This window comes from Sebastes fasciatus, chromosome 16, assembly GCF_043250625.1.
Source record: "Sebastes fasciatus isolate fSebFas1 chromosome 16, fSebFas1.pri, whole genome shotgun sequence".
Lineage (NCBI taxonomy): Eukaryota > Metazoa > Chordata > Actinopteri > Perciformes > Sebastidae > Sebastes > Sebastes fasciatus.
Window position 1 is genome coordinate 30246852 of NC_133810.1, and position 63482 is coordinate 30310333.

A 63482-nucleotide genomic window follows, 5' to 3' on the forward strand; every position below is an offset into this window, starting at 1 on the left:
ACATCATCACATATCCATTGCACCATGAAAAAAACAGGAAGAGAAGAAAAATACATGTCAAACAAAGAACATCAAACATACATCACTATTGAAGGAAAACAATAATAATCTCATAAATTATCACATGGCATGATCATAAGTATATAAAGTTACACATTAAAAACACTGCTTGGTCAATTTACTAACAGCAGCTCAAACAAGATCAAAATGCCAAGCCATCATCATTAGAGTTAAGTAGAAGTTCTATATTTCACAGACATACACTCAAATCTGTCACGAAAATAAATCCATGGTGTATTACATGTGACCTCTGGTTGTTAAAAGTCGGAGCTTTTTTGAGGAGCACTTGAAGGCAGCACGGCTGCGTCGTCGTTTCCATGGTTACGTTGTTGTGAGGAAGCTGCTGACTGAAAACAGGTGAGTTACCTGAGCTCTTTACTCTCTGAATGCTTCATTAACACGACACATTCAGAGCTACATGTTGTCACTGTGAGTAGAAGAAGAGCAGTGGATGCTTTTAGGTACGTGTTTGAACTGAAATGTCTTGTTTTTAATGCTAACAGGTTATACAGCCTGCTGTATTCCCACAGGTGTGTATGGGGAAGAGAAAGCTGCTGTAATGAGTAACTATTCCTTTAAAACAATCATGCTATTTTACCTTTTTTAGACATTTTGACTTGTCAAACTCACTTGTAGCCCAATTAATACCATTAATGATGGCTGCAATCAATTTAAGTGTCAGTTCCAGGTTTATTATTTTTACTTTTCTGTCTATCACAAAGTCTGCCACAATAATATTCAGATTTGATTCAATATTAATACAATATCATATGTCCATTTAACATCTACTCACAAAAAGCAACTAAAATATGATTTGACAATTTTATTACTGAGCTCTTCCAGACATTTAAATGAAAAACAATCTATTCTTTTCAATACAAAATAATAAATATTAAGTGTGATAAATAAATATATGTGTCAATATTTTCACTTTGCATCAATGGTATTTTCATTGTTGATGATCGATGTATCGATCCAGATCAATGTATCTAAGAACAATTACAGGTAATATATTTCAAAATGTGTTCTAGCAAAATACAAAAAAGTGAAATGGGATCAACATGAATTCAACCTTTTAACATGTGGTTTTGAATACTGTTGTAAATAGTATATATTATTATTAAGCTATGTAATATTGATATTGTATTGTTGGGATAATTATACTTTACAATACTGATTTTGTCCATATTGTCCAACCTTTTAAGATATATTGTCTTTGCTTATAAAGTATCAATCAGAATTTTCAGTCATAAATGATCATTGTTGGAAGTTTATCACAATTTCAACATTAATGTCATTCTACATCCTACAATATTATAACAGTGCACTTTCTTGCTGTTCATCTTGTACAATTATCTGTTTATGTTTGTTGGTTGCAGAGTTTGTAAGTTTCCATCCTGCTGCAACCGTCTCCACTTCAATTCTGACAACCACACAGATGATCAGATCTTCATGAAGCAGACTGTCCACCTGCAACATAAAACATGGATAAAGGACTCAGACGTGAAAAGACGTCTCAAGTGTTGAAGACAGAGCATCTTTCTCCGAGACGAGCAGCTCTGGACCACCGGTGGGACTCTGTGGAGTCTGACACAGAGAGTTTGGCCCACGAGAGAGTTTACCAGCAGCAGCTACAAATGCGTATCGGCCGCCACGACCAAAACAAACCCACACTGCCTCAGAAGGAGAATGCTGACAGCTTGCAGCAGAGAGATGGAGAGGATGGAGATGTAACTGATGAAGAAATTGAAGATCATCAGATTTATGATAGTCTTGATGTAGCAGCACACCCCCATGGCAAAAGGAAGCCCATCCTGTTACAGACACAATATTTGGATGTACAAATGGATGACAGAGAAGGAACAAGGTAAGTTACTCAATTTCTGTATGTCAGGCAACTCATTTGGCGTTACAATTATGATATTCAGAGTAATATCAGGGCATACAGACCCAGCATCAGACAGTTCTCTTAACAAGTGTGTTCTGTTGCACATGAAAAAGCACCTAATAATGACATCAGGCTGTCATGAACACTAGGGCACTTGTGTAGGTGTTTTTCTTATTGTAAACAAACTTCATTAATGACCAAAACCAACAATATGTTAGTACAACTCTCAATACATTTGACCCATTTGGTTAAAAATGTAGTATATGGCTTCAAACGCAGCACAGACAGTGACATCTGGTGGTGTGTAAAACTCCCAGCAGCCCTTCAAGTCTGAGGTTGAAACACTACAACACCTCACTGATTTGAATGGCCTTAGTCTCATATGTGCAATTAAAGTCCCAGAAGCAAGCAGGTCTGTAATACTTTTGTTCAGAAGCACTGCATTAAATCTAGATGTACAATATGTTACAGTAAAATAATAAATGCTTTGTCCTAAAAGCCTCGATATAGCATATTTTTGCTGACACTAATAAATGTATCTTATTGGTGTAATTGAGGTGTCCACTGTGGGCTCATGTGTTTTAACTTCATGGTTGATATTTATGTAACATTTCTGGTTCCCTATTATAACACACCAAATCTGCTCTTCAGACATTTTTAATATATACTGCACCAAATTAAATGAGAACATTTGAGTTAATATGAAAGTCTAATCTCTCATTGAAGTGTCGAAAATTAATTTCTAGCAAGTTCTTAATGTTTTTTTATTGTTTAATTTGTCAAAATCTGCTAGTATGCATCAAACCAGTGTACCTCGCCTACTGTATCCCACAATGCAAAGCACTTAAACGGTACAGGCTATGGTCACAGCAGTGGCCAAAAACAGCTCGTTTCTTATTTTTTTGTAGCTATTTCATCACTAAATTCTCTTCTGCGAATTTTTTGGGCGATAAATGAACTGTGTAGATTTTGAATATTGACAATTTAACAAAAAATTTAAGGTGAATTGAAAATGTGCTCCAACCAGCAGCGTAACATAGTTGTGATTGGCCCCGGTGCAAATTTTTTTCTTGGGCCCTTTCCCCAAACACAAGTGCACGCTTGTGCACACGCAACCACTCCAAATTGCAAAGCAGACAATTGCTATGCCACCACGGAGAGGCTCACCATGCAACTCCCATCCTGCAAACCAGCCTCTGATGAGCAGCACGTCCATACAACCTACATCCATGGTCATGTACTCGTTGGCGCTTTCAGTCCAAAATGGCGACAGTGCTACCGCAACTAGCAGTTTCTTGATGTTTTTCCTCTTTGCTTCTTTACTCTTTGCTTCGAACTAGACAGGCCGGGAGGAGTGCATCTGGTCCGAACTCCGAAGGCCATCAGTTTTTGTAAAACTGCCGATATTCAAAATCTACACAGTTGAATTTTCAACTCAAAAAATTCCAGAAGTGACTTTAATGATGAAAAACATACCATTGTTCAGACCAGGTAGCCTATACCTTCGGACTGCACAATCCCGGGCCTTTCTAGTTCGAAGCTCAAGTTAGCATCATACCTACCTTTAGCCTTTAGAAGCCAGTAGCCAATCAGAGGCAGAGTATAGGGTCGGTTCTTCCCGTAAGTCATACCCTCGTGGGGGCACGCTCATGTGATTGGCTGAAAAGAAAACATCTGATTGGCTACAGATGATTCCCTGTTGTGGAGAGAGTAATTTATATATATAAATCACAATATACATTTGTGAATCCTTCTGTGTGCATTCATTAATATTGGGACTGATCTGACTCCATACAGTCGCACTGTTGTGGTTCAATAATGATCGAGGGTCACTTATGTTTATATATTTTTTCCCATTTAATTATTGTTCTTTTTGGACCAAATCTATTTCAAATGTAAATGATACATTTGGTGTCTGAATTATGCTGTTTTTTATCTATATTAAAATAGTAATTATTGAAAGAAAGAAGAGAAACATCTCTATAACAGGTGATTCCAAACATAATTTGATTCACACAGAATACTAGTTGGTTTTGGCCTTTGACAGAATTAGTTGAAGGATAAAAGAAATAAAGAATATCACCCAGTTTATCTCCAGAATACATGTGACCATAGCGTTATGAAGTTTGGCCAGTAGATGGCAGTAATGTATATTAGTAATTGCTAAAGGACTGAAGGTAATATTTCTTGGTGAAAAAATATAAAAATATTTTTTTGTTATGTTTTGATTACATTATTGGCTGTGTAGCCTTGTGCATCAAAATAATTCTATAAACATGTGGCATTATATAAGCTATTCACCGTGATGAGATTTGTGCCCGACCTTGTTCAATTTGCCTATTGAACTAGACTGTCACTTTCACTGTCTCTGACAAATTAATTGAAATTAAGCAGATAATAGTGCTGCTTAGATGGAATACAGCATGGAGAATGGCAGCAGCAATCAAACCTTTTACTTTTAAACAGTACACGGATGATAAAAGATAAATAGCCCTCATTCATCACTTAACAATGAAGTGGTGTCAGTTATTTAATGAGATGCAGGCGCCCATGGTACATTGTAGTGAAAATGGCCTAATTCAGGTGCTTTCAGAATGACCGCTTTCATTTGAGGTAAATTAGATTTTTGTTTTGTTTGGGTGGATCACAATAAGTGGTCACTCGTGGTCCATTAACAAGGATCATTGTTGCTGAAAGGGAGATCTCTCTTTCTCTCTTTTGAAGGAGCAGAGGCAGGATCTATGGCGAGAACAACACCACATCTGTTTTTGTGCTCTTGTCGACTCGTACCGTTGTTTCCCCCCTTCTCTCTCCAGCAGACACAGCCTGATAGTCATTTCCCTCCAAAATAGAAAAGGGGCATTCTCCATTTTCCCGTCATTAACCCGCGCAAATTGATGCCCACCAAGTGTGGGTCCGCTTCCAAAGTACATTGTTTCAGAGGAAAATGACCATGACATATTCTCACAAAAGGCTCCATTTCATAGAGCCAAGGCAGTGGACACAGTCCCATTCCCATCATCATGTTCTCATAGTCCTCGCCGCTGCCTCCTCAAAGCGGATAAGCCTTTTCACACATTGCCATTGCATAGTTTGCAAACCCAATGGGCATTCCTCATTCAAGCAAAAGATTCCTATTTAGGCAACTCCATTCATTCCTCTTAACTATGTTTTACACCTACCGCGCTCAAAACGTTGCAAAAGGATATTTGAGTATGGTCCGTTTTTTCATCTTCCCATTCAGCGTTTGTCACAATATTTCACAGGCTTTTGTATTTAGGTGTCTGTATCTTGGGCAAGAAATATTAGGCTGCGGTGTTTTGCCAGTGTTGGGAGGCATCACGTTGAGCTGCATGTTGTCTATAATGCATTCTCCAACTTGTTTGAGTCTGAGTCATTAGAGAGACATCCCTTACCCTTTTGGCCTCATCGAAGTGAAGGGCCCTACACCTAGGCAACCCCCCCCCGACGCACAACATAACGGTAGGAGAATTAGGCTCCCCTCGTCCTCCCAGTAAGCACAACAAAGAGGCTCTCTGCTATTTATTTTAATGAGATCTTTTCATCACCATCAGAAAGAGCATTTTAGCCTGCAATTTTCAAGCCATTTCATAAGCTGAAAATTGCCGTTTGTGAACCATTCCCCCGCTAGTAGCTCTCAAATATACTCTCATTAGTGAGCCTGGAGGTGAAAATACGAAAATTATCTGTAAATACAGGCACATAATCCCCCTCATCTGTTTCAATTTCAGGAGCCTCTGATAAGGCCTAGCGCTCTTTGTTTGAGCACATCATCATTCTAATAATGGTCTAATGCCTCTTGTTCCTTTAACCTCTAAGTAAGGCCTATGTGACATTGAGATGTCTGTAAAACTTCCTCTGGATATGGAAATGTCATTATAAAGCTGCTACCTGCAATGAAATCAATTAGCAATAATATGATTGAGACTATATGAATATATTCTTTGATCATTTAGTTTCTTATCTCCCATTTGCCTAATGGATTGAGTTTAGCCATTATAAAGCTATAACTTAGTGATACTGCTAGTTGTAATGAACATATTATCATTATTGTCTTTCTTTAACTTCGCAGCCAGCTGCTCACTGACGATGCCTACGATGACCTCCGCTATGACCCCAACTGGAGGACCAACCTGAGGGGAGCTGGCAGCTTCATCGAGAGTCCACAGGTTTATTATTACCAAGTCCCTAAAGAGAAATCCAGTGCGTCATGTGATGACAGACAAGGACTCGTAATAAAAGGAGGATACAGATACATCGTCGACACAAGTCCAGCTGTTGTGGTGACTCCTCATGTGGCCGGCGAGGAGTCTGACCAGCCGTACCGCCTACACTCACAAGAGGGTCAGACCAGCTCAATAACATCTCGCCACTGTCACAGCCACGCTTTACAGCTTAGATCACCTGAGGCTGAGTCATCCTGCATGTTCAATGAAAATGAAAGTGACAAAAGTTTACTGAAAAGATCCAGAAAGAAGCGTAAAGATAGTTGTGACAGTGCAGGGGAACATATCAGCAGGCCTCCTGAGCTGACCACCGATATACACGCTATGTACATCCAAGAATGTAAGACCGACTACCTGCAAGAACTGAGACGCACGCAAAGAGGACAAATGAGCACATCCACACCTCCCAAGGTTTTAGTCAACAAAAAGCTAGAAAGACCGACAGAGGACATAGTGGAACGCAACAAAATAACCCTGGGGCGCAACGCATGCAAGTATGGCTCCTATGCAAGCGTGCATGCACTTAAGCAGGAGACGCCTCATAATGTCAATAAGGTGTGTATATGATTTTCAGTTTTCTCAAACAGTAACATCTGCTTATGGTTAGAATCGCAGGCTGAAACAGGTTGCAATTACAGAAACAGACACCAGGAGCTGCACTAACATTGATAATGATTCTGGGGGCTGCCGAGCTTTTGTTACACTTACAGACTTAAGATTCGGTTTCACTGGGGACACACTGATGGAAATATTGGAATGAAATATAAAATATATTTGTTTTAAATTCCAGTTTGAACTGTGACGGTTTACAGTTTTTGAGTTCTGTCCCATGGCCTTGTTTGGTGATGGACAGATTAACTATATCTATTACTGGCCTTTTTGAGTGACCTTTTTTTATTCTAAAATTGAGGTTGTTTGTTTTGGAGCTGAACAAAGCAGATTCTGGTTGTCGTTATGGTTGAGATATAAGGCACTAACAGCAAGTCTGTTGTGTATTTAGGCAGCAAGTATAACTTTTGTACTATTAACAAATGAACATGATAGTGATGCGGTATGTTTTTGCAACATTCACTAACAGTATTAAGATGTTTTAAACTCAGAGGTCAGGTCTGGGGCTTGTTAGTGCACATGCACATGCTGTTGTGTCTTTATATATTTCAGAGATCTGTATTTACGGTGCACTCAGGTGATAAGAAAAGTAGCCAAGTGTCGGTATATTTACTCTTGAAAGCGTATTCTGATGTCGGAGACATTATTAATGGGCAGTTGCTTGAATGCAGCTTTTCCCCTGAGCAGAATATTGGCCTTGATTGTTTGCTTCTTTATTTTTCCTTCTGCATGAGCCGAGCTTATATTAGTAATATTATTGCTATCTATATGTCTTTTATTGTCATCTCAGACAACTAAGAGAAATATCCTATGATGTTTGCCCTGACCCAGTCTGGGAAATTAATTTGGCAGAGGAGCCATAGCTGTTTTCATCTGCCTTCTTCTCCACCATATGAAAAGAGCCATGTCTGGCTATGCAGTGCTTATTATGAGTTGATGTGTACAACAAGAACATCAGAGACGCATGGTTACCAATAGGCTCTTAGACATCCCTGCACCTGGCACAGTGGCATAATTGGTCGGGATGGCCCGCATTCCCTATTTGTTGGGCCACAAGACTGTTTGCTGGCTATAATACCCCCCCAACCATCTGAGCCCCAGCCCTCCACAATGTCTCATATCATCACCATTTACATAGTCAAGAGCCGTTAGCTTTGTGCAATGGTAAACAGAGCCAGAGCCTTTCCCTCTCCCGAACCCTTGTGTTTTGTCATTTCCCTCTGAATTCGCTTATTAGTTTTCCATAGCCCGGTCTCCCCAAAGACGTGTCTTACTTAATGGGGGACATAGGGCACAAAAGAAGGGGCACCAATTTGCATGTAGTCTATTTCCTGTTTCCTATTTCATCATAAGATTAATCTATGAATTGGGTGTGTTACGGCAACAATACAGTGTATCAACAAAGCGGATCAGAAACAGGCTTAAATCAAAGCCTTTTTTTAAAACCATATTTTAGAAACAGACTCGCCAAAATAAAATAATATCTATGTAAAAACTGCATTTCATTGGGATTAACATGCTGACAGGGACAATGAACTTGGACAGTTTTATTTTCACACACACTAAATGAAATATTGAAGATCAAAGAAGTAACACGTGATCGTTTTGTTATCTTCTACCTTCAGTATTAGATTTTGGGAAATGTAATATTAAAGGTCAGAGAGAGAAACTTTTCATAATTAGGATAACCACACATCTTATATCACAAAGCTTGCCGTGCTTCCTCCCGCTCTTCCTTATCTGTAGCTCCTTGCAAAAGATAGCAACACTCAACATGTACAAATCACATCAGTTTCACAAATCAATATGTGTCCAGACAAGCCAGTTGCTCCGAGGCCCCTTTTAAAATACCCCCATTTGGTCTTTTGAAGAGTGCGGCCATCTGAAGGCAACTTGTGATAATTAGACGTGTTATTAAATGTACACAATTCCCTAATGCAGCAAGTGTTTAGCTCGGCCAAGTGGCATAGTGGCAATGATTGGCTTCATCGGGGCTCGGGTCCTCCTTTGATAAAGACAGAAGTAGCAGATCAATCTTCTGCTATTGCACTCACCCCTTAGAGTCCCTACTCCTCTCGCAGGCCCTCACTTCAAAGCCAGGGCCACATAATGTACAATCTTTTAATAGCTTTAGACCAAAGCTCTGGGGAGCTCTCTGCCACTGTATACCCTGCCTCAGTCTAAACACCTAATCAAGATTACCTGGGCCGGCCACAATAGCAGCTAAATGCAATTCAAGATCCACAGCCCCCTTTGAAGTCTTCATTGCGAAAAGCAGATGTTTCCCGGGTACAGGAGGTAATACAACTCGCAGCAATTGCCAGACTTTGTTGTGACATCGTCTCGCAGAGAAGCAATTACGAGCCTCCCAATTTAGTAAAAAAGATATTACACAGCTTACCGGGCTCAAAATGCAATACAGGCTTGGTCATTTGCTCCAACTGATTGGGATGTTTATAATGGGTGACAAAAGGCAATGGCAGGGGGAATGGGTAAAGGTGAGAGGCGCAAAGTGTGTACACTGCTGGATACCCAGTAGTCACTGACACCTGCTCTTGATCTTAAAACGACTTCTCTATCCTCACTGATCATCTGTAATGGCACCCAAATGTCTAAAAGTCTCTCTGTCGTTTCAAAAAGATCCCCCTATTTGGTTGGTTAGCTCATGTATGGCTCAGTTAATTACCAAAAAATGGACTCAAAAGCTAGAGACAGAGGAGCATGCAGCTCACACATAGAAACAGAATAAAGTCTAGGTGGTGCCATGAATTCTTCTTAGCATAATAGTAGCATCTCAGCCTATTACTGTAGATGCAATCACATCTTATTGATGGATATGTTACAACTGGATCCACTCATTCCATGTGACCTTCACCTATTCAAGCTCCCAGAATCGGTGGCATTCAGTGGAAAAGTCTTCAGCGTGTCAATACCATCGATCCACTCAGATGGTCCTCTGCCACTGAGGGGAGTCCCGAAGTTGACTAAATGATTTTCATTACAGCATTAACAGAACATATTTCCACGCCACAAACGGGTACATTAGGAACAACTGCAACCGTAAATTGATGTAATACGACGTGGTCAAATAACGACAGACATTGATAGCAATGGATGCAGTATTGATACCTCTGAGTAGATGTAGTTGTGTAGGTTGGTCCCAGTGTATAGACGTAGTTCAACATTGTTCAGTATCAGCATGTTGCTTTCTCTTTGTGTTCTGTCTGAAGGTGCATGCAGCTCTTAAGGAGACGGCCAGTGCAGAAAGTCAAGAGGACAGTTCAGACCCCGAGCTGAAAACACAACAGTTGAGGGTAGGACTTTTCACTTGGTTGACATGTCAGCTCAAACAGTAGGGAGACTAGCACCGTGGCTTTTAATTTCCTAAAGGGAATGTGGACACAATGACTGATGCTGGTGTTGCACTGGGGTTTGCCAGGGATGATTTAAAAAAATAAATAAATAAAAAAAGAGGAGTCGGAGTGAAAATAGAGAGGATTGGAGAAGCATTATCATTTTGAGCACTTGAGCAGCCACCTTGACGCTGCCAAGCAGATGAGAATACATATTTTCCCACTGGAATGGGCAAAGCTGATGTTTGCTAAATCAGCGGCATTAGATGCATGATGTTATGTTTCTCTATCTGAGCAGGGACGATGCTCACTCGCTCACAGACTAAATAATTTGGTGAGATCATGCACAGAAGAGCTCCAGCTCTTCTCACACTTGGGAATGAATTGCGCCTAGCTCATGTTTGTCCGTTGTTGTTGTTTTTGTGGTGTGAATTGGTAGATTTAGAGGTGATGCTTTGTGCTCCACACCACCTTCAGAAATAGGCCAAGCTATACTGTGCATGTTAGCATATCTCACAGAAATGCAGAGGATTTAAAAAGTCAACATTCGCAGCAGCGGTGTTTGCATATGATGATGACAAAATTAGATCTGTAATTAGAGTTTGTTTGCTGGTATTAAAACACAGTTTTTGGGGTTTGGTTTGTAGCTTTTTGTAGAAAAACACGTTATATGCTGGGGTTTTGCCATATGTTGGGGTTTTATGAATTAACACCCCTGTGCACTGAAGTCACTAAATCCTTTAAATCAATCCTGTCTATTTCAGAACCCTTTTATTGCTCTGACTTTCTACATCAATGAAACATTTTTTATCCTCCAACTGTTAATCCTACTCTAACCCCAGGTCACCCAGATCAGAGACGGGAAGAAAGCCCAGCGGAAAGAATACCCCAACCCCCCCGAACAGGAGCAGCAGCAGCAGCAGCCCCCTGCTCTGGAGGTCAAAGCTGAGTGGGGAGACTGTCTGAGCTCCCTATTTGCAAGACCGGCCGCCGTTGCTCAGCCAAACCCCCAGAAGACAACTTCATCGCAGGCTTTGCTCCCCACCATCCACCTCAGCATCAACCTCAACCCTTCATCCCACGTCCTTCCATTAATCCAGCAGAGGCGCCGGGATGACATCATCCATTTAGCATCTCCTCCTGGTTGTCCTCATTGGAGCCCGGCGTCTGAAGTTCAACTTCGCTTGTCCCCCGGATGTCAACAAACAAATTCAGGAAAGTCCTCCCAGACGTCTCAGAAAGGGGTAGACGCACATCTTCACCATCAGAACCTGGAGAGTAGCCCCGAACGCCCCGAACGCTGGCAAAGGTGAACCATTCATACTGTTTTTTTTTTTACCAAAGATGAGAAAGATATTAAATTTTAAGGATCTCATTGGGAAAATTGGATCACTGCAGCACCAAATAATAGAATTCAGATACAAAAAATAGAGCAAATAAGGTTAAAAAACAACCAACAAAATACTGGACAATAGGGTTGTGTATTGGCAAGAATCTGGTGATACGATACGTATCATGATACAGGGGTTACGATTCAACGCAGTCAGGTGATATATTGCGATTTTTTAAATCTAATTTTAGGAAAACTGTCTCAGTATAAAGAACACTTCACCATATGCATAAAATCGGAGTAAAAAACAAGTCGAATTTGTGTATGCAATCAGAACAGTGTGATCTGCATTTATCACAGACCTTGTAAAATCCAACATCATAGCACTACTTTGAGAGGACACATACACTGAGAGGATGCATCTCTTTGCAACTGAAATAAAGTATTGACTAACCTGTAAACTATAAGTTACGATATTCATAATATTGCGATATTTGATTTATTGATATTTTCTTACACCCCCTGGGCAATAGTGAAATAATATCACAAATGACAGCATACTTGTGATTTATGTAAAATGACTAGTACTGAGGCAAAGGAAATTAGTCTGATACACCATATGAAAATGAATAAGAATATATAATATATGAAATGTCTATTATCATGGGACTCCTCAGTATTTATCCACCAATAACTTTGTGTTTTCAGGGCATTAAAGTGGCCATTATCCTGTGAAGGGGACGACCACCAGAAGTGTCCAAATGAGGTTCACACTAACAAATTTACACAAAACCTCCCCAGGTCACCCACCAGCACGTCGTCACTGGGCTCGGGCTCCTACACAGTCGTGCCGCCTATAGGAAAGTCACTGACAGGAAAGGAGCCTGAGCCGAGCCCCGGTGTGATCACAGACTGCCCCGTCCAGAGCGGCAGCAGCTCGGACGGATACCTGGCTCAGATGGAGAAACAGAAGCAGCTGAGGGCGAACGTCACTTACAAGGTTGGTGTGTCCTAAACGGAGGGATAGGTGTTTCATCGACTGTAGAACAGTTATATTTGTGTTTCATCAGTGTCTGTATGTCTGTAATCTAATCTGGGATGTCACACAGATACAAATGTTTGTTTCTGTGGCTAAACAGGGCTCAAGGGCTACAAAACTCACTACTTAATAATTTCAGTTAGAAAAAATAAGAACTCATTATGCAGTTTCACCTAACAAAAGTGACACGTGAATTCTTCAATTGAGTGGCATTCCCCTTTAATCCCCACGTACACGAGAGGTTACACAAATAAATGCCCCTTTGAAGTCCCTGAATAATCCCCTCAGCTGTCTCCATGCAGGGACAGCTTAATCCAGCAGGAGTGTTCTGGTGACTAAGGGCACAAAACATCAGGTTAATTGTCTAGCTCCACTAAGCTACACTTAATTGCTATAAGATGATGACTATATAAACCACAGGGCTGCAGGCTCTGAAAAGCCATTTAAAGATGTGTTAGAGGATAAGGTGATTAGAAGGGAGAGTCTGTGAGGTGCGGGGCCACTAAAGATGCCCATTTGCATTTAATGATTTGGCTGTTATTGTTTTTTTTTCCCCTCTCCTTTGGTTTGCCAGGCTGAGATGGGTCCTGAAGTGACTCAGCCATGTGCAGGGTATATTTAAATACAGGTGATTATCGCACAAATACTTTTTGCTGCACTAGTTAAATCTCACTCGGGAAACTAACCCCAGCATTGACGCAAACTGACTTTGGTCGCTATAGTGCATGAGACAGGTAATCTGAAAAAAATCATGTGCCTCTGTGTCCTCCGGTGCTCCTAACGGCATCTGCAAGGTTTCACAGACTGGAGGAAAACAACCAATTAGAGATGATCTGGAGTCTGTCGTCTATGAGAGCCACGAGTCAATCACTCGTAAACTCTTACCAAACGGTCAAACTAGGCAGCGCTGATCAAATATGAATCAATATTCTGTTACTATAATGCCTATTTCTCTCCTCAGATGTTTTTTAGAAACATCTTGTAGTGTACTGTTTAGCTGTAAAATGAGAAAGTTTGTGACCCGGCAACCATGTTGAGATCAAGTTGAGGAAATACCAAGCTCCGCCAACCAGCCAATAGGAACGCTCTCTCTCTCTGAAATGACCTGTGATTGGCCAAAGTCTCCCGTATTACGGCGACAGAGCCATGAGGAGGTGCAGAAGTCACTTGAATTTCAATATGCTGAAAGGTTAAAATGGCATTTTTGCCTAATGATGCCAAATAAAAGGTTGCCTACTGAAGCTTGCACGGCAGCTGGATTTTCGCGATATCGCAGGATCACAAGATCACACAAAAATCTATCTGTAATGCGTCAGGTTAGCTTTGAGTGCCGTAATACAAGCAGGTCTAGACCGTACTCTACAGTTTAGAGACCCAACCAGAGATCCCCCATGAGCATGCATTCTTATGTATAGTGGTATCATATTTATTGTTACATCAACTAACAATCATACTTTCTAGCCTTTCTTGGGTCTACCTAACTCAATTAAGTGCTTAGAGTTGTATCCACCCTGCAGTCTTCACATATTCCTCCCCTGGTGCCCAACGCTCCTCCACCCCCCTGACCTCCCGTCTCTCCCACCATGTTAGCCATCATGTCTGACGAGATTACAGGCTCAATTTGTAAAGCAGTCTTGCTGCAGAGCCTGGGCATGAAAGCAGATGAGCGTGACTTAGGAGTTGGAGAGAGAGAGGGGAGAGGGCTCGGAAAGAAAGGTACCCTGTTGTGTCCGCGGCCAATCCTACTTCCGAAAAGCAGCCAGTAAAATCTGGAATGATTAGCTCCCTTTTGTCTGGGGCAGCTTGTGGATTGCATGTACCAATTCACACATGGTCCCACACACACACACACACACACACACACCATCATCACCATCACCATCACAAGGAATGGATATACAGTACATATTTGTGTCTTGCCAGTATCCCTTCAACTTCAGCTCACCATCAATGTCCCTGAGGGAAAGTACTTCAGTATCATATCGAAGCCTAAGAAGGAAACACTGCATGTGATGTAAATACTTTAAAAGCTCACACACTGTACTCGTTATACGTTTTGTGTCATGTTATTTAACTTTGGTCTTCCATACAACCACTGGTAGACACAAACTGATGTAAAGTAAAGTAATGTTTCTGTCATTCACTGTCCTGGTCATCTACCGCTTCATTTTGTGTTGTTGCCACAAATCAACAAGTTGGTCGGAGCTCCATCTTACTACTACTTTTATGTTTTTCAAATCATGCTAAAATCATATATATCTTACTATCATAAAACCCTGTGGTTGGTTTGTTTGCTGGTTGTTGTTTCACACCACAAGGAACCGCACCAGAGTCGGCTTGGAAGCGGACTGAGATCACCTTGTCATGCAGTCTCGGTTCAGTCGTTTGGCCGGCGGCCCAAATGAACCGTACTGTGGCAGCCGCCCGTTCTCTGGTGTTTGCTGTCGTTTCCCTTTTCCCGGGTGTTTTTTTTTTTGGGTTGAATTGCTGAGTGATTGGAGGGTTATTCAGTTCACCTGTTGCAGGGTGTGGGGGACTGGCTCTTAATTGATAGTTGAGAGCAGCTTGGTGCGTTCCCCTCTCGGCCAATCAGGGTGTGACGACGCCCTTTCTGTAGGGCTTAAGAGAGGTGGGAAATTGCACACTCAGTGTCATTCTGATCTCTCCTTCACTAACTGCAACATATATTATCAGCCAAGCCAGAAACTCTGGTCTGTTTTAGGCCCTTTTGAGATTCCTGTGCTCGTTTGTGTTTTGCTGACTGAGAGAGTGTCGACCATCCTAGTTGGGGAAACACAAAATAAACACCCTTCAATGAGGTTACCTGCATTAGGACGATTAGGTGCTATTCGTGCAAGGATCTTGCTTTGCCTCATGATCGCCTAGCGCCTGCAGACTTTATTTTGTTATTCTATTCATTTGTTGATTTTCACTGAAACCCCTTTATACCCATTTATTTTGGTCATTTGGGGAAACTTTAAAGGAGGATAAAAGGAAAAATAAAAAACAATATTTTAGTTTTCTTATTTGTTTTTTATCGAAGAGGCATTTGTTCATTATTATAATTATTATTATTAAGGAGGCGTTTTATTTTGTATTTTTATGTGGATGGGAACTGGTTCTCAAACTTCTGCCTGATCAACTGAAGTCTGGGGGAATGAGTACCGCCACAGTACTAACTGGGCAAACGGACCTGAGTTTGTTTTAACCGAACCAAGCAGGTTCAGTGTGAAAGCAGTATTAAATTTCACGGCAATTCATCCAATAGTTAGATATTTCAGTCTGGATCGGAGTGGCGGACCGACCGACATTGCCATCCCTGGAACCACGTCACTAGAGTCGCTGGGTGTGAAGCATGAAACTGAATCAGGCTTTATCATGTCAAGAACCCCCCAAATACACATGATGCACATGAGGTCACCTTGCACCCATTTGATCAGATTGTTTCCATACATCTCTATACAGCAGTGTACCTCATCCATGTGCAGTATATCAGCAGTTGTGAAAATTCTCCTCAAATTGCTGAGCCCTTTCTGGAACCTTCTTATAGTGCATTTATCAGAGTTTCTGTTTGTTTCTGCAAGCTGCTAGAGACACGGTCAAACAAGAAGGACGGAGTGTTACTAAATGTTTGGTGAAGACAGTGTCACTCACATTGAGGCGCTGTCTCGCCGTGTTGTCTGCTATAGGCGTGTATCTATCATTTGGTGTATTATTAGGCATTTGAACCCAATGAGAGACAACAAAAATTGATCAAAATTGCAGTCGGGAATTTATTGTTTATGCCGCGGTGCCATTTTGACAGCAATCAAAACAAATAGAGTTCAGTTCAACAAAAGGTCAGCTTCAAATTAAGGAATCAAAAATGTCACTTGATGTTTGATAGCACATCATCAACATCTCTCTCTCTCTCTCTCTCTCTCTCTCTCTCTCTCTCTCTCTCTCTCTCTCTCTCTCAGGCGTATGGTCTTAAAGACTACAAGCAGCTGAAGCCAGATATAAATCTTGGAGGCCTGGGTGCTGACTACACAGCCATTGAAAAGACAGTAAGTACTGACCTTTAACATCAGTCAGTGTCATATCAGCAGACATTGATGGCAGTCACTGCCCCACCAGTTTGTGTTATAGGTTGGTTAATTAAACAGAAACTGCACACAAATAGATTAAGATATAGCTGGATTATGTATGAGCCTGAAATAATCAACATGGCTGTGAATGTTTTGGGGTATTGGTGAATATTATTTGGTCATATACTGCTCTTGGGGTTTTGGAGGGTGGTACCATATCCTGTATTTTGGTTTGCAGTCACTGATAGCTCAGACCTGAAATGTTATTCTTGGTAATGTGGAAAACATCCAGAGCGTTCTTTACCTCACACTGGGATCCTTAACATCCAGTAAAAACTCAGACTTGGCTCATTTATCAGGGTCATATGTAGGTAAGCTGAGAAATCGTATCATAAACAAGATGAACAAATTCCTAAATGATAAATAGACCCTACACAAGATACACACACCCAGCTCTGCATGTGGCCACAGAAAGGTGTTTCTGCACTTGGCAGCCCATCTTCTTATTCCCATCACATATGGAAAAGGTGTATGTAAGCAGGGCAATTTTGCCACCAGAAACATTTCTCTTGACAAACAGTAAATAAGCTCAAAACAGAAAGCTAAAAGAAACCGTAGTATTGACACACATCTGCCCCCGTAGCTTCCATGTCAGCTGTTTTATATGCATGTATCCACCAGCTTTTCAGCTATATAAGGTAGAAAGGAATCTATAGACTAGCGTACATCTATATTTCAGAGCCTCTCCGACCTTTAGTCATTTTTTCTAGCCCCAAAATAGAAGATGATACAGAAGAACAAAATACAAAAGCTGCCCTACCTGCCAGGATATTGTATTAATTTGCTTTTAGGCAATATCAGCAGTAAGGAGTGACTCACAGAAAAAAATAAATATGATTAGAATTAGTTTGGACAAACACGATTAGCTGTCTCTCAGTCTGCCTAAATCCTGATGTCCGCTAGTGTCGGTGTGTCTCCGCTGACCCTCAGAGTTCATCATTTAAAGGCCCCCATGCTGCTCCACAGATAACATAACATTTACAAAGCAGATGAGAGCACCCCTAAGAAGTTAAGTGCTTTGTGTATCTTTTGTTAATCCCCACAGTTGTAGAAAGCGAGCATGTTTGGCCAATTTACACTAGATTGAACCCATCTCCCGGTCCAAGCCTATTAGTGAATGATATGTGTAAATGTTGATAGGCCCGCTGAATGGCTCGCTGTGTTTGGTTTTGTTGGGCTGCGTGGAGAGGCTCTGCCGGGGGGGGGGGGGGGATGCACAAAGAGAAAGGCCTTAAGGGAGAAATGGCTCAGTTAATTAAACCCCCTTTTATAATCTGCTTCTATTTCTCTCTCACTCCCTCTCTTCACTCTCTCTTCACCGTCATCATGCTGAGAAAATCAAACGACAGAAGCTGTATTCAAATGTGATCCGCGAGCAGAACAAAAAGATAAGTAGGATTCCCTTTCTGCTGGCCAAGGATCCGGAAGGGGATGACAAGAAAGTTCCCAGGATGAAGGTTTGTGTGTGTGTGTGTGTGTGTGTGTGTGTGTGTGTGTGTGTGTGTGTGAGAAACATAGCACATGTCTTTTTCACAACAATCATGTGTGCTTGTGGTTGTTTGAGAGAGACAAGTTGTGATTGCAAAATGACAAAGAACGAGTGTATGAGATTCAGGAGAATGTCATACAGGCTTCCAACCTGTTAGTGAGTTATCTGGAGCAGAACATAGTTGATGCTGGATAACTGGTGCCGTCTGCAGCAGGTTAGCAAAACACCATTATTCATAAGGGTCAAATACTGTAAGAGTATTGCATGATGAATAGCTTACTGTATGTGTGCTAGGCTCGATAAACCTATAAGAGAAGTCTCATTGTTTGTCAGTAGGGTATACTGGGTGTTACGACCAGTGAGGTTTTGGACCCAAATGCAGACACAGACAACGGCGTGGAAGTTGAACAATGAGCTTTATTGCAAAAAGCATAAATGTGAAAGGAATGAGGGAATGTCGAGGCTGGGATTGAGCAGGACAGACAGACAGGCAATGATGATCCTATAGGCACAGGAGAATAAACGTTAGTGAACAAGAACAAGCTCAATGACTAGGAACAAGAACTCAGAATATAGAATATGCTGAAACTACCACTCGGGTTGAGTCAACGAGTGACTGGAGAACCGGGGTATCTATACTGTGGTTGATGATTAGATGGCAGGCAGCTGTGCAGGTTCGTCAGGTGAGTTGATTCTCATGTGTGACGCTATAAATGATCATGAGTGAAACCCAGGTTGACCCTGGTGCTCTTTATTAGGCTTCTTCAGTTTAGTGTTTTACTCGATGTCAGGATCCTCTAGGAGTGATGTCATCTTTCCAGACAGTTGATTGGTTAGTAGATAAGCTGATTACACATTTTGATTTGATCTTCTGAACTTCACTTGCTCCGGTGCAGGTTAGCCAGGCGGGCATGTGTTACCATGGTTATAGCTCACCAACCCACTAATCTCACTTTGTAAAATTCACATGAATTCTCAAGTTTTTAAATGTTTCACTAAATGAAATCCATTAACAGTTATGTAATCAGCGATGGAGAATTACACATAACATGTACTGTATTATATTTTAATGTATCAGTAAAGTTATATACCCATGAAATGTACCTTTTACTGTACTTTACATACTCATACATACGTGGATTTCTCTCTCTCTCTCTTTCAATTGTAGGCATTGGAATATGCCAAGACCATAGCCAAACTCCCTGTACAGTCTCAACCAAAACAGAGACAGAAACACCAGTCTGGAGTCTTCACTGAGCACGCTCCATACTTGGAGGGCCTGGACGACCTCCAGCTGGCCACACTGGAACTCCTCAGAAAACGTCACGAAGAAGAAAAGCAGGCGGTGGCACTCTTCAGAAAACTACATGCTGTCTGAGACGAGGTGCAATTTGCTTAAACAGTCCAAGGAAGCCGTGCTGTCGTAGATGTGTTTAGTACACAACAACATGCTGCCTCATTAAATTTGCTAGGACCAGTGTCCCATCAACATTCATTACCACATATATCTTAACACATTTCACCTCAGCTGTGTTGCTATTAACACAGTGTGTCACCAGGTCAGAAATTCATTGGATAACTTATTTTCTAGTGTTTGTTTTAACCATAGACCGTCTATTGATTGTTAAAGGAACTGCACTTTAAAGCACGTTGGCATTGGCTATACACCACTCAGCTGTAGTTACTGGTTCCTGCTTAAGTCTGAATTAGGCTGCATTCACACCAAATCAGGCGTTGCGGTAAAAACGCCAGACAGTCCTCCTTTTCAGTTGAATGTGGGTAGTGCGTTTGGGCTGCGGCGGTAAGGGGCCGGTTGAGAGTTGAAAAAGTTGGAGAAAGGCAACCCAACGTCACGCTGCAGTAGCCAATAACGTAACCGGCCATCAGTGGGCCATTCAACTCAAATGGACCATTTAAGTGAAACTCCCACACCGCAACGCCTGATTTGATTTGGGACGCAGCCCAACAGTTCTCCATGTTTGCATCATTGCTTGTCTACAGCTAGAGATTGATCTAGCCTGTTGATTGTTGCAGCAGCAGCATGGTAACACTAATGCTGCTGTCATGTATGATCAGGTTGTGTTGTGCTTTTACTCCCTGAGTAAAGTACCGACTGTGACGCACAGGCTTGGTGAGAACTGTTGCTCTATGTATGTCAACAGTGCCATTGAGCAATTACAGAATCACCGACAGCACTAAGCCTTTTTTCATTTTCATTAAACAGTCCACTTCCAACTCTCCCAGACCGCTGGCTAATGCCCACACTCTATTTTTTGTTATTTCAGCCACATTATCAGTTTGTCTCCTCTCACCCCATTACACCTGGTTACCTGTACTGTAAAACACCCATGTGTTTTACAGTGTAGAAAAACCTGCTCGAATGAAAGATGACACTTTGAAGCTCTCCTGATTTGCTCCCAGTCCTGCGTTTTGTAGCCATATATTCTAAGTAGTAACTCCTCCCCAACACAAAACACTCTCAAGCAGCTCATTTTACTAATTGAACCCTCAGATCATTATCAAAGCACTATTTACCTCTGTGCAATATTTTAATTAGATTATAGTCTCTATTTAACCCATCATGGACTCTTTGAAGCTCTGTGTTTTTAGTGTTAAGTCCTCAGATGCGTGGTTGGAAACAAATGACGGGGCCCTTTTTAATTTAATGAGAAACGCTGCCTATCCAGACTCAGTCTCTTTGCATCTTTTTTAGGTCCCACCTACTCATTTTTTGCCATTGAAATCCAGTTAATTGAAGGAGTCTTTCGCCGCTATACAAGAAGGGGGCCAAATTAGCATCCCTTTCTGCCCATTGGGAAGCTAAGGCAGACGTGGATGCTTTGATGTGAGAAGTACGCTTTCAGTAGGCGGCAGGCTTCCTGAAAATGAGCTGATGGCCCTGCTATTAGGTCCAAATGCAGATGCGTCCATGTGTTGCAAAACGCTTAATCTTTTAATTGATCACCTTCTGCATGGCCTATTCTCCACATAGTCCCCCCCCCCCCACCACGGCCTGTTAATCACAATCACATTTTGAAGATGACATGAATTGCTTTTCAAAAGGCAGGAAAGGATGGCTAAATCCAGTAGGAAGGACGAGAGAGGATTACATGTTATTATGTTAAATACCCAGTCAGAGATGCAGCTTGTGGTAAAACAATTTAATACATGTAATGAGAGCTGCTTTAATCTGTGTGGCTCATGTGTTATTATCTAATTAATAATAAAACTGTCCTACCCTTCATTGTTATCACAGTAATAATTGGACAATAAATAGTTGTCTACAACACTCCCATGAAGACTGCTCTTTTATTAATCTGCTTCTAAGTTTTATATTCAGCCTGACAGCAGCTCTGTCTGTGGATCTGAGGGCACAAAGTGGATTTAATGTTAGTCGATATGTTGGACATCTGTTGATAATTTAAGGATTATTTGAATGAGATATCCTGCAGCCTGGACCGTTGGTAAATTACTTTATCAGTGAATTAATTAAATAACTCTGAAATAGTGTAAAAAAAAAATAATAATTTAAAACAAAATTACACAAAATCTTTAGACAGTAAAATGCCAAAATGTGCAAAAATTCTATTGCATCTTTTTTTGTTATTTTGTTCCATACCATGAACAATAAATGAATGAATGTTTCTGCAATTATTTCTGCAAAACCTGAATTTGGAATTTAAAATATAAATAAAATATTTCCACGGCCACATTCTGCACTGAACACCCAGATTTATGTTGGCACAGGGAAACACATTAAATGCTTGTATGTAATATGGCATATTTTATTTCTTGGCATACTGTATTAAATTGTTGTGTGAAAATAATATTTTTAGGTCAAATAGATTTGTGTTCAACATAGCTGTGCTACTAGAATCCTTTCAATTCATTTTATTCTGAAAAATTTAAATTTATTTTTAGTATATTTGTAGATATTTCCATCTGACTCTGTTGACTAATTGATTTTCTTGAGAACATCCATCAAGCCTCTACCAAATCCCATCATTACATGCATGACCCATGTGCCACACCCTTGAGTATTCTTAGCAATGCACTGATGCTAAAATATACAAATAGAAAAAAAAGAGTTGTATATTTTTCCTCTCTTCAGTGTAGAAGATTTATTAATTAATATTAAAAACAAACAAACAGAAGGATGTCTACGTCCTGCTCTTTGATTTGTACACTGTAAACAATAGCTGTTAATTTACAGCAGGATTTCAACAGTATTAACCTGTTATTGCTAAAAACAGTGCTTTAATGTTAATACAAAAGAAAACCTGTTAAATTAATTATATTGTAATTATAATGCATTCTTAAAAAACATCACTTTACTGCTGATCAACTGTCTAAAGTATCATCAGTAACAGCTTCATGCAGTAGTTGTTGAATTCTGGGACCTGGTCTGCTCATGTGAGGCTTGTACATTGTACATGATTGTAAAATCAGTGAATTAGCTCTATTGTTCTTCATCACATGTTGTTCTGGTTTGTATTCTGTGCTTGTAGCCAGCTAGAGACACACATTTTGGGAAAAGTGTCAACAAGTCTATTATAGCCTTTTTCTAACAAGTGCCTTTAATTGTATTTAGTGTGACTATTCCTATGTCTGTAACCTGCTAAGTCTATTCATCTAGGCAAAAAATAATGTTTATTAAAATGTATGTAAAAAATAAATAGTGCATTAAAACAAATCAGTAAAATAATGTAAAAGAAAGCTATATAATGTATCTTTAAATAGTAAATTAACTTTAAAATACTGTGAAATTAATAAAAGAAAACATTATTTTTCATTAACAGTACAAAGCTGTAAATTTCAGCAAAAGTATAATAATGTTAATTTTACAGTAACATAAAGGCAAACCCTGCTGCCAGTTCTTTACTCTTATTTTACTGGGACATTATTAACAGTGAGGTTTAAAGCTCAGCTGGATGCACGCAGAGAACAAGCAGCCTCGTATTCAGCACTGAGCTCCATGCTGAGGAGACACGATTACACGTGCAGCTTAAATAATAATAACACCATAGGCTAAATTAATATTTATGTTGTTTTGCAAATAATTCCTGCACGGTTGAGATACTAAATGCAAAATAAGAAAGACTTTAAAAATAAATAATAAAAGGTATAACAGAATAAACGAAGCCGAGAACAGATTCATTATTTATATACTATATATATATATTTACACACACAAATATATAAATGCCAGAAGTGTCTTCGGGCAAAACTTGATTTTACAAAACGTTCAACATTATATGGACAAACGGAAAAAAAAAAAATATATATATATATAAAAAAAGAAGAGATAACGATAATAATAAAAAAGAAGATTTCGTTTGGGATAAAAGTGCAAATGATGGGGCAGCATGATGCGTTACAAAGCAAAGAGCTGGTGGCTTATTTCGGCCTGTAATTATTTGTACATTTTCCATCTGACAATAAAAAAAGACGTATAGGTGACATTTCAACATGAACAAATGTCTAGACTTTTTAGTAATAATATTAGGATAATAACAATAATAATAATAATAATAATAATAATAATAATAATAATAATGTTAGGATAATAATAATAATAATAATAATAATAATAGCGTGAGCTATTCTGTGTTTAACAGACATAACAACACTTACAGAGGATATAAAATATCAATAATAATAATAATAATAATAATATTAGGCTAATAATAATAATTATAATAATAATAATATTAGGCTAATACTACTACTACTACTAATAATAATATTTTTAGGCTAATAATAATACTAATTATAATAATAATAGTAATATTACGCTAATAATAATAATAATACTACTACTAATAATAATAATAATAATATTAGGCTAATAATAATGATAATAATAATAATGAAATATTCTGTTTGTCAGACATAACAACACTTACAGAGGAAATAAAATTGTTAAAAATCAATTTGCATGTTTGAATAAATATGAACATTATTTTTAAAACATTAATTTAGGTTATATATATATTTATAATGGAAGGTTATCAGTGTTATCTACAGTACATTTACAGAGTGACAGTCTGCCGCAGATGGAAACAGCCGTGCAGCCTACTGTACTATAGTAGATGATCCGGAGAGATAATGTCCTCCTCGATGTCCACGTCGTCGTCGTTGTCCTCGTCCAGCAGGTAGGAGTCCTCCTGCAGTCCTCCGAGATGCTGCTGCTGTTTCTGCTCCTCGGAGCTCTTCTCGGTCAGTTCTCCCTCGCTGGAGTTCTCCATCTCTCCAGGAGGTTTCCTCTCGTCCTGAGTCTTCCTCAGCTGCTTCTTGTGCTTCATCCGACGGTTCTGGAACCACGTTTTCACCTGCACGAATTATAAAAAACATCCTATAAATATAATATACGCAGTTGATCCCATATTAGTCTGTCATTTAAAGAAATACCAAATATTATTATTTTTTAGATTTATTTAAATAACCTAAACGACACATAAAGAAGTGGCCTATATATGGAATAGAGATACTGAATTTATATTTAGCATACTAGACTTTAGAAATATTCCCTGCATGTATTTCATTTATGTGCTATTATTATTATAATTTACTCAGAATGACACATAAACATCAATTCTTCAGGTGTGAAATTGCAAAAATCCATATTGCTCTTATAATAAAGGCCAATTTAATTATTTTTTACATTTATTTTTCAGGTTATTTAAATAACCCAAACAACATAAAGAAGTGGCCTATGGAATATAGATACTGAATTTATATTTATAATAGAATATATATAGAATTCGTGGTTTATTTAATAGGGACCAATATAATGTACATAGACAACTTAAAAACATCTATCTGATGTCAGTATCATAGTGCTTATAGCGGATGCTAATTTGCAACACCTGTACCTAGAAAGGCTTTTTGTGAAAATAAGAGATTAAAACAGGAATGAGTAGAGGAAAAATAAATAAATACAATAAAGCACACATTTAAAAACATTACATGAAAAACTAGACATGAGTTCAGGTTTGTCGCTGAATTAACCAGGATTTGGTTGCTCTCTTAAAGGTGGTAAAGTTTGCAGCAGATTTTAAGTGATCAGGTAGCAAGTTCCTTTCGCAGAAAAAGCTGTCTGAGTAAAAGATGTTTTGCAGAATTGAACTTTACAATCTCCACTTGAAGCTGCTTTGATGTGTGCGTGTGTGTGTGTGTGTGTGTCTCTACCTGTGTCTCTGACAGGCTGAGCGCCGTGGCCAGCTCGACTCTCTCCGGTGTGGACAGGTACCGCTGGATCTCGAACCTTTTCTCCAGACCGGACAGCTGCGAGTCTGAGAACACCGTCCGGGCCTTCCGGCGCCTGCAGTGTTTCCCAGGTAACTCCGCGTGATGCTGGAACAAGGCCGGCATCTGCATCCCTACACAGACACAGGTGAGAGGAAAACCAGTGGTTAGAGATTATACCTGCTCAACAAACAACATCATAATGTCTGTCTGAGAAACTATTTTCACTGAATTAATATTAATTCCATGAAATGTTGAGGTTGTTTTCTCTTTAGTGCACTTGATGAGTTTGTCTGTTGGTTTATAGACTGTTGTAATTATTAAACTGTGGATTGCATATATGAAAACAGCCTTGAAAAAAGGGAAGTATAAAAAACAAATAAATAAATGAGATAAATATAGTTTGATAATGGCTGTTATAAGTTATAAAAACTTTAGTTTAGTCTAATTATTTACAGAATAATCAGAGCAACAATAATTATTGCCTTTTGGACACAAGTTGAACATAAATTAAAATAAAAATAAGTATATTAGTATGAGTATTAGTTTCTTTCCTCTGGGCCATACGGACACTGAACAAACAATAAATCTGTGCAATATTAATACACTGAATGTAAAATACATTTATCTGTGCAATATATCCTTTGATGCAATATATATATATACCTCAAGTGCAACTCTGTTTACATTTTATTTATTACATCTACCTATTTTACAAGAGAAATTATCTCTGTTTACATTACATCTATTTTTATATTTTATACTTCTAGTGTAACACTTCTGTTTTTATTTATTTATTACATCTGCTTTACCTGTTTTATTTGTCTTATTATAACTGTGTTTGTTTTATCTTTTATATGTTTTATCTGCCTCGTTTAGTCTCGTCAAGTATTTGTTTTAAAGCTCTGACCAGAACTGTGAGTCTCGTTGTATTTAATAAGATGACAATAAAGCTTTCTATTCTATTCTATAGTATAATATTTTTTTTTTCTAAATTGGATAAAGGAGAATTTAATATTATCCTGAACTGAATATCACTGCAAATGATGTTATATTCCCATTATTTACAGAATAATCAGAGCAACAATAATTATTGCCTTTTGGACACAAGTTGAACATAAATGAAAATGAAAATAAGTATAACATAATATATATATTGTTTTCTAAATTGGAGAAAAGGAGAATTTAATATTATCTGACTGAATAATCTATTGGTTTTTGAGTTTTCCAGAGATGCTCAACCACTTGAGATCAGATCTATCACTGCAAATGATGTTATATTCCCAGACTATTTAGTGAATTTTAAAACTTAGTTTAGTCTAATTATTTACAGAATAATAATAGCAACAATAATAAATGCCTTTTGGACAAAAGTTGAACATAAATTAATTTTTTTTCTAAATTGGATGAAAGGAGAACTTAATATTATCCTGAATTTTTGAGTTAGTTTTTTTCCAGAGATGCTCAACCACTAGAGATCTATCAAAATATGTTATATTCCCACACTATGCAGGGTTATGTAAATCTATAATTGACTTTCCAGTTTTAATAATCTGTAGGAAATAGACCTCAGCAGCATTTTGTGCACTAATACTGTAGTTTCTATCTGACTGAAGTGTCCTTGTTCCTCCAGGCCTCTCTGTGCGCCTACAGGTGCCAGATGTGCGCCTGTGCCAGATGTGCTTACCAGAGGTGAAGAAGTACTGGTGGTGATGCTCCGGCTTGTGCAGAGGATGGTGCGGATGCGGAGCCAGGATCGGAGTTGGCATCAGCGGGTATCCGTACTCCAGGATGGGCATCCTGGAGGCCAGAGAGCTGCAGAAGGGCGACGGGATGACCTCTCTCAGAGGTTTGGGTTTGTGCAATAAGATGTCCTCGATGAAGAACGACGTGGACCTCTGAGCAGGAGCCACGGATGCGTAGTTCAGACTCATGATGGTGGTTGTTTTGGGTTGTTTTCCTGTCTTTTTAAACCTGCATCAGCACCAGCCTCTTCTCTCTCCTCCAAGTCTCCCAGGCTTTAAATGCAGCCCCCTGTGTGTGTGATCAGTGAGTGACACTACGTCGAGCATCACATAGATATCAGTGGGAGGGAAAGATTTCCAACAAGCATATATTCAGACAGATAGAGGATTGGGGGAAATTGATTTACGCAGCAGCCAATTAGAGCTGTGGATGTGGAGGATGGGAGGAGAGATGTGAGGGGTTTGTTCTTCCTTCTGATTGGCTGGCTGAGTCAATGAGTTCAGAGCTGGTGGAGAAAAAAAAAGAAAAGCAAAAATAAAAAAAAAAGCAAACAAGAGTCCAGATATGCACCTGTGACCGAGACCCAGTTCATCTGAATAGCTACTGAAAATATCCATCCGAGAATCATCATAACTCGTAGAGGTGCTTATGTGGTTGCCCCTAGCAACCGTGCTGTTTTTATTATTTTTTATCCCATATATGGAGCCAAGAATTAGTTTTTAGCCTAAATAGTTTGTGAAAATACAGTTTCTGAAGAAAATTATTATTATTAAATGTTAATTATGAATGCAAAACGAGATTGCTATCTCTCATGGAAACTGCTGGTGATTCAATATTTAATAGGATATTCTATAAACTAGTTTAGTTGATATTGGTTTAGTTTTATTAAATATTTGATTAAATATTTTTGGTTTTGGCCTATTTTTTAAGATTATTATAGGCTACTTTACTCACCAGGTGTGAAATAGCCAAAATCATAGCCAACATTCATTTCTCTTATAATAAAGTCTAGGATACTTTCTGGATTTCTATCGTCGTGCTCTGTTGTATGTTTAAAAGCTACATGTGAATATCTATTTTGCATTATTTGTGTGTTTTTGTGGTTTGTTGGACCCAGTTCATCTGAATAGCAACTGAAAAAAATCCATCCGAGCATCATCATAACTCATAGAGGTGCTTATGTGGTTGCCTCTAGCAACCGTGCTTTTTTAAATTTTTTTATCCCACATATGGAGCCTAGAATTAGTTTTTACTTATATATATACATAAATATATATACATACATATATATAATCTTTAATGTTTTAATGTTTTTAAAACTGTTTTAATTATGTCTTAAAGGTCCCATATCGTGCTCATTTTCAGATTCATACTTGTATTTAATGTTTCGCCTAGAACATGTTTATATGCTGTAATGTTAAAAAAAACCTTTATTTTCCTCATACTGTCTGCTTGAATATACCTGTATTTACCCTCTGTCTGAAACGCTCCGTTTTAGCTCATTTCAACGGAATTGTAATGGAAGTGCGTTGCTAGGCAACAGTTTGGGTCCATGTTTACTTCCTGTCAGCTGATGTTATTCACATACACTGCAACAGGAAATAAACTGGGACACATTTAGTATGTTTATGTTTAAAACCGTGAAATTATCTATATATTTTATATTTGTGACATCACAAAGGGACTGAAATCCTAACGGCTTGTTTCAAACGCACAATTACTGAATACGGGATGTGTGTATTTTTTCTTATATATAGCGTTTTGATAGTTTAACAGTATTTATATAGCACTAAAACCTGCTTTATAATATAAAAGACATGAAAATCTCACTTTTTACAATATGGGACCTTTAATGTTCTTTTGCACTTTGTCACAATGTTCTTGAATGTTTATGTAAAGCACTTTGAATTGGCCTGTTGCTGAAATGTGCTCTACAAATAAAGCTGCCTTGCCTATAGCCTAAATAGTTTGGAAAATACAGTTTCTGAAGAAAATTATTATTAAATGTTAATTATGAATGAAATTATGAATCTCTCATGGAATCTGCAGTATGTTGCTTATTAAGTATTTCATAGGATATTTCATAGGATATTCTATAGGCTAGTTTAGTTGATTGTGCTTATGTGGTTGCCCTAGCAACCGTGCTGTTTTTTTTTTTATCCCACATAATGAGCCAAGAATTAGTTTTTTACTTATATAGCCTAAATAGTTTGGAAAAATACAGTTTCCGAAGAAAATTATTATTATGAAATGTTAATTATGAATGCAAAATGAGATTGCTATCTCTCATGGAATTTGTTGCTTATTTAAGTATTTAATAGGATATTCTATAGAGTTGATATTGGTTTAGTTTTATTAAATACTTGATTAAATATTTTTGGTTTAGGCCTATTATTAAGATTATTACAGGCTACTTTACTCAGAATGACAAATAAACAGCAATTCTCCCGGTGTGGTATTTAAAGCCAACATTCATTGCTCTTATAATATAGGCTATATTATAGGCTATACACTTACTGGATGTCTATAGTCGTGCTCTGTTGTATGTTTAATATCTATTTTGCATTATTTGTGTGTTTTTGTGGTTTGTAGGATCCCTGTATTCTTTGGGCTACAAGTCTCAGAAGGAATAAACAAAGGAACCCAAGCTGCATCTTCTGCAAACATTATGAATACAACAGGAGATGTTCTTGTTATCCCCTCTGCAGTATATGTTGCTTATTAAAGTGTTTAATAGGACATATTCTAGTTTAGTTGCTGGAAGGAGCATCAAATTTCCATTTCAAGCTGGTGACTTTAAAAAAAAAAAAAAACATGTTCTAGTATCCATGTTTAAAACATTTGAATATTCCTACTAAATACTAAATAGGTTTATGTCTTTAGACGGTGTTATTGCTGAACTAATCCATATACTGTGCACTGGCTGGTAAAACACATGTTTGCACATCTGTGCGTCATATATATCCAGGCTATTTGTGTGTATTTCCTCTTATTAGTCCCTCTTATTCCTTATAGCATCACTTTGATATTATCCCTATAAATGCATGAACTTGAGTGATTTAATGTAACTTTTTTGATTACTTCTGTAATTACTTTCTATAAGTCATCCATACTTAGATCTACTTATCTAGAAACTTGAACATGCGACCACATAGTGTATTTTTTTTTCATTCCACTCTTCTGCACTCTTCCTTCATGTTAGTAGTTTCTGAATGAAGTCATGAAGCCTGTGTGTCACAGGAGGATTGTTCTGCTTACAGGTCTGTCTAGTAATTCCGCCCAAATTGGCTGTAATTGTCGGTATTAAAATCTGGGAGAGTACAAGTGCTGCTCCTGTGCCCATTTGTGAAAAGAAAGCGGTGCTCTGTAATTTGTTGATATGGTGTTCTCATCACATTTCCAATCAGGCCTGTTAATATGAAAGTGTCTTAATGTAGGCAGAATTCACGCTGCAATGCTATTAGGCAATTAAGGGGAGATGTTAGAGCGGAAGTTGTAATCCTGAGGCTGGAGGACAGGATTTCCATTTGATCAGATGGAGGGAGAACAAATTAATTACTGGGAATCAGATGCTGCTCTGCTGCTGCATTAGTTTAGCATAGGCTCCTGTTATAAATGGACAAAATGTGAATTAGCATATAGTTGGATGGTTACAAATCAAACACCTTGGTGGAGACTGCACATTAGTTCTACCTGAAGACTCAGTAATAACTCCCATCATGAATGAAGCTGCTGCAAAATGTGAATTAGCATAGTTGGATGGTTACAAATCAAACACCTTGGTGGGGACCAATATTGGCTCCAATCTCGCCTACTGCAGCTTTAAAGTACCAAACATAAAAGTACATATTCTGCAGAATAATGTATATTATTGGATTATACTTATTGATGCATTAATGTGTTTATCACTTTAATGTTGCAGCTGGTAAAGGTGGAGCTCATTTTAATGACTTTATATACTGCTGGGTAGTTTAATCTATAATAATACATCATTTATTCCTATTAATAATCTGAATCTGTAAAGTAACTAAAGTTATCAAATCAATGTAGTGGAGTACAAAGTACAATATTTCCCACTGAGATGTAGTGGAGTAGAAGTAGAAAGTATCAGAACATAAAGTACAAGTACCTCAAACTTGAATACATGTACTTAGTTACTTTCCACCACTGAGTACATGTTATAATGTGTTTTCCTAAGCATTCTTTACTGCTCCTGTTGGAATAAAATAATTGTTGATTATTAAACTGAAAAGTAGTAATGTGTTTTTGATACCTTCACTTTTTTTTTGCATTTTAAATTTCTGGTTAATATAATTTTGTGATTTAGTCTTTGGAAGCTAGAGTAGTATAATCCTTAAAATTCAAAACCATTTTTTTGTATATGGCAACCTTAAAATTTAGTATTCAGCAAAGTTGGCAGTATAGGTTAATGCAGTCGAGGCTTGTAATAGTTAATATACAACAACTCCTGCATGCATAAACACATACTGAGGAGGTGGCTCTTCTTTATAGGGCATTTATTTTGTACATTTATACAAGCAGACGCACACGAATCACTCACACAAACACACAAACACAGTGTTCAGTACATCCAATTTCAGTATGAATTAAAAAGTTGGATAAAAAATATATGTATATACCTTTTAAGTTTTACAGATATACTACTGTAATAACTCCCATCATGACTAAAGCTGCTGCAAAATGTGCACAATCTCCTTAAAAGTCACCACAACCTTCATTTCCAAGATATGTCATTTTTTTCCATCAATTAGTCAAAATTCAGGAAACAAAGGATTTTTTTTCTTTTCTAAAAAATGACTTTTTTTTTTTTTTTTGTATGTAGACAGCAGAAAAGCACAGAGAGCTTTTAAAGACACAGCAGATGGAGGTAACCCTGCATGCACCTGGCTGGAATCAGCTACAAAATGACCTGAAACTTGGAGAGCTGGTCTCACTGAATGTCTTTAAAGTGCTTATAAAAGATTTGGAAACAAGCACATCTGGCTGCAGATGTTTTGAATGCTGATGAATGTTTTGTATTACCTTATGATTCTGTAATTTGCTCTTTGTCTTTGTTTCCAATTGTTATGTGTGTTTTATGTCTGCAACTGTGTAGGTGTGCTGCTGCTGCTGCCTATCTTGGCCAGGGCACTCTTGGAAAAGAGATTTTTAATCTCAATGTGTTTTTACTCCTGGTTAAATAAAGGTTAAATAAAAAAAAGAAAGAAAAAAAAAGAAACTCCCATCGTGCAAAATGTGCACAATCTTCTAAAAAGTCACCACATCATTTTTATAGTGTGTCATTTATGTTTCCATCAAGTATTAGTCAACATTCAGGAAATAAATTATTATTATTATTATTTTTTTTCTATGTAAGCAGCAGAAAAGCACAGAGAGTTTTTAAAGACAGATCTGCACGCAGCAGATGGAGATGGAGGTAACCCTGCATGCTTTGCACCTGCAGCTGTGCGTCAATCCCCTTTATGTGGAGCGCACCAGGATAACAAGTTGCTTTTAGGGGAAAATTAGAAAGTAAATGAAACAAATGGTGATGAAATCGTCTTAAGGATCCGTTCTTCAGGCTGCACGTTAAGCGGCTTTCTGTGGCCATTTCATTAAGTAAAACATGTTGAGCCGGTCAGAGCAGAGCGTCGTTTGGATAAAGAGGTTTCCAGTGTTTGGCTTCTAGTCTTCAGAGCAGTCTGCTGGTGATAGAGAACGATGGAGCGAAGGAATAAAGGGATGTAGAGGATGTTAACTCTGCTAAATGTGTTTTAAATACACTTTATGGTATTTATATAATATAGATCTGGTTTATTCAGTTTAAAGCTGTAAACAATTGCTGTTAATTGACAGCAGGATTTCAACAGTATTAACCTGTTATTGCTAAAAACAGTGCTTTACTGTTAATGCAAAAGAAAACCTGTTAAATTAATTATATTATAATTATAATTATAATGCATTCTTAAAAAACATCACTTTCCTGCTGATGAACTGTCTAAAGTATCATCAGTAACAGTTTCATGCAGTATTTGTTGAATTCTGGGACCTGATCTGCTCATGTGAGGCTTGTACATTGAACATGATTGTAAAATCAGTGAATTATCTTTATTGTTCTTCACTCACATGTTGTTCTGGTTTCATTCTGTGCTTGTAGCAGCTAGAGACACACAACAAGTCTATTATAGCCTTTTTCCTAACAACCTTTAATTGTATTTAGTGTGACTATTCCTATGTCTGTAACCTGCTAAGTCTATTCATCTAGGCAAAAAATAATGTTTATTAAAATGTATGTAAAAAATAAATAGTGCATTAAAACAAATCAGTAAAATAATGTAAAAGAAAGGTGAAAAACAGCTATATAATATATCATTAAACAGTAAATTAACTGTAAAATACTGTGAAATTAATAAAAGAAAACAGTATTTTTCATTAACAGTACAAAGCTGTAAATTTCAGCGACAGTATAATAATGTTAATTTTACAGTAACATAAAGGCAACCCTGCTGCCAGTTCTTTACTCTTATTTTACTGGGAAATTCTTAACAGTGTTGTATATTATAGTCTTCTAAATTATTATTATAATATATATATATATATATATATATATATATAAATATATTCCCATTATTATTATTTTATTATTATTATTTTTATTTAAAAATATATATATATATATATATATTCCCATTATTATAATTTTTATTATTATAATTTTTAGTTAAAACGTATAATATATATATATATATATATGAAGTATTATGCTACTTGACCTTATAGTTCCTTATAAAATGCTTCATAATGTGTTTATTATTTTATAAATTGTCATAAAGCATTATGGATATTTATGAGTGCTTATAATTATACAGTACTATAAGCAGATTACAGTATTATAGGTATGTTTATTATGCATTATAGACACATGGTCGTCATAGAAAGTGCTCCCTAATTGATAACGCTCTGGTTAATATAGACACAGTATTATAAAGCTAAGGGCGGGAGCCTGAATGGCTCGCTCTACTAGAGACATAAAGCCAGCTGGACCGCCTCCAAAAACACACACACAAAGAAAACCACCTGTAAATGGGCATACAGTAGTATTAGATGAGTAAACGATGCAGCCTTAAAGACAGTGAGTAAAATAGTGTACGTGGATATATAAAATAAAGAGTCCTCTTCTCTCCAGTGTTTTTATTGAAACCATTTCAACTTGAATCATTCATGTTCCAGATGGGAAGCTCTGCATCATCCATGCAGATGGTGAGAATCTACACACGGCTCTCCAAGCAGCTCTCATGATCATAATCCACGGCTTATTTCTGGATGATGGTGCTTTAAAGTCTTCTAATGAGAGTTAGTGTTCCTGGGGCATTCATGCATCCGATAGGCACACAAATAGAATATACCTGGAAAGAAACAGATGGTAGTGAATGTGACATACATGCATCTTATTTAAATTTACATTTACAAAACACGTTGTAGTGCATAGAAAATCTATGTCTACAACTCTAGTTGTTGTTTTCCATCACTTATTCATTATAAGTTATCATAGGTGTACTACTTTGTAACTTAGTGAAAAGCCCGCTGAACAGCAGGTACGGCGCAGCATGGTGGAGGATTCAGAGATGAGTACTTACTACAAGCATCACTTACTGATAATGTCACATCATTGATTCAGCCGGGTTGACCCGTGTACGGTTGACTGTTTCCTGCTCAGGAAGTGAGTCGCTGCATTTCATATTGCATTGTCTGTAGTTTTTAGTCTTCTTTATTACACATGCAGTATGAATATCATTAGCTAGGCATGCAGGTACGAGCTGAGGCCTTGACGATATGGAGCTGAATACAATTTTATCTGCTATACTGTACACTGAATTTTCAAAAGTAAATGATAAAATCATTCATCTTCAGCCTGTTGCTTGCCGTGACTTCATAATATATGTTCTCCAAGCAGTGGTTTCATCTACACTTCATTGAGTGCAGTGATTGTTTTATCCAAGAACTCACTCAAGGCTTGAAAAGAAGTTAACGTTCAGCAGGTATTTGAACACACCACGAGTGGAGCCCTGACACAGATGTGCACCGCTGTGAAAGAGAGGAAACCTAATGCAGTTTCGTTTTTTTTGGGTTGCATGTTTACCTGAAAAAAAGGTGAGCACCACCGACACCCAGCCAATGATATAGGACCAGGAGAACCTCCAGTTTCCATAGCGTTTCCCGTAGTAGTTAATAGTTACACCAGTGTACACTGCCATTGCTAGAAACACTAAAAAGCCTGGACAGGACAGAAAAAAGACAAGAAAATGTAATCAATTCAATCAAATCACATCTCAAACCAAACCAACAAAGACAAAAAAAACAATAGAGTTGAACTTACATGAGATGAAAAACAATATGCCTGCAGCAAAGGTTTTGTCAAACCTGTCGAAGGAGGAGTAATGGATGAAGGCCATGATGCCGATGATGATGCCGATGAAACAGGCCAAAAGAGAGAGGATCATGAGGGCACGGGTGGCGTCTAAGTGGGCTGTGGACAAGGTCAAAGGTCAATGGAAGTCACTGGTGGGGAGGTCAGTGCAAGTCAACAGAGGTGAAGGATCTGAGATGTGACCCCGGTTCAGGCCGTGTTAACAAGCCAATATGATGAAGGATGGTGAGAAAATAGACCAGATTTATAAATTCATCAATGTCAGATGGGAAATCTACAAAACCAAAGTGTTTAAGAGAAGCGATCGAACACATAACAAACTCTAATGTAGAGTTAAGTTGCTGTTTGGAAGGCAGTTGTTTATTGTAAACAAAATATGACCAATACCATAACCACAACGTTTAAAAAACAAACAAATATCAAAGTCAAACATTTCTCTAACATTAGCCTGAAATCTAGTGAAAAAGGCGATAAGAGAGACATTACCATTGACATTATGAAGCCCAAATGCTACTCTCCTATTCCAGTCTATCTGTATTGGACCGCCAGCCCAGCTGCACTTCCAAGTTCAAACATATTGCTATCCAGATGGCAAACTTGCTTGCTAACATCCTGAATGTTTGACATATAGTTGCCGCCTTTGTCAAGTAAAGATTAAATGATTTCTGCCTCTGGAATGAAAGTTTACTAGAAGTCATCTACATGAGCCATTTTTTGGCAAACACTTACCAATGCTGTCGTTGTGTGGGAAGCATTTCCCCGGCATACAGTAGCGCCACAGGCCCTGGTGCATGTAGTTGCTGGACTGCCGATACTGCATCCAGTAATCGGTTGCTGTGGAAACGATCAAGAGGATGTTCCCCACGCCTGCACAGAACAAACCTCCACCCATAAAGCTGTACATCCTGCACCTGCAGACACACACACACACACACAGAGGAACATAAGGTCACTTAGCATCATCGGTCAGAGGCAGGAACCCCCTCCCTCGCTCCACCTCACACACACACACACACTTCAGGGAGAGAGGGTCTAAGTGTCAGTAATTGTGTTGTAATGAACATATTATTTCCAATGGATTGAGCTGCAGGGTCGCACGTGTGTGTGTACGCTCCACTTTGTTCTCTAGGAGATCAGCGCCTGAAGATGGGCTTTACATACACCCCCCCACTGCCAGTGCGTACACACACACACACACACAAGTCCAGCGATGCTTTGATACTTGATACATCTATTGCTCATTGTTCCACCTGAATGCAATATCCTGCAGCCATCGTCTCTTTCTCGTGGAGAGTCGTCATGGATTTCTTTTTTTTTTTGGGGGGGGGAAGGATGATAGATAGATATATCTTGTTATGTCTGAAACCTGAACGTTGAAGAGCTCTGTGTATTCATTGAAGAGCTCTGTATTTCCGCGGGATCACATTTTCCTCTGAGCAGCCTCTCTGGCAAGTTCCAGCAGCTGTCTTAGTCTAAACCAGAGCACTTTTTTAAAATCCATTTGATCCCCACCACGTAGAACAAATGAAAATTGTCTCAGAATGTCAATGTTATGTGGCACATATAAAATTCTAATCCTTTTATTTCATAACCAGTCAGCCAGTCGGGTTTAATACTGTATGTTTTTAAGAAGTAATTTTCTTCCAAGCTAGGATAAAAAAAAAACTGAAAAAAAAGCAGTTAAGTTAATTTCCCTTTCTTTCTTTCGGAGAGAGAGGCCTTGGTTGTGACTGGCGCTGACCTCGAGGCTGACTATTTCCTCTCAATCACGCAATCACATCACTCAACCTTTTCCCACAGAAATTCTTCAACTCTTGCTGCAAATGTTTTATATTCCTGTAAAACATCTGAGAAAATTGACCCGCCAAGATAAAGAGAATACAACTAAGAATAAGGTTTTCTTTATTTCCAGCCTCTAGATGAGGTTTTAATGTCGTGCACTCACATGAACACATACGCTGTTCATATCCGTACATGTACATAATCAGCCCAGTCGCACAGCAGTCCGCGAATAGTCACAGAATTTAATGTATTGATTCGTGTACATACACACACACATTTTTTTTTTCGTGATGGTCAGCACAAAATCAATTGTTATGTGATCCACGTAATTGTGAACCGGGAAGTATAAAGAGCGGCGTACGCTACGTCGGTACGAGGTCGGGGTGGACGGACGGGTCAAAAAACACCAGACTTTCGCCCAGCAGGAGACGCTGTTCATGTCCCGTATGAAACCAGAAGTCATCAAGTTATTTGCCACGTAACTTCCGTAATTAAGTTACAGCACTTGCAGTGTTATTTTAACCTTTTCCTAAACCTAACTAAGTCGTTTTATTTTGAAAAGACTGAAATTGACACGGTGCGTCACATGTTGCTTGACATTCGTAGGAAAACACAAAAAAATATGTTGTTGAAAGTCAAACTGAGATGCTGAGTCACAAGAAAAGGGGAAATTCGTGTACACAAATGACTAATAATATTACTAATATTTGCAGCATTCCCTGTGGAGTTCTTGGAGCTGCAGCTTTCCCCACATGGAGGGAGAATAGCACAAAGAAATAAAAACACAAATAACTTCCAAAATTCCATATTAACTTACCTTAATCAACGCCTTTTATGGAGAGATTTTTGAAGACAGGGTTACCTGACAAAATACAACAAGATCCTATAATGCCAAGACAGGCGGATTTCCAGCAGGCTAATAGCACTAGCGTTTGACGGGGGGTGAATAGAGAGAAACTGGGGCTACAACAAACACAGCGCTGAGACAATAGGCCAGACCGGCCCACTGACCAATCAGCACCCTCCAGTTTTGTGGTTTGGGAATCTGCTGAAAAAACAGAAATGGCCAAAGCTTGGCAAGCTGAAGTAATACTGATGACTTCATGGTTTTGATTGAAAGTGGAGGGCTGAACTGGCTTTAGTCGAGGGCAAGTCAGGCATTAAATCAGACACTTTGGCTGCTCTGCTTTTCATTTTTTGTTGTCTAATTTTAAAAACAAACATTGTCACACTATTTAAAAAGTCTTATTAATTATCAATATGCCTATTAAATTTCAACTGTTTCACTTGATGAATACACTAAATACATTTTTGTAAATGTGTTACATACAATAGTTACATTTGCAGCAAATATTAAGTAATATTACCTCATACACTGTGTGTACAAGTCATTAGGTACACTTCATACACCAAGTACACCAAAAATGTACTTGACAGGACAAGTCAAGTCAATTTTATTTGTATAGCCCAAAATCACAAATCACAAATCACAAATTTGCCTCAGGGGGCTTTACAACCTGTACAGGATACGACACCCTCTGTCCTTTACCGTACAACCCTCTCATTGGATAAGGAAAAACTTAAACAAAAAAAAAAAACTTTTAACAGAGAAAAAAATGGGAGAAACGTCAGGAAGAGCACCAGAGGAGGGATCCCCCTTCCAGGATGGACAGACGTGCAATAGATGTCGTGTGTAACAGAGTAACAGCATGATGAAAATACAACCTAGACAATCCATATGACAGAAAATAATACATATAATGTGAACATATGTGAGAAGGTGGATCCAGGAGGATGTCAAGCAGCTTCCTGGCATCGCCAAACAGATAGAGCCAGAGCAACACCACCTCCTCTCCACGCCAGATAGGTAGAGCCAGAGCAACACCACCTCCTCTCTACGCCAGATAGGTAGAGCCAGAGCAACACGACCTCCTCTCCACGCCAGATAGACAGAGCCAGAGCAACACGACCTCCTCTCCACGCCAGATAGGTAGAGCCAGAGCAACACCACCTCCTCTCCACGCCAGATAGGTAGAGCCAGAGCAACACGACCTCCTCTCCACGCCAGATAGACAGAGCCAGAGCAACACGACCTCCTCTCCACGCCAGATAGGTAGAGCCAGAGCAACACGACCTCCTCTCCACCATGGAACCAAGAGAAGTACTTCAGTCTATATCAATCACAGGAGGAGATACATATAGAAGGAATCAGACAAGTTGGAGAAGCAACACTTTGAGACAGCAGATATTATGTGGATTGTATATCGGCATGATGTCACTCATATTTTAGGAAAGATAAGTGCGATCATTATGTAGATATGAGATGTCCGTCGCTGTCAGGTGTAAAAGGATGACAGTGATAGTTTTTCGATATCGAGCCCATTCATTCTCGTTCATGTCTTACAAAGCTGTACAATGCTGAGATTCTTGAAATGTATGGAAATTCCACTTTGAGAATCGGTAGCGCTGAAGGTAAATGGAAACCGGCAGATGTTTGAAGAACGGCTCCCACCAGTACAGATCCCCCTCTGACTTGATGTTTCCTTCATTCTGACCATCATCTGGCTGTATTTCCTCCTGTTGTGCCTCTTTCTCCCTTATCCAGCAGGGCACACACACACACACACACACACACACACACACACACACACACACACACACATACAGACACTGACACATGCACGCACACACAGGCATAAACCTCCAAAGATGAAAGGAGAAGAGTAGCTCCATTACCTGCATTACAGCAAGTTGCTCAGACCAATTGACAACAACAAAATGCCCCAGAAAAAGCATTTTTTCTCCCCGAGATTTGAGTGCTGTACTTACATCTAACTTCATTTTTATAGACCACAGGCTATTTTCTTCCATCTGGAGTGTGGCAGCCAGGAGGGCATTTGATATCCTCCCATGCACCATCAAAGTGGACAATATGCCTCTGTGTGACAGAAGAGCAAATCCATGTTTTCTTGAAACCATCCAGCTTTTGAGAGATTAATTTTGTTATGGAAAGTCTACATTTATGTGGTATCATCAGTGGGTAAGGAGCTCATGCAAGCACTTGGGAAGGTAATGTGACAAGAGTAATTACAAAGAGTGTTTGCCTGCATTGTTGTGGTGCAGTCACTAAGCTTATAGGCACGTCTGAAATCCTCCTGCACATGGGCTTGTTCGTGTGCACCTGCTGTCCGAGCAGGATGATCCACACGCTCATGTCCTTTTTTTGTCTTTGGACTGTAAGCTGTTTAAAAGTACTGTCTCATCACTTGATTTTTATAGTTACTGGATTAAAGGCTTTACTGGCTGAGGAAATTATGAAGTTAAGGCTGGAAAAAGGACATTTCAATGATAACAACGTATCTGTTACCCTGCATGTTTCCCTAACCCTAACCCGTGGTGGAAAGTAGTACATTTACTCAAGTACAAATTTAACTTAACTTTAGTATTTCCAATTTATGCTGCCAATAGAGTCCTGCAGGAATGAGTCGTAAAACCCAGAAATTAGTTAGCATTATTGCACTTCCGGTTCCCTCATCTCGAAGTCGATCAAGTCAACGTAGCCGGATGGTCAGAACGGCGGCCAATTTTATGTGTACCGTTGCCATAGTGACCGTTGTAGCAGGCTGATTTCCATATAAACTAAACTGACTTGCAGCCGTGGACTCACTGAGGTGAGGTTTTACAGTAACAACCAAATGACCAGTGGAGCCAGAGGAAATGAGTACAATTTAACAACTTACTGCTTCATCCGACACACTCTTGCCACAGCGGAGGAAAGGTTCAGGTTCAGGTTCAGGTTCAGGTGACTTTATTTTTACCCGTAGGTAGATTTGTTTTGCAGCAAAAATAGAGGATGGCATCCGTATTGACAATAAAGAAGAGCACAGACAAAACATGACAAAGAGTACTCAAAGGCTCACTGGGATCAGGACCCAGCAAAAAGAAGGCCACAAGAACAATATAAAAAAAACAAATACTGAAATATCAGGACAGAAGACACAATAAAACGACAATAGGAAAAAAAGTGTAAGCAATGTGGAGTTGAAGCATGGTGGAATTAGCAAGCTTGCTTCCGCCAGGCTTTGGTTCTGGACTGATTACAGAAAATGAGCCGAACAGTAGGCAGGTCCCTCCGCCTGGGGACAAGCTACCTAGCTAACTAACTAGCCAGCTGCCGTCCGCACACTTTACGGCCCCGTTGACGTTGGTTCTGTTGTCGCCATAACAACTAACAACAATCGGCATTTTTCTTTTTTTTATAGTAGTCAAATTAACACAGCAAACACTTCAATTACCCTTCTACTCCTATTCTATTTCTATGATATAAACACACGACTGCAGGGCTTTGATGATGAGCAGCATCAACAAAAACGCTTAGGTTTAGGCAACAAAAACACTTAGTTAGGTTTAGGAAAGAACAACATGGTTGGGATTAAAATGAGTATGTTTTTACAGTGATAATGTGACTTGACGTTGAGAACACGGGAAACAAACAAACGGCTGATTGTAAAGTGAAAGTGAAACGTGTCTCCTGGATGAGAGCCTCGTGTTTGATGGGCTCATCTATTTGACGCCCTGGGAATGAGAACGGGCTGCATGCACATGCATGTTTTGTTCATTCTTTGAGTCTATTACTTACCTCTATACTTTTCAGTGCATCTCTACATTCACTTCAATGCCATACTCTATTTCTCTTCATATACAGTCCCTGACAAACCCACTAACAGATCCTCTCCCATCAATCAGAAGCTTCGATCCATCTCCGTGCTAATGGAACAAGTGACTGCATCAGATGACCTTTCATTATGGATAAAATGTCCAAATTATAACCCACGACAGAGCTGTTGAACAGGAAAACGGCCTATAGATCATGTAAGAATAGAGGCGTGAAGGTGACGGAAATGAGCCAAAAAGCTGTGAAATGCTGGTATTTTCCAGCTGTGCCGTTCACAAGGCACAAGGCCACAAAAACCTATAATGGCCTCTGAAAGTTATCGACATTAGCGGGCAAAATGCTTCTAAATCTTTACGTTCCAGCCACGCTTTGCCTAAATACTTAAATCAACTCCTCGGAATTGAATTTTCAAGCCTTCAAATGGCTAATTTGTGCAGCAAGTGCTTTCAGCGTTTTCTCAGCAAATGAACGGCGGCTCTAATCATAAGAGCATGTGGATGGCGCTGCCTCTCCGCACCCACCCATGAGGCAGCTGCGTGGACGGGGAGAGAAACATTTCCACTTAACCACTTAAATGAATATATCAAGAAACTAATTTGCCATTTTAATTGCGTGATTTAGAAGACGCTACTTCACTTGCCCCTCTTCCATCTTGGTTGATTTCCAATGTGAGCGCACATTAGATTGATCTATGAAAGACTGCAGAAATCACAACACTTAAGTCTTTTCATTTTCCCTCCCTAATTAAATAATTGAAATTCCTGTCAGTGTCTGCACTTAAGCCACACACAGACATCGCAGGCATGCTGCGTCGCTGAATGAATCGTGAAAGGCTTGTTTTTATCTTTTCTTGTTTGTAGCCTGCTCTTTTCTTCGCCCTCTACCTTTTTCCTTTTTGTCTTCCAAGAGCCACGGATTCATTCCATCTGTCAAGCCCAGAAATAGATCAGTACATCCATTTTGTTGAGATTTGCCCGTCCCATTAAGTGATTGCTTGCAGAAATGGCAGGGGACATTTCTTCTGATACGTTCCCTGAAACAGCGCTGGCAGACATTAAGGACACATTATTGAGTCCCATTTTCTCCCAGCCACAAGGATATCCATTAGAGTGGCACACAGCCCTAAATTTTTCCATTTTCTCCCTCGCCAAACTTGACTTTACACATTATTTCTGCCTCTGTTTTGTAATTTGCAGCCACAAATTATATCAAGGAAAAGCCATCTCGTAGCATGTGGCTCCTCTTCCCAGGGCTATTTGCCAAGACTTGATTCTGAAGTGTCAAAATGGGCCCATCGTTACGGCTAATCATGACTGACAGCAGGGTGCTTTAAAGTCCATACAAGTTGGCCCACACTGGAAACTTTCTGTGTGTGCGTGTGTGTCAGACCTGTGGATTTTGATTTTATTCCGTTGCACAAAGAGTGAAATGCTGTCTTGCTTTCGGATACTCTCGTATCAAATGTGGATCCAAATATTACTCAAGAAGAGGGTCATATTAAGGCTTTTATGCTTTATAAAACTGATTGTAAAGACTCAAAATGTAAAGAAAGATTAATAAACACATCTACATTCCTGGTAGACCTCACTCACAGTGCATGTGGGAATGAATAATGTTATCTAATCCAATGAAATAAGCAATAGCAAAGCCAGTAATTGAGGCAATATTGATGCTTCAAGTGGAGCTGTGCTGCAATTACTCGAGCTGAACCTCCAGCCTCTTTGTGTCTAGTGTTTGAAATACAGATTGCCGATTTTTCGATCTCATCCTATCATTAGCTTTAAAGGACTCAAAAGTACTCTCGTATTTTTGATACTGTCTTCAAAAATGCATTAAAATCAAACATTGGTTTTCACTCCCTTCTTACATTTTGAATGGCTTAACCATTACGTTTACATTTACCGGGTGTGTTGGTATACTGGTTCATATACTGGGGTGAAACATTGTGTTGGTACCAATACCACCAGCAATTTCTATTGCCGTCATCACCGTGATTATTGGCGTTTTCAGAGGGGCACCGTTAATTCAACACAATATAACGTGCTGTGGTGTGGTGTGGGGTGCGTTGATGGTGTAATGGTTACGTCGCATACTACATACTGAGACCCCAACATCCACGATTTGATCCCCAGCTGGGGGACCTTTGTTGCACGTCTCTCTCTTCCCCACATTTCCTGTTTGCATTTCTACTACTACTCAAATATAGGCAATAAAAAAAAATGCAGTAAAAGAACTGTGCCTTGGTCCATCACATTATGTTCAACACCCAGCAGAAAAATAATTACTACAAAGTTATTGCACTGTAATGTCTTATTGGTGGGTTGGATAATAACCCCCCCAAAACGCCCTAAAAAAATCCATAACACTAAAATTCAATTCATGAATTTAAAGTGATCGACAGTGAGTGGGATATACAACAATGTGTTGCATTGAAAGTCATTTCAAAGCCCAACCGGTGGAGGCAGACGGCCACCCACCCAGAGCCCAGCAGAGGTTTCTACTCTTTTTCTACCCTACCACTGTTGCATAAGAATGCATGCTCATGTGGGATCTCTTGTTGGGTCTCTAATTATAGAGTACGGTCTAGACCTGCTCTAAGCGCCTCGAGATAACTTCTGTTATGATTTGACGCTATATAAAAATAAATTGAATTGAATTTCCTGTCTTGTGGTTTCTGGTGTTTTTAGTGTATTTGATATTAGTTCAACAAAGCTGTAATATACAGTTCACTATTCAGTGTTTGGGTAAATCCAAGGCAATCATGGTGTGAAGTTACTACATATATACTGTATATTGTCTTGGAGGCTGTCCTAAACCTCAGCAGGCGGTTGGCTGACGAGGATCGAGGGTCGTCAGCTTGATTGAGCTCACCTGTGGGCCCTCCAGGCTATAAAAGCTGCCCCATGTGCTCACTGTCTGTCTCTTTCGCTCTCTTTCGCTCTCTTCCTACAGCCACATCCACCTGACATTACCTTTGTTTGGTTCTGCACCTCCAACACCTCCACAGCACATCCATGCACTACATTCATTTGATGACATTACTGATCTACACCCTCCATTGGTCATTGTATGTTAACCTTAGCTTAATGCATTTTTGGTTTCATGTATGACCTTCACATTCCCTGAGCCAGTTTGTGACAAAATATACAGTATATATACAGTATATATGTGAATATATCTTCACAGTCTGCAACAACATTTTTTTAATTTTGCTTTGTACAAGAAAATCTCCTTTCCTTCCTCCAGTGCATTTCCTACGGCTTGGTGTGCTCAACTTGTTTGAGGAACTCTATGCTTAACTGGAGATAAAATGTTGCAGTGTTTTCTACTTCCCATAGGTTTGACGTAAGTTGGCATGCCACTACCTTTGCCCTCACTCCAATCTGCTTGAGTGTATTTCACCGGTCTTATTTTGAAACACATGTCATTATCCGACTGTATATGTGCGCATTAGCAAAAATGATGTCCACTTGAACTCATTGCGATACTCATTCATTCAGAAACAACTCCAGGGTATTGTGCTATGATAAGCACACAATGGCTTGTAAGAAGAAAAAAAAAATGCATACAAACCAGATCCACCAACAAACAGGTCAAGCCTTTTCACAGTGTTGTGGAGAGCACAATCACAGAGACGTCAGAAGGCAGCTCAAAGGCCACAGCAGCCCCCCGCTGAGCTGACATTCTCATCGTGCCTTGCCCATTAATTCTGTCATTGTTGCTGCCCTGGCCTCCTGGAGTCCTATCAAAGACTCAATAACCACTGCTTAACCAAAGTCCATTGCCAATTCCCCCCCATCTCTCTCTCCCCTCTCTCCGTCGCTCGCTCTCCGCTATAAATCATCTGACAGCATGCGGGTGCGCGGAGCAACTGCCTTTCACTTCGACATGGCCGGGTTGAAAAGGCCATTATTACCCTGTAATTGTGGGAGTCAAACCCAATTAAGCAAATCTGTATGGGGCAGATGCCGCTTCCCCCCTCACCCCCCACCACCCCCATACACACACACACTTCGTTTACCCTTTTCACTCGCTTGCTGTCACTTCACTTAGGCCGGCTTGATCTCTGATACGGGCTGAACAAGCGGCGGCTCGGACCCCCAGCCGTGGAGGAACATGTTGCTAATTGAGTTCTCGCTGGTCATTTGCTCCTTCCAAGTGAGCAAGAAGAAAAGCAGAAAACTGCTGCCTCATCTGCTGAGGCCATGGGAAGAAGAAGTGAAATGCCACTCCTGTCGGGCAGCGAGCGAAGGAAAAGAGAGGTGAGCGAAAGCCATTTAATCCACAGGGAAGGCGGTGAGAAAAGAGGGGCTTAGGCCTGTTCGGCTGCTCCAGCGGGGAACCGCGCAGCAGCGAGGGACTCCGGCTCCAAGTGCAAACGCTCCCATTCAATCAGCACGCCACCCCCCGAGGCCAACACTTCCTGTCTCTGGGTAGAGCTAAGGCAACGTTCACGCTTACATGGATAAATCTGAAAATGCATCTTATTCGCTCTACCTTTTTTGCCTCTCTGACCCACGAGGCAGGTCCTTCTAATGTAGTAAAGACTTTCCAAAGTGGGTAAAAAGGCTGGTCTCTGGTCATTCATTCAATATATATTATTATGTATTGTTGTATAACTTTATATTCATAATTCGAAATAAATCGCTAAACAAATCTGGGATATGATGCAGAGGTCTGGCTAATAGTGAGGATGTTGACTGTCATGTGATCAGCCTTTATAAATCTTGACCTGTTGGTGCACTATGTTCTTCAGACTCCATCAGCAACAAACAATACTTCAGAAATTGTGGAACGCCACTTAGTAGATATGATGTTAAGTTGAGCAAGTGGCCTCTCTTTGCCCAATACAAGAGCTTTCAGTGTTTCTATCTATGGTTTTGGTGAATTGTCACCGCCCACTCATCTCTCAGCCAACAGGGCTGCCAACTTTTCAATTTAGTTTAGACAAAGTGTGCATATGGTCGGGGTGGTTGGATGGACCAAACACAGGCTGGACTTTCACCAAGAGGCCGGTGTTTGTCTCTCGTGTGAAACAAAAAGTCAATGTTGACTTATTTTAAATGATGTAGGCTACATGAGATAAGTCACGTAACAAACATAGGCCTTACTTATTTTAATCCTGTTATGGTCAGAGGAGCTGCAGGTTTCTCTGAGCCTTGCTCATCACCTGATCAGCCTCAGCTGGTGATAATCAGCCTGGCTGGGAGGCTATATCAGCCTGCTCAGTTGGTTGTGTGTCTGCAGAGGGTCAACACCTTTAGTTGGCTCTCTGTGTTTACATTGTGTTTAGTGATTCTGTGGGTTCTGTGGGGTTTTGATTTTTGACGGTGGAAATCTTTAGCCAGCCTCTACTTCTCTTTTGTGTCCCCCCTCAGTGACTCCCAACTTACATTTCATATTGGTCCGAGACCTTTTTTGTTGGTCTGTCATTTTTGTTTTCACAGTCTCCTTTTAGAACCCAAACAGTTTCCCAGTAGCGACCCCTTTCATTCAGGTTTTGATCTTTTCTTTCCTAAACCTAACAAAGTAGTTTTGTTGCCTAAACCTAAATTGTTTCCATGCTGGCGGAATCCCGAACCTGGCGATCCAGAGCTGTACAACCAAACCATGAGGGAACAAAAGATGTTAATCATTGCAGCAATGGGCCATTGAAGTGTGACTCCCACACTGCCACACAACCCTGCAGGGAATCGCCGCAAAGCCTGATTTGATGTGAATGCAGCCTGACGGTTAGCTGTCATGCCAAAGAGAAAGTCTGTCTTTTCTAAAGAGCTCTGTCAATGAAAATGTTTGGTGTCACAGTGGAAATGCCGATATAAAAGATGATATTAAGAAGGTCAGATAGCAATATACAATAGCTGGGAGAGAATGTGTCACAGTCGGCTATTTAGCTGGCATTGTGCACTGACAAATATAAAATGTATTTTCATTTTTACTTGTGTTGAGCAAGGTCAGGAAGTGTTATGTGTGCTCTCTTCCTCTGTAGTTAGTCAATAATTATGTGACAATCAATACACCATTCAATCCTTGTTTTGTGTTTACTAGTATTATTATACAGTTTTCAAAGAAACTTTGTTTTGGTGGATTCTGGGAGACAAAACATCATTTTTCGTCTGCTTAGCCTCGCGGTCCCAACACGTTCTCATCCTAACTCGTCATATACTGACGCTTTGTCGGACCTTTTTGGTGCTTAATGTTGTGGATTAAACAAAAACACTGGTTTAGGTTTAGGAAAGAACAACAATGTTGGGCTTAAAATTACCACGTTTTGACCGTGAAAATGTGACTTGATGTTGAGAACACGGGATACGAACAAACAGCTGATTGTAAAAGTGAAAGTGAAACGTAACCGCGGTCTTCTGGATGACAGACCCGTGTTGTTTGACCCATCCACCTCTCCTCTCACCCGCCCTGTGTGTCTCTTTCGCACAACTACGTCACCACAGCACTTTCCCTGCGCATTTACTGTTGCCGTGGATGGGTTTAATGGAAAGCCTGGTGCGTCTCATGCCACCACTAAAGGATGCCTTGTGTGGCGGTATCGAACGCCGACGTCGGTATTTGACGCTCTCGGAATGAGAAAGGGCTGGCTGTCGTTGGTGTTAAAAGGTGCGCTCGGTAGGTGTGCTAAGCGCTGAAATAATTGTCCCCCATCCTGACGAAAATGTTTGCATAAGTGCACACAAGTGCACGGGCGTGAACGTGCGGCACACTTCAGGGTCCCGGTTTGAGGATTTGAAAATATAGCCCCCTCGTGGTCATTATATCTGTAAGATCAGGTTGTCATAATCAGGCCTAGCCGCCTGGGTGGGTAGCATGTGCAGCCTTGTTGTCTTAAAAGACAAAAATAATAAGCCTACATCCAATATTTGATGATTTATAATTCCATTTCTGAACACATATGATTCTTTCTACAAAAACATGTAACACTGGATACCCAGAACTTACTGTAGGCCTTCCTCTTCCACATTAAACAATACAAAATTTGATATTGTAGTTCCCGTGAACAGTCAGAGACAGTAGTAATCAATCAGTCAATCATTTCAGTCTCCACAACAGGTATTGAAGTAATTACACACTGAGAATGCCCCACATTGTAAAAACAATGATTGAATCTAATGAGCAGTGTGGCAGTTACTGCGGCCACTTCAGCCCGTCCTGGACTAATATGGAGGCAGTGAACAAGCAAGACATTGTCAGCGTACGCCCCAGTGGGTGTCTCATGAATAAGAGCACTCATCCAGTTGATTTAAATGTGTGTGATCTCACGCCTCTTTCACTCCCACCTTTGTTGCCTTCAGAATGGACAGGTCATAACGGGTCAGCGGACACACACACACGCTAACAGGCTGCGTATGTGTTTGTGTGCGCTGCATGGAGGAGGAGGGGTTGGCTGTTTTTGAGTTCCACCCCTGTTGGGGCGTACGCATGGTGTTCCTTTTTTATTTTTTATTTTTTTTGGGGGGCCAGAATATACAAAGCCCAGACCCGGACCCCGGAGGTGCAGGGACTCATGTGGTTCTGAATAACCCCGGCCCCCTCTCCACATCCCAAATACACACTCCCATAAATCCTGGGAGTGGTTCTCCTCCCTGACTCTCACATGCTTTAACCCCCTTTAACCCCTCTGATAAGTCTTACTACTTGTTCTCCATCCTTCCTGGGGATTAAGCAAATGATCAAGCAAGGAGACAAATGTAGTGTAGTGTTGACACAGCGGCTGTTTTATATTCCCAGTTGTACTGAATTGACTTTCAGTGTGTGTGTGTGTGTGTGTGTGTGTGTGGACATTTTTCTGTTCGGTGCCTTTTAATTTTGCAATTTTAATTTTGAGTGTCTAATTATTCTCCTCTGATGGTGACAACAATGAAAAAAACCTGTAGACCAGTATTTGTCTTAATGTTACATTTATAACAAACAACATACTCCAGTGCCTTGTTCCCGATGATGGATTAATGGATGGATGTTCTTTATTGTCCACAAAGAAAAATTAATTTGTATTATTACTATGGGAGTAATAAGAAGTAGTAACATATCTTTAACACTGTTTTATTGTACATTGCATTATTTTATATCACTATATATCAAAACTATATTATTATGTTGTAATTATTGTGTTTTTATATTATTATATCATGGTATTCTGTATATATTACCTAGAGCAGGGGTCTGCAACCTGCGGCTCCGGAGCCACATGCGGCTCTTTACCTCCTCTCCAGTGACTCCCTGTGGATTTATAAAAATGGAAATTAATAACTGTTTGTTTACATTTTCATTTCTCATTGTTGTAGGTCTATGGTACGACGGAGTATTAGGGCCACATTGAAGAAAAATATAAATCTGAGATTTCGAGAATAAAGTCGTAATATTATAAAGTAGTTTTAATTTTAGTTTTCTTTTTTTCTCGTAATATCATGACTTTACTCTGTAAATCTCAGATTATTTTTCCCCTCAATGTGGCCCTAATACTCCGTAGTACATACATTGTCTCTTTGGCCCTCACTGCATTAGACTTATATACTATAAACTGTGTTACCTTCATCACAATGATCACATGTTTTACGGCTCCAGACAGATTTTTTTTTGCTTTGCCTAAAATGTCTCTTTTGATAGTAAAGGTTGCTGACCCCTGACCTATACCATGATACCTATTCATGTTGTCTTAGAATTTATTCTATATTAAATATACTGCACATAAAATTATATATATATATATACATCTACAACATTATATACTTCATCATATTATTATGCATATTGTATTTAGTATATACTTATTTTATATATGTAGTTCACACATCATGAATGTCGGAGTTGAACTACGGGACTTCTTTTGCACAATTTACATATTTTCTTATAGTATAAGTTGCTGTAATGTATATATTGTTGGGCTGTCGATGAAAATATTCAATCACAATTAATCACATGATTGTCCATGATTAATCGCACATTTTTTTTATCTGTTCAAAATGTATCTTAATGCAGCAGTGGGTGACGGGAGACTTTGGCCAATCACAGGTCATTTCAGAGAGAGAGAGAGCGTTCCTATTGGCTGAGCTCCGGCTGGTGGGCGGTGCTTGGTATTTCCTCAACAGATCTCAACATGGCTGTTGGGTCACAAACTTTCTCATTTTACAGCTAAACAGTACACTACAAGATGATTCTGAGAACATCTGAGGAGAGAAATAGACATTACAGTAACAGAATATTGATTCATAATTGATCAGCGCTGCCTAGTTTGACCGTTTGATTGGAGTTGGTGAGTGACCGACAGCCGGCTCTCATAGACGGCAGCTGGACGGCAGACTCCAGATCAGCTCTGACTGCTTGTTTTCCTGTCTGTGAAATCTTGCAGATGCCGTTAGGAGCACCGGAGGACACCGGCGGACACCGGAGGACACTGAGGAACATGATTTTTTTTTCACATTATCTGTCTCATGCACGACTTTTAATCAGATTTGCTCCATTTCTACCCACTGCAGCTTTAACTATGACAGCCCTAATAAATGATATACTGTACTGTATTGTAATTAATGTGGCGTCTCTGTTTCTTTTATTTATTTAATTCAAAGACTTTTTTATCTTAATACCTCAGCCTGTGTCTGTGCTGCTGCACCACTTTGAATTTCCACTCTTATCTTATTTTGGTTTAGCTTATCTTCAAACAATTGAAATGTGAGTCAATAATAAAACAACTAAATTACTGTACATTAACAGATGTGCACATGCAGCAAATGTCGTAAAACATTCACTCCAGAATTTAAACATTTGGTGAAAACACAATATCATATCTTGCTAAATATCTGTCATCATTTGGACACAGATGAATCGTTGACCACTGACTGCATCTCATGTTTACGCTGCAAGGCTTTCTTCAGTGCAGCCTGACCTGTCCTCTTCAGACATATTAATCACTGGTCACAGTAATTGTCAGCCTGGTTTCCATGTGTAAATAGCTAATTAGTATACCCTCAGATGTCTTGATTCTCTCCTGTGGTTGCCACCTCTGTCAATCAGAGCATAATGGCAGCTTGGGAACAAATGCAGCACTTGGAGGGACAATTGAGGAGGCCAACAGTCAGTAATTAAGCAGTTCATAAGGCAATCTCATTAATTATCCCCTTCACTGGTTGCTACATTCTCTGGACGTCCTGATTACATGCTTATTGATTCCGAGTCCTATGACGAAATGTTCCTTGCTCCACTTCCTAATGGAGTCTAAAAGAGGAGTCATTTACAAATGGCTTTATTAGGCAGAGTGCCCACATGGACCTTTAAAATGTTACTTGAAAATGCAATTTCACCTGTCATTTGCAGGAGGCTTTCATGCACTTAAGCAGAGGTCATACAAACAGCAATGTAATTAGCGGTCTCCCTTTTACAGACTCTGCTGATTTGAAAAGCGTTACACACCTTTTCTCCTTCATTCAGCATTAATCATTCGTTTTCAGGGGGAAATTGCCAGGCTTATGAAAGACAAAATGTCATTCTGTGCTGGCCGCATGAGGCTCTTTCTTGGAGTGGATTTGTTAGACATACATAGTGAGGGTTGAAAAAGCTTTGTGTCATGTGTGTTAACCTACTGTAGCACACTTTTTTATTTTTTCTCTGCCAGGGAGAATTGAGGGGGTCAAGCAACACTTTAAAAGTCGCAAGTGTCACTTGTCTTTTTCAGGTTTGAAGAATAAAAAAATATCATTCTGAGCTTGAAAGCATCGGCAGAGAGAAAGGTAATGAAAAAGGTACTAGTGCACTGTTTGTTGTCTTTTCCCTTTGAAAATGTAATGCATATAAATATAGATCTATATACAGGACAATTCTGTGAGGTCAAAACAATTAAGTGCCACAATATGGCCTTTAAGCACAGCAAACACAAACTATTAGCAAATTTCTAGTGCAATGTGAAGAACCTCTTATATGCGAGCAAATGCTGAAATTTGCCAAACCTCCTCAAAGCCCATCCCGGCTCACGTCGAGCCTCTCAGCGTGACTTTAAATGCAGATAACGAAGAAATGGAAAATGGAGGCCAAATTGACCCTTTCACAGCGTGTTATGTCAGTTTGTATGGGCACCTGGAGTGGCTGTCCCCCTCCCATCAATAAAATAATTTAAGAACACATTATACTCCTTTAAAAGGGCCCATTTGTCAGACCAGGTGACTCTTAAAAGACCCTGCGGATTAGAGACACCCTGCATCAGGTACTTTTAATTCAGCCACAATCGATATGACTTAGGCTGCCGTTGTGTCGAGAGTGAATATTAAAAAAAGAGTATTTCAGTTAAAATGTCTCTTGTGCATAAAGTCAATAAAAATGGATGGGGGGTAGACAGAGGTGGAGACCCCATACACACTCTGTGCTGTAGTTCTACATGTCATTTGCAGAATCTGCATGGGTTTTTCTGGAAAATAGCCGTAATAATCATGATAATATAGTATGAATAATGTCAGCCATGGAGCAAAAATAATAATAAAAAAAGCAGTTTCCATGATACGCTGTCAACATGCTGCGACATGACCCCCCTCGACGCACACAACCTTTTCTATTATTATTATTAATATTATTTTCTCTCTGTTTTCAGCTCATCCCTGTTTTTCTGTTTTTTTCTGGGGTTTTTTGCACACAAAAAGCAGAATCGCCTCTTTCACCTTTTATTAAAATCACTCACTTTGATTAAACTTATAGGACAATTTTACTGCTTTATGTTACGGTGCAGTATTATAAATATCAAGTAATTATTGTTATAAACAAACCTTTAGAGTAGGTACAACATGTAACCTATTTATTTTTATAAATATATAGTAATTAGACAAATATTATATAATTACATAGTACATACTTGTATTAATAAATAAGAGTAAATACATAAAGTAATTACTGTACTATATCTGTCACTTAATGCTTATAGCTTTTATCACTTTAAACTACTGCTACTGTATTTTGTAAATGCAGTGTTATATAAATGTACGCATAATTATTACACATTTATATTATAAAAATACTGTATGTACAGTAAAATAAATATCTGCTGCAAATAATCCATATTCATCAAATCTATAATTATTGATTTGATTAATATATTGTATGTTATTTATTGGAACTCATTAAAGGTGAATGATGTCTTATACATATAAAAAAAGAAAAGAAAAACAGTTGACCTAATTTCTGACGACTCAGATTTACTTTATATATGTCGTGTGATATCTATAAAGATATATCTCTACACAAAGTTTTGCTCAAAACAATGAATCAACTGATGTCCCCGACAAATTGCAAAAGACAGAATGGAACATAATGTTTCTGCTACACAACTGGACTTCATCAAATCATTTGTAATTATTACATTATTATGTCAATGGTGCATCGCCATTTCTGTTCCTCTCGCTCGAGGCATCATTAGTAATGTCGTTGTGCAAGGCAGAGTCACTCGTCCCTGCTGGATTACAACCTGTTGTCACTCTCAAATTAAATTGAAATGTTTGGATTTAGGAACAAACACTAAAACAGAAACGTTTTCTGCTGTTTGATGGCAAAAGTGTTCTAAAAAACGTCGTTGTAATGCTGTTAAATGGGTCCCAAGTGTAGAAAGCATAGGACCAGCATTCAATCGTGTAACGTGGACAAAACAAGAGGAGATCAACTAACTAAAGCCGGCCAACAGTGCTTGTTCACTACAATAGACTGGACCGATTGATCTGGTGAAAGCTTTGCCAGGCAGCTCCAAAACTCCGCAGACAGGATGTTAACACATCTGATAAAAGCATAAAGGCTCCCAAAATGGTAAATCTAGCTGCTCAAAACTGTTGTTCTCATTACATCCTGACAGCAATCCACAAATCACGTTTGTCATATTTTTTTTCTTCTTTTTCTAACAAAGAAAGATACAGTATCTGTGGCTGTTACAAATATGGACTGATGCACGATTCTTTTCTCACACGTTAAGCATTTTTCAACATTTAAATGATCTTTCGTATGACTGGATGTCATTTATATGGTTCTAAACTTCCTCTGTGTGTTTTACAGGTGTTTTAAACTTGTCAAATTCTTCCTGTAAACTCCCGTTCATCTTTAACATGATGTATTCAAAGAGAGTTTAGGTGGGCTTTTACTCCATGACATCTCTGCATGCCAAGTTCTTATACAACAGAAGTAGTTCATCCTTTTTTCAAAAGTCTTGTCTTTAAAAGATAAAAGATACAGCTGTCGTTCTCTTAATACGTCAAATTATCTTTGTGAATACGCTGCCAATTATATCCCAAAATGTGTTTGTGTTTGTCGTGTTCCACCAGACATTTGCTCTGGAACAAAACATCATTTTTGGTGTCTGCGTTTAAGTAAGCACATTTTGTGATCCACACTTCTGCCTATCTGCCTCGGAGTTGCCATTTCTTTCCTTGTGTGTTTGTCAGCGAGTGGAGGTTTGCGGCGGCCGAGTGAGGCAGTGATTTGGCATGTTAGTGAGTGTGTTGGGGCTAATCAGACAGAGGGGCCACTGTAATGGACAGAATCTGGGCAGAATCACAGCTAGACCTGCCGCGGTAGGGAGCGGGTAATACAACTAATTTCTCCTCTGTCTCAGCGACCGCACAGACGGAAATGGGGTCAACAAAGGTGCAGGCGGCACCAAATGAACAGCTGTTGGCTTTCTCAGTGTAGAGCTGCCAAAGAGGAGAATCTTAGCAAAGCCCCCCACACCTGCTTTTTGTGTAAATGCAGAAGAATGTATGTACAAATTAAGGGCAGGACCTGTGCATATTACTTTTCATTCTTCATCTCCGAAGCCTGCCTATCAGTGACGGGATACTGTGGGAACACTTGGTGCAGCTGTGTGATGAAATGTGCATAGGGTTACTCATAGATTCCCTTTATTGACTGAGGTTTGTGCGTTTGTTGTGATGGAGAAACAATTGGCTATTATAAAGACGCCTCTCGTAGGGAAATAAGGTGCTATAGTGTGTACATTGGAAAGGCAGGTAGCCGTAGGAAGTGTGTGTCTTTGTGATAAGAAGCTGTGTATGTATTAATGCAGATATTAAGGTCCAATCGCCGGATGCTCTGAGAGTTTGTCGTCCCGTTTCTCTGTGATTGGACTTGTTCAATTCTAATCACAAAGAACAGATGTATGATACTTCATTTCATCAGGATGCTGGCAGCTATGTAAAGTATTTTCAACCATATGAGCTGAAATATATGGACCTCTATATACTCTGTAAACTCTGTTCATATTCTATTATGTAAGTCATCTCTATATAATATCATATTTTTTCTAGTATTAGTAGACAAATGTATTCATTGAATTGCTTTTGTTGTTTCGTTGGCTTTTATTCTCAGTGACAAATCTGACATTCTTAATGAATTTCAATTACTGATCAAGTATGACTTATAATCTTTTTATCTGCACTGGAAACATACACAAAACAACAATGTGATGTGAACACGCCAACATCCAGCTCACGTTCGGCTGGAAATACTAAAAATCCTTTGCTTCAAGTATCAATATCACAATTTAAAAACACCACATTAAAAATCCTGCATTCACAATGTTACTCACAGAAAAGTAAACAAATATTTAAAGTACAAGTATTCATTGCGCGGAATGAATACTTGTACATGCCTGCATGCACTGCACCTGTTGCGCATCACCGGCATCACCAGTGCATCTATATAGGCAAACAAGGGCGGATGAACGTGGGCCAACTATTCATGAGCTAAATACTGGAGTAACCATTAGCAGTAACTCTCGCTAGGTTGCATGTTCTGTAAGTACAATTGCAGAGGAACGTGTCAATCACGTTGCACTTGCAGCCGCTCTCACAAGCCAATGGTAGCCTCGCCTACTGACACCGTTCGATTGTCTTCGAGAAAAAACAAATGCAATGTAAGAATGAGGAAATACTGCAGCGTGTCTAAAGAAAACGAAATTTTCTGAGTTATCCAAACTGAAAAAGAGGCGACTACTGAAGGAGCAGGTACTCCAAAAACAGAGGGATTCATTGTTAAGATAGGTTGATCCTGGGAGTGTTGGCAAGGATGACATCGCGCCTTCAAGTCCGGTATCACCGAACCAAACCACTAGCGCCGCTAGCACAACTAACATTACCGCCATTGCTCCAAAAGAGAAGAGGAAATTTAATTTAAAGGTGCAGTGTGTGGGATTTGGCGCCATCTAGCGGTGAGGTACAGATTGCAAGATTTCAGAACAAGACTTCTCCTTGAGTGTAACTTAGTAACGATAACAAACAGACTGGATCAAGCGTAAAGTAAAGAAAAACATTTTATTTTTCTCTTTCCACAATGTTCTCTTTACACTTCTATTAATATCTGAGCCTGTCGGTGGCAAAAACAAACACTTTTGGTCAACATCATAAATTGACGGTGAGTTTTCGCCGTCTGCAGCGCTCTCTCTCAATACTAAAGTTACCCTTTAAGTAAAAGTACATTGAAGGATTAGTATATCATTGTATTACTAGCCTGTTATTGATACATTAACATACAAGTAGCATTTTAGTTGGTCAATGTGGAGCCAATTTTAGTACTTTTAATTCAAAGCGTCCTCATTTTTAGGCCGATTATATTATTTGTATGTGAAATCTTTATCTGAAAAGAATAGCTCTCAAATAAATGAAGTAAAAAGTACACTATTTACCTCTCAAATGCATTTAAGTAGAAATATATAAATGACCTCAAAGAGACTATAAGACAATAGCTTGCGTATCGTGAAACAATGTCATCAACAACATCTCTGCCCTGTCAGCGCGGTGAGTCCGCGGTGTGTGATGACCCAGCTGGGAGGCGGATACACCGAGCAGACAGATGGCAGCTGCTCCAACAGTTATGATGAAAACACCATTGAGAGTGTTTGGGTGGCTGGTAGATAAGGAGCCTTTGGAGAGGTATGAATCACTTAAAATGATGTGCTTCCCACACAACAAAACACAGCCACCAAATGTATAGTGTGCCCAGGAGCTAGTCTCAGTAAATTACAATCCCTGTCATAGATCTCTAGTTGGTGATTTACACGGCGTACAGAGAAACTCAGCTTTTGAGTGGGCTGACCAAAAGGGACAACAACGCATTAATGCTTGTCAGAAGTGGCTAATATGGATGTGCAGTTCTGCAAGTCAAGGACACAGTATTTCTTTTCTTCTAATGTGTGTTTAGGTTTAAGAATCTCTTAAGTTTACGTCTTAGAGACAAGTATTTGGGGGATATTTTGACCTTGGTGAGTCCTGATGTATCGCCCACCACTGCTCCACTGAAGTTCACGCTGTTGCCTGAATGTTTTCTTTTGGCTTCAGTGTTAAAAAACAAATGTCAGTTCAATATCAAACCTATATTTAGGCTTTAAAATGTCCAACAGATAACAGGCAATTATTAGTGTTTAGTAAGATGAGGCCCCTGTTTTGTATTTGGTTCCTGTAGGCTGCTGAGAGTTAGTTATCACTCTACTATACTGTAGCAGATTGCTGCTGTTATCACTGATCTTGATTGATTGATTGACCGATGATGTTGATGCAATTTTGGGCCAAGACCAGGTAGCAATGTCTGGATTTAGTTGGATTTGTCATGTACTTTCATAACAATGGCAACTACTTGATTGTGGTTTCATAAGTCAACAGCACGAGCTGTGGTTTTGGTTTGTTTTAGCTTGTATATGTGTTGATGTCCCTTCCAGTATCCCAGCTCAGTGTCAGTGAGGCAGTTTTGGGCTGCTATATGGCAGAAGGGACAATACCGCTGCTGTATCCAGAGCTCCTGTATCTCTGAGCAGATGGTAGTAATTGGGGGTGATTGGTGCCATTTGAGAGACTGATGTGGGAAGACAGATGATTTTGGAGGCAGTATAACATGGAAAAGAAGCAGGGGGAAGTGTGAACCCCTGTCCCACACGGAGGTTTTGTGCTTGCCGTGTAGACACAATATAAGAAGTGTTTTCCAAGATAGTACAGTACATCCTCAACATGTTCACATCCTGGTCCGTCGGAGATTTACAAACTTCACTCCACTGAGAAAAGCAAATGAACAAGACAAGAATGAATTAAGAGTGTTAATCCTGGATACCACACATCAAGCCACTCAACTCTCATAGTAACATGCAGCAGCTGAGCCAGAGAGAGAGAGAGAGAGAGAAATGCACATGCTATCTGCGGCTGAGATGCAGTAAAGCTTCCCCATCAGGAGAAGTAATGGATTAAAGGCCGCTGTGGCTCTGCAGTTTGCCAGTCAATGTTCTTTCGCTCTCCTCCAACCCTCTCCCCCCCTCCCTCCCCTGTTGCCTTCCCGCTGGAAGAAGTTGATTTGCCACCAATTGCCATCTTGGCTGGCGCCATTAATGCACGCCCACAAAAGGATGACACATCGCATTATCACCTCACTCCCTTTCAAATTAGAGCTGAGCGATGCCTCGGCGCAGCTTGTGACTGGTTAACACTATCAGCTATTTGTAGGGATTGTTCCCTAATACGCAGCGTCTAAAGATTTCATCAGGCATTTGATGACGGAAATAAACCACTGCCCACAGGGAAATTGAACTGATTAATGGAATTATGTGTTGGAGGGGAGTCGATACAGGCGGCAGACACTCACATGGGGATGAGCAGAGCTGTCTGTCACGGACCAGACTGGTGTGGCTCGGCCAGCAACACACTCACCTCGAGTTGGGTTATCTTTGTCCACTGGAAAAGAAACCTGTGCTGCTAACTGTGACTGTTTGCCTCCACTCTAAATGCCCACAACCATATGGGCCTGTTTGGATACAGACCATTTTACGTCATCCATCTCACAGAAAAGCACTACAAGTCTTACCATGCAGGGTAGGAACACTGACACGCCACTTCTCCTGCTTTTTGCTCTTATTCCGAGACAGCTTTGCGGCCTCATTCAGGCCTGTTATGGACTGCCCTTTGCCCCGTCTATTCCAGCATTGCCATGATGTGTGTGTGGAAAGGCGCAAGACAGAAATGTTCCTGAATGTAGTGCATGTGTGAATAGTGAAAATCACTATTAATAACTTACTGGGATCTATGTGTGAAGGACGTTTTAGCTCGCCCTAATGCACATCTACCTCGACAAACTGTAGATCCCAGTCTGTCTGTCTGTGTCTGTCTCTCACATTACCAAATCTTTTGCATGAATTGTTTTGTAGCTCTCAAGGAGGATGCAGATAGGTTGCTAATGGTCCTTTTGACAATCAGCCACACAGTTGGGCAGAAGCTGTAGATCCTATGAAAGCTATTCATCTTCACTCTCTCCTTGAGTATGTACTACTCTTAGGCATTTATGTACGGCTCTTAGGCATTTTATGTAAAACTAATGGAACCTTTAATTGCTCATACATCTTACTATAATCTTAATCAGGTAAAATAAGAAAAGAAGAAGAAGAGAGGTATGTATGTTTACACACACACGGCAGTTGTCAGGGATACAATTGCTAAAAAAGTGGTTAACCTATACCGAGGCTTTGTCACGGCAATCAGCGTGTGAGGCAGCCGCACAAGGCTACCTTTATCAACAGTAAACGCTCAGAGAAAGTGCCCCGGGGAGTGGAGGTGGATGGGTCCAACAAACACTTACCCTAAACCAACAAACACAAGGCTTTCTGCCAGGAGACCTCTGTTTGTGTCAACTTTCATGTTCATGTTACAAACATAGTAGTTTTAAGCCCAACCATGTAGTTTTTTTCCTAAACCTAAAGTGACGCCGAGTGTAACTTAGTGGTTTTGATGACAAAAATAGCGTGACCTCAAGGAAGTAGCGTGACGTAGCAGCGGTATGTGACGAGTTGGGATGAGAACGTGTTGATGATCACTATTCTCACATGGACTATAACAAAACACCTCATACTGTATATTTGTGATCTTTGAATAGTGTTTGTTTTGTCTTAAAGAGCCGTAGCCTGTAGTCCAAACAGTCCACACAACCCCGAGGCCTGTCGAAATGAATTAGACAAAATGCAACTATCTACACTATATGTCATACTTCTTAGCTGATGAGCTACTCATAGTCTCCTAAAGTTCCCTCATAGCCTACGTTGTATGTACAGAGCTGACTGAGGCAATAGCATCGGAATACTGTTACTGAATTATTTGTTATTCTCATCTTTGTTACGTTTCAATCTGTCCATTCTGCCAAAGGAAAAATTCAAATACATGAAATTATATTATTATTAGCACATATCATTGTCTCTGAAGTCAATTCCAAAGTTATTATTAATGATTTAATTAAAAAAAAAAAAACTGCAACATATTCAGTATCCTCAGTAGGAGTGTTTCTCGTCTCTTGACATTTTTTCCTGATATATTTTTTCTCCTTTAGACACCACATACAGGATGAAACTCAAACTCCAGTGTTTTTTAAGCATATACAATAATTGGAGTCAAGTCAGGGGGTCTTTACAATCTGTACAGCAAACAACACCCTCTGTCCTTTACAGTACGCCCCTCTCATCGGGTGAGGAGAAACGACCAAAAACAAAATAATAATTAGGATGTCAGGATGGACAGATGTGCAAAAGATGTTGTGTGTACAGAGTAACATCAAAATTAAATTACAATATATACTGATACATATAATGTGAACATAATGGATCCAGGAGATGTCAAGCTTCCAGGTGTAACAGTACAGGAAGGGTCGTAGTCAACCTGTTGAGCACGAGCATATGATACATTTGAGATAATTGGATTTGTTGTTGTCAAACTATTGATTTATTTTTTCTTCCACAGATGAGCTTGGACCAGGATCAGTGAGTGCTGACATTCTAATAATGATTTGACATTGTGAAGGATTTAAGAAACTCTATTTTATAAAAAAAGGCTCTTGAAAACAACAACGACGACACAAAAATGATTTCAAATTGAGAAGAAATTGAGTTTAAATATAGACTGTTGAACCGTTGAACCTTCACTCTGCAAACATAAGATATGCTGTATTTATAAATAGTTAAAAAAAACATGTTGAGTATTTCTGTTCACCTAAATTTGTGCAATTTAATATCCAAGTTGAGTATACAGTTCTATATTTATGTTTCATCTCTTCTGAGGAGATGTTTCTGGTGATATGTCCATGCTGATCATATTGATGATATCGTGATAGACAGACTATCAGGGCTTCAGAAGAGATCACTGCCAGTTTTAATCTTCCCATTACTACAAAACAGTGAAGGGAAAGAAGTTTATTGTTGTTACCTTAATAACTCAAATGTCTGATTGATTGAAGGTGACTTGATCTGTGAGTTCAGTTGCAGATGTATGTGTAAATAAAAAATGTGTGTATTTATGGTAAAACACACAGAATGATCAATAGCAGACTTCGTTCCATGAGATGGAACCAAGGGGTATGTTCAGCAGGCCCAAGTGTAAACTTGCTCTATCCATCTTCAGAGCTTTAGCAGGAGTGCCCTCTGGTGCTTCATCTGTGAAACTGGAACATATTCTTCAGAGTTCAAACATCCCCACAACTATAATCAGCAAATCAACTTCACACATATTCAATATTAATCCAACTGAGTATCTAACCCATCTGCTCTTGCATTTCATATAGGAAGAGTAATTAGGACGTGATTCAATACAATACAATACAATACTTATCCCCATAAGGAAATTAGTCCTGGACTCAAATGCTGCTCATCATGAAAACCAACGGTAGAGGCGAGGCGAAGGTTATTTTAATTATTTATAACATTTGAAGATTTAATTCATTGCATCTTATGGATGAGGCATGTTATCATACTGTGCAATACTTTAAGGCATGTCCAATCACTGTGCAATATCATATTTCCGCCTGTGCAATTGTGTTAATAGCCTGTTTTATTGTCAAAACTGTATATATTGTTCCACATTTTAATATTCCTTCTATTTAAATTGTTCATATTTTATATGTCTGTCTACTTTTGTTTTGCTTTTTGCACTATGTTGTATCTTGATTTTTGTTTTTTGCTGATGCTTCTTGTTTCTGCACTATCCCCTTTGCTGCTGTACGCTGCAAATGTCCCCACTGTGGGACTAATAAAGAAATATCTTATCTTATCTTATTACTTATAAAAGTGTTTGTGTTTCAGGATCATCAGATAAAGAGCTACGTTCCATTGTCCTGAAAGTTTCAAAATATGGCCCACAAAATGATGAATATAGACATTTTTAGATACCTGAGTATATCCTACAACTTCCCAAATCTGCCACACAGTCATTAGCAAAGAAGAGCTAATGGACATGGACATTATTCAGGATGTCAGACATGCTTTATGACCTAATTGTGGTTCCCACAACATTGTACAGGATTTCTGTGACTGTAGTGCTTCAGTGAAGACACTTCTACAGATGCCATGTCATTAAAATGTCTTTTTACTGCAGACTAGAGCACGAGGAATGAATATATTTAAAAGCATCATTAAGGGATTGCAGGATTCAGATTGCAGAGGAGCTGTTTCACTGTAGGAGAGGTTATCTTTTTCATGACCGAGA

General features: G+C 39.4%; 3 protein-coding genes across 6 annotated transcripts; 1 reads left to right on the top strand and 2 right to left on the bottom strand.

The window, feature by feature from the left end:
* Positions 1-336: 336 nt before the first annotated feature.
* Positions 337-19622, top strand: jhy (junctional cadherin complex regulator). Of its 4 annotated transcripts, XM_074612049.1 has the most exons (8): positions 1524-1927; positions 6042-6750; positions 10035-10118; positions 11000-11466; positions 12289-12487; positions 16486-16571; positions 17981-18110; positions 19311-19622. In XM_074612049.1, the coding sequence occupies exons 1-8, from the start codon at positions 1545-1547 to the stop codon at positions 19518-19520; spliced, it is 2268 nt and encodes a 755-aa protein (XP_074468150.1). In that variant the 5' UTR covers positions 1524-1544; the 3' UTR covers positions 19521-19622. The 4 variants fall into 4 exon arrangements, with proteins under 4 accessions (XP_074468148.1, XP_074468147.1, XP_074468149.1 ...); XM_074612047.1 differs by lacking the exons at positions 17981-18110; positions 19311-19622 and adding an exon at positions 337-417 and having other exon boundaries at positions 1440-1927; positions 16486-16967; XM_074612046.1 differs by lacking the exons at positions 17981-18110; positions 19311-19622 and adding an exon at positions 370-521 and having other exon boundaries at positions 1440-1927; positions 16486-16967.
* Positions 19623-23994: 4372 nt separating this feature from the next.
* On the bottom strand, positions 23995-27810 carry bsx (brain-specific homeobox). The gene is made up of 3 exons (XM_074611374.1): positions 27078-27810; positions 25334-25524; positions 23995-24474 (listed from the first exon to the last, which is right to left on the bottom strand). The coding sequence occupies exons 1-3, from the start codon at positions 27322-27324 to the stop codon at positions 24226-24228; spliced, it is 687 nt and encodes a 228-aa protein (XP_074467475.1). The 5' UTR covers positions 27325-27810; the 3' UTR covers positions 23995-24225.
* A 6596-nt stretch (positions 27811-34406) lies between these two features.
* On the bottom strand, positions 34407-38318 carry lim2.1 (lens intrinsic membrane protein 2.1). The gene is made up of 5 exons (XM_074612072.1): positions 38164-38318; positions 36294-36475; positions 35514-35663; positions 35277-35411; positions 34407-34542 (listed from the first exon to the last, which is right to left on the bottom strand). The coding sequence occupies exons 2-5, from the start codon at positions 36466-36468 to the stop codon at positions 34481-34483; spliced, it is 522 nt and encodes a 173-aa protein (XP_074468173.1). The 5' UTR covers positions 36469-36475; positions 38164-38318; the 3' UTR covers positions 34407-34480.
* Between the last annotated feature and the right edge of the window lie 25164 nt (positions 38319-63482).

Coding starts and splice junctions, on each gene's coding strand:
- jhy (XM_074612049.1), top strand. CDS start 1,545: ATGGATAAAGGACTCAGACGTGAAAAGACGTCTCAAGTGTTGAAGACA. Junction 11,467..12,288: donor CGCCCCGAACGCTGGCAAAG/GTGAACCATTCA, acceptor AAACCTCCCCAG/GTCACCCACCAGCACGTCGT. Junction 12,488..16,485: donor GGGCGAACGTCACTTACAAG/GTTGGTGTGTCC, acceptor TCTCTCTCTCAG/GCGTATGGTCTTAAAGACTA.
- bsx (XM_074611374.1), bottom strand. CDS start 27,324: ATGAGTCTGAACTACGCATCCGTGGCTCCTGCTCAGAGGTCCACGTCG. Junction 25,525..27,077: donor CCAGTACTTCTTCACCTCTG/GTAAGCACATCT, acceptor GTGTCTGTGTAG/GGATGCAGATGCCGGCCTTG. Junction 24,475..25,333: donor TCAGCCTGTCAGAGACACAG/GTAGAGACACAC, acceptor TAATTCGTGCAG/GTGAAAACGTGGTTCCAGAA.
- lim2.1 (XM_074612072.1), bottom strand. CDS start 36,468: ATGTACAGCTTTATGGGTGGAGGTTTGTTCTGTGCAGGCGTGGGGAAC. Junction 35,664..36,293: donor CCCACACAACGACAGCATTG/GTAAGTGTTTGC, acceptor CCTTGTCCACAG/CCCACTTAGACGCCACCCGT. Junction 34,543..35,276: donor GGTGCTCACCTTTTTTTCAG/GTAAACATGCAA, acceptor GTTTCTTTCCAG/GTATATTCTATTTGTGTGCC.